General features: G+C 32.7%; 6 protein-coding genes across 11 annotated transcripts in view; 4 read left to right on the forward strand and 2 right to left on the reverse strand.

Annotated features, from left to right (window-relative positions):
• Positions 1 to 1,526: 1,526 nt before the first annotated feature.
• Positions 1,527 to 2,347, reverse strand: LOC118046249 (uncharacterized). Its single transcript, XM_035055076.1, has 2 exons — positions 2,126 to 2,347; positions 1,527 to 2,027 (listed from the first exon to the last, which is right to left on the reverse strand). Exons 1-2 carry the CDS (start codon positions 2,345 to 2,347, stop codon positions 1,527 to 1,529), a joined length of 723 nt encoding a protein of 240 aa, XP_034910967.1.
• A 6,858-nt stretch (positions 2,348 to 9,205) lies between these two features.
• On the forward strand, positions 9,206 to 11,911 carry LOC118046209 (protein CURVATURE THYLAKOID 1C, chloroplastic). Of its 2 annotated transcripts, XM_035055017.2 has the most exons (8): positions 9,206 to 9,297; positions 9,407 to 9,518; positions 9,977 to 10,071; positions 10,331 to 10,417; positions 11,016 to 11,078; positions 11,256 to 11,293; positions 11,409 to 11,486; positions 11,614 to 11,911. In XM_035055017.2, the coding sequence occupies exons 2-7, from the start codon at positions 9,416 to 9,418 to the stop codon at positions 11,461 to 11,463; spliced, it is 441 nt and encodes a 146-aa protein (XP_034910908.1). In that variant the 5' UTR covers positions 9,206 to 9,297; positions 9,407 to 9,415; the 3' UTR covers positions 11,464 to 11,486; positions 11,614 to 11,911. The 2 variants fall into 2 exon arrangements, with proteins under 2 accessions (XP_034910908.1, XP_073265095.1); XM_073408994.1 differs by lacking the exon at positions 9,206 to 9,297 and having other exon boundaries at positions 9,317 to 9,518.
• On the reverse strand, positions 11,790 to 16,312 carry LOC118046208 (protein tesmin/TSO1-like CXC 6). 2 transcript variants are annotated; one of them, XM_035055016.2, is made up of 8 exons: positions 16,015 to 16,309; positions 15,602 to 15,712; positions 15,155 to 15,332; positions 14,489 to 14,836; positions 13,975 to 14,078; positions 13,778 to 13,869; positions 12,779 to 13,153; positions 11,790 to 12,166 (listed from the first exon to the last, which is right to left on the reverse strand). In XM_035055016.2, exons 1-8 carry the CDS (start codon positions 16,215 to 16,217, stop codon positions 12,111 to 12,113), a joined length of 1,467 nt encoding a protein of 488 aa, XP_034910907.1. In that variant the 5' UTR covers positions 16,218 to 16,309; the 3' UTR covers positions 11,790 to 12,110. The 2 variants fall into 2 exon arrangements, with proteins under 2 accessions (XP_034910907.1, XP_034910906.1); XM_035055015.2 differs by lacking the exon at positions 11,790 to 12,166 and having other exon boundaries at positions 12,558 to 13,153; positions 16,015 to 16,312.
• Positions 16,313 to 19,859: 3,547 nt separating this feature from the next.
• Positions 19,860 to 31,485, forward strand: LOC118046207 (golgin candidate 5-like). Its single transcript, XM_035055014.2, is given in 21 exon segments — positions 19,860 to 19,965; positions 20,108 to 20,321; positions 20,718 to 21,682; positions 22,476 to 22,547; positions 23,222 to 23,296; positions 24,556 to 24,670; positions 24,993 to 25,054; positions 25,173 to 25,220; positions 27,341 to 27,625; positions 27,723 to 27,782; positions 27,884 to 27,967; positions 28,280 to 28,345; positions 28,431 to 28,529; positions 28,610 to 28,739; positions 28,742 to 28,824; positions 29,330 to 29,444; positions 29,524 to 29,744; positions 29,967 to 30,026; positions 30,147 to 30,260; positions 30,956 to 31,030; positions 31,151 to 31,485. Coding segments are annotated over 20 exon segments (2,919 nt in total). The 5' UTR covers positions 19,860 to 19,965; positions 20,108 to 20,167; the 3' UTR covers positions 31,187 to 31,485.
• Positions 31,486 to 33,423: 1,938 nt separating this feature from the next.
• LOC118046206 (probable plastidic glucose transporter 3) lies at positions 33,424 to 41,510 on the forward strand. 2 transcript variants are annotated; one of them, XM_035055013.2, is made up of 15 exons: positions 33,424 to 33,722; positions 34,162 to 34,276; positions 34,894 to 35,005; positions 35,102 to 35,169; positions 35,252 to 35,384; positions 35,483 to 35,582; positions 35,707 to 35,819; positions 35,956 to 36,049; positions 37,291 to 37,444; positions 37,526 to 37,669; positions 37,758 to 37,831; positions 38,668 to 38,756; positions 39,107 to 39,221; positions 39,928 to 40,112; positions 41,122 to 41,510. In XM_035055013.2, exons 2-14 carry the CDS (start codon positions 34,186 to 34,188, stop codon positions 40,108 to 40,110), a joined length of 1,470 nt encoding a protein of 489 aa, XP_034910904.1. In that variant the 5' UTR covers positions 33,424 to 33,722; positions 34,162 to 34,185; the 3' UTR covers positions 40,111 to 40,112; positions 41,122 to 41,510. The 2 variants fall into 2 exon arrangements, with proteins under 2 accessions (XP_034910904.1, XP_073263260.1); XM_073407159.1 differs by lacking the exon at positions 33,424 to 33,722 and having other exon boundaries at positions 34,840 to 35,005.
• Positions 41,511 to 61,924: 20,414 nt separating this feature from the next.
• LOC118046205 (probable CoA ligase CCL8) overlaps positions 61,925 to 70,619 on the forward strand; it is an 8,726-nt gene continuing 31 nt past the window's right edge. Inside the window, exons 1-17 of one of the 3 annotated variants that reach the window (XM_073407014.1) lie at positions 61,925 to 62,356; positions 62,615 to 62,784; positions 63,096 to 63,269; positions 63,859 to 64,021; positions 64,162 to 64,250; positions 64,969 to 65,037; positions 65,183 to 65,236; positions 65,355 to 65,462; positions 66,012 to 66,110; positions 66,354 to 66,446; positions 66,532 to 66,609; positions 66,693 to 66,794; positions 67,673 to 67,763; positions 68,740 to 68,813; positions 68,971 to 69,150; positions 69,818 to 69,926; positions 70,583 to 70,619. The exon at positions 70,583 to 70,619 is cut by the window's right edge and continues 31 nt beyond it. In XM_073407014.1, the coding sequence (XP_073263115.1) occupies positions 62,635 to 62,784; positions 63,096 to 63,269; positions 63,859 to 64,021; positions 64,162 to 64,250; positions 64,969 to 65,037; positions 65,183 to 65,236; positions 65,355 to 65,462; positions 66,012 to 66,110; positions 66,354 to 66,446; positions 66,532 to 66,609; positions 66,693 to 66,794; positions 67,673 to 67,763; positions 68,740 to 68,813; positions 68,971 to 69,150; positions 69,818 to 69,926; positions 70,583 to 70,619 (1,670 nt within the window). In that variant the 5' untranslated portion in view covers positions 61,925 to 62,356; positions 62,615 to 62,634. Of the gene's footprint in view, positions 62,357 to 62,614; positions 62,785 to 63,095; positions 63,270 to 63,858; positions 64,022 to 64,161; positions 64,251 to 64,968; positions 65,038 to 65,182; positions 65,237 to 65,354; positions 65,463 to 66,011; positions 66,111 to 66,353; positions 66,447 to 66,531; positions 66,610 to 66,692; positions 66,795 to 67,672; positions 67,764 to 68,739; positions 68,814 to 68,970; positions 69,151 to 69,817; positions 69,927 to 69,973; positions 70,330 to 70,582 lie in introns of those variants that run through there. The other 2 variants (XM_073407017.1, XM_073407020.1) reach the window with 2 other exon arrangements.

Consider the following 70,619-nt stretch of genomic DNA (forward strand, 5'->3'; position numbering starts at 1 on the left):
TCTTCTTTTAAGAAGCCATTCAGAAATGCTGACTTCACATCGAGTTGATAGATCTTCCATCTATGTTGTGCAGCTAGTGAGATCATTAGTCTGATTGTCTCTAGCCGGGCTACTGGAGCAAATACTTCTCCATAGTCAATGCCTTCTCTCTGCTTGTAGCCTTTTTCCACTAATCTTGCTTTGTATCTTTGTACTTCTCCTTTTGCATTCTTCTTCGTCTTGTAGACCCATTTGACACTTAATGCTTTCTTATTTTGTTATAGATTAGTTAGCTTTCAAGTATCATTCTTCTTAGTGGCATGTATTTCTTCATCCATTGCTTTTATCCATTTCTCTTATGTGACAGCTTCATTGAAGCTAAATGGGTTACTATCTACAAATAAACAAAATAGAGTTGTATCTTCCATGACTTGAGTGGCATCGTACAACTCTTCTAGATTTCTCATCCTTCTTGGTCCTTCTGATAAGAATGTTAATGGTGATGTTGATGATGATTATGGTGTGTTTCTCCTGTTGAATACAAAGAATTTATGTGCCAGACTTTGTGGCTCATCTGCTGGTAATATTGGACCCTCTGTAAATATTGTTGGTACTTACACTTCGTCTTTTAGGATCAAATCAATACTAATCCATTTTACTTCTTCTTGATCATCATTCCACTACCAAGATTTATCTTCTTTAAAGATAACATCTCTACTCATGATCACCTTCTTTGTGACGGGATTATACAACTTGTATCCCATCCTTCTATCACCATATTCGACAAAGATGCATTTCTTACTTTTATCATTGAGTTTGGTCTTTCTTGCATCTGGAATCTTTGCATATGCCATACAACTAAAGACTCGAAGATGAGTAACACTTGGTTTGTGACCACTCCATGCTTTTTCTAGAGTGACAACTTGCAAACTTCTGGTTGGGCAGCGATTCAGTAGATACACTGCACATGATACAGCTTCAGCCTAGTATTGTTTGGGCAACTTTTTTGCTTTAAGTAGACTTCTTGCCATGTTAAGAATCATTCAATTCTTTCTCTCAGCTACACCATTCAGCTGTGGTGTATAAGTTGGTGTTGTCTGATGTTTGATGCCTTGTTGTGTACAAAAGGCTTCAAAGTCATTTACAATATATTCTCCACCTTGATTAGATCTCACGGTTTTGATCTTATAGCCACTTTGCTTCTTAATAATTGCTTTAAAATCTTTAAAACAATTGAATACTTTTGACTTCCTCTTCAGAAAATATACCCATGTCTTTCTGCTAAAATCATTAATGAAAGTAAGGAAGTATCTATTTTGTCCAGTTGACATAGGCTTTATGGGACCACACACATCTATGTGCACTAACTCCAATGGCTTATTTGTTTTCTAGTTGAGTTTTTTGGCAAAACTGGATTTGTGATGTTTGCTGAGAACACAACTCTTACAGACTTCATCTGGATGATTAATGTGGGGTATACCTTTGACCATCTTCTTGCTTGCTATCATCTTCAGACTTGTGAAATTCAAATGTCCAAGCCTTAGGTGCTAGAGCCATTCTTCATTGTTGGTGATGGCACTCAAACACTTTGCAGCATCATATTGGATGTTTAAAAGAAACATCCTATTCTTAGACATCTTCACATAGGCAATTAATCTCCCATTGTAGTATTTGACTATCATATGACAATTCTTCGTGTAAAGAGTATAACCTTTCTCTATAAGTTGACCTATACTCAGTATGTTGTGCTTTATGGCTGGAACATAGTAAACATTTGCGATGTAGCTATGATCGCCATTCTTCAACTTGATTGGGATGTTGTCTTTACCTTTTACTGGAACTTTTGAGGTATCTCCAAGTGTGATTAGACCTTGTATGGTCTCATCTAGATCACTAAATAAACCTCGTTGGCCATACATGTGATTGCTGGCTCTAGAATCTAGATACCAAATATTCTCATGATTCTCACTTAGTCCTTGTTGGACTAATAATACAACTGATCCTCTGATGATGGCATTCTCCTCTGCATAGTTGGCTTGTTCACGTACCTCTAATAGAGTTTTTCTTCGACATTCAGTGATATAGTGCCTAAATTGATTGCAACTATAACACTGGATATTTCTCTTGTCACAGTTATTGTAACCACCTCCTCTTCCTTTAGGAGTAAATGTTTGTTGTCTCCAGCCTTCTCTGGTGGTGTTTCTACCTCTGAATCTTGTATTCCAAGATCTTTTTCCTTAAAATTGTTGAAATCCTCCTCGTCTTTTTTTACTCCTTCCTTGAGTGGTATATCCACTTGTTGAAATCTCCCTACCCTCATTGAGAGACAACTTTGATTGTAAGGCATGTTCAATTGCCTTATCTCCATTTCTTTTCACAATCTTTTGCTCATAAGCTTATCCTGTCAACTTGTCCACTTCTTTGGATTCTTCAATAGCAACCATAACAAAATCAAATTTTAGATCTAGGGATCTCAAAATTTTCTCAGTAATTCGAGCATCTAAGATGACTTCTCCATTTCTTCTCATCTAATTGACTATCATCATAATTATATGTGATAATTAGAAATAGATTCTGATGACTTCATTTGCACTGATTCAAATTCATCTCGCAAAGATTAAAGACGAATCTTCTTGATTTTGTCAACACCTTTGTAATTTTGTTGAAGAGCCTCCCATATTTCTTTTGATGTTTCTGCGAAAGCTATGATCTCAAATATGGCTTCATCAAAACCTTGATAAATGATGGTCTTTGCTTTGTTGTCTTTATTTCTATTGGCTCTCAGGACTTGTTTGTGTGCCTCTTGTAATGAATCTTCCACTTCTTTAGACTCTGGTTCATCATAACCATATTCCACAATCTTTATACACTATTGTGAACCAAGAAATTCCTTCAATCCGATACACTAATTATCATAGTTGTCTTTGGTTAGCTTCGGGATGAGTGTCTGTGCATTTTCTGTAGTCATTTTTCTCTTTGAATAACTATATCACCTTCTATGAGTTGAATTTGGCAAAACGGACACTGTAGATCGATTCGGATTGCTCAAAAAAGTAGGGAACCGATCTTACTTGGTTGAAAATGGGGCAGAAATGGGCTAATCGGTCAGGAAACTGATTCTAGATGTCAGGTGGTTTGCTGGGGTTGAACTAGGAATATTCTCAGAAATATTCTTCAGCTCAGCTGGTGGCTGGCGGGCAGCTCAGCTTACGGCTCAAATATGGTGCACGTGTGGCTCAATCGTCTTCTTCCTCTAGGCGCGTCGACTGCGCGTGGGCTACAATACCGGACTTTTAGGCGGCGCGTGTGGGCTACCTCCGTCTCTGATGAAGCTGATTTTTGCACCATTGAGTTCATATGCATGAACCCTACACTGTGAAATGATCAAAATATGTTTTTGACAACTTTGAAAATTCAGGTATATCCCAAAACTCTTCTGTTTTCTGACGAACGGGGCTCTAATACCAATTGTTGAAGGGAGAAATCACTGGTGGTGACTTTGGAACACTCAGAGGGGATAAATCACATGGTTTTATTTCAAAACAACAAGTTTAAAAAATACAAACAAGAAACTCTTAATACACACCCTCTCTTTCTCTCTAGTGTTTCTCTCTTGTCTTTCCCACACTTAATAGCATAAACTTTGCTGCTTATTTATACACAAATTGAAAGTAAGAAAATTCAAACTTCAAGTGGTGGTTGGGTGGTTGATAGTTAGTGGCTGCAGGTGATTGATTGAGTTTACCACAACAAATGTTACATGTCATGTTGCAATCAAAAAAATTTTATTTGCAACTTCCCAAAAACCAAGAAATGGACTTTGATTAAATGTAGAATAGATTTAATAAAGAATAGAACTAAACAAATACCAACTGTTGTTACTCAAAGTTGGTTTCTCTAAATAAATTATGCTAACAGAAGGATAATTTCACTGCCTATTTATCAAATATAATACAACCAGGTCATTTTTTCCTATCATCACAAGTCTCAACGAATACTTTGTTGAGTTCTCGAATATTATACGCAGCTGAAATAATAAAATAAAATTATTTAGGAGTTTATAGGATCTTATTAGATAGATCTAGAGTTATTTTGAGATTTATTACCTAAAGATCTAATCTTTTTTGTTTTGAATACTTCTTTAAAGGCTAGGTTGTTGCAAACCACAAGTCGTCCAATTAGATAGTCAAATCCTAGATAGTTGTAACAAGTCTCCTTAAGTCTATTGCAAGCATATTGGTTATAGTCTTCATCACCATTTCTTTCTTCATCTTGAATTACATAATAATTTCCTATCTAAATTTCTACATTTTTAAATTACATAACATTTACATAATTAATTAAGAAACCTCGAGTTACATTTGAGGGGAATTAGATGGGAAAGAAATTAGAACCCATAAGAAAAAAATAAAGATAAGGCAGAACACACAAGCCCTATTTAATATTACAATCATTTAACCATAAAAACACAATTGCATTGCTCTTTAATGTCCATAATCATTCATCATGCATAAGAACATATTAATATATATACTAAAAGTATTGCATGCTTCAATTCTAATTATTGGCTTTATGTTCAATTTAAAAATAAAATAAAAACAATTTCTAACTCTTAGAAATATTAAATTCAAATCTAATTTGATAATTTCCCAATTTAATATAGATCTTTTATTGAAAACTATTTTTCAAAATTTAATAAGAAAATTAATCATATTAGAATTCTTATTAATATCCTAAACTATTTTAGGATCAATTAAATAAAACTATTTTGGTTTAAAAACTATCTTTACTTTAGAAAAACCATTTTTATAAACATTATTTAATTAAAAATTTTAATCAAATCCTAATCCTATTAAGATATGACAAAACTAGAAAATTTGATTTAAACAATTCAATTCAATTCAATTCTAATTAGGAAATTTAATTCTATAATTACTTTAATTTAGGGTTTCAATTTTAATATAAAATCATTAGTTCATATATGAAGGGTTTAAATCATAATTTCAACCTCAAATATACCGAAAAGTAATTAGATATAAGTTGAGGGGTAGAATCGTAATTCTCCCACTCAAAAAACCATAAACAAAGCTCAAGGGCATAATTATAATTTTTTCCCTATCTTCTTCATGCTAAAACAACCTTATTGCTGCTGGCATGGTCTGCCCACATTGGTGGCAGCCGCAACAATATTGTCGTTGCACTTGGTGGCAGCACAGGGCAACAGCTCTCGTGTTGCTCTAGTCTGGCATTGTTATGGCCTTTTTGTCGTCGGCATCTGGTTGTAGGCATAGCACAATCAAGTGCACTAGCAAAGTTGGTGTCACTGCTAGTAGTTGTCGTTGTTAGTGGCTGTTGTAGCCACCTAAAACAATTTAATATATAAAAAAAAACATATCAGTGGTGAATTTCGATCAAATCTAGCTCAAGCAGTAACCATAAAGAATAATAAGAGAGAAAAAAATACTTTTTTAAAAAAATTAATTTGCACACAAATTTAATTCATAATTAAAGTCAATAACAATTAAAATATGTAATCAACAACCCTATTTGTCTAATGAAGGCTCTGAGACCGCTATTGGGTTCCCGAATATTATACACGCGGCAGAAACGATAAATAAAAAAAAAAATTCTTCTTGGAGTCTATAAAATCTTGTTAGATATATCAAAACTTATTTAGGGGTTTATTCCCAAAAGATTTGATCTTCTTCCAATTGTCCAGTCTTCAATAATAATCCACACGAAGCACTAGTTAGAAATCTCATAAATCTCTATTTAGAAGAGAGAGATTTCTATGCGTACAGTGCTAGCTCTCTATTATATGACTTACATAATTTTTTTGTTTAATAGACAACCTTACTAAAATAAAAGGCATGGTGTACTATTTATAAGAAAATATGAAAAGCCCTATAAATTGACAAAATATCTTTTTTTTCCTTTGAATAATATTTATATATTAATTCAGGATAATTTTAGAAATTAACTCAATCAAGTCCTTACTTGATTTTTCTAGGTCTAGAAATATGGTCATTGTATTAATTATATTATAATCTTTAATTTCTAAAATATATTTTAATCAAGTCATACTTAATTAAACCATCCCAATTTAATTTATTACTAATGACTCTTAATGTGTGAAACCTATTAGGTTCCTAATACGTTGATCCAAATATAAATTATAATTCTAATTAAATAATTTAATTTATTAGTAATTCAACAATTGATTAAGTTATATTTGAAGATTAGATGCGCTATCTAGCAATATGTCATGATCCTCCAAATATTAGAAATATCATTAGTGGTTTGATTTAACCTTTTAGTGATCGGTTTCTCAGTGTAATTAATATCCTTTCATCAATAATTTTCTTATTTAACATTAAAGCATGTAGTATGTCTACCATGTTAAATTATGTGTGTTCTTTATATAATAGTCACTGATTATTTAAATAAGATTTGAAACTCTTTTCAAATATCATTTCACCTTAAACAAAGATTTCTCAGTCAATACTATTTGAGAGCAGATGAAATATTTTCCCTAATTTACCTAGGATGATGAATCCTCTCTTAATCATTCAAGTACCTTCATATAATTCATGTTATATTTAAAGTATACTCCCTTGTTACCTCGATTAAGATAGCATATAACAAGATTAAAATATGATAATTTTTATATAAAATAACTTAGTGATTTCAAGTTTATGGATCACTTACATAACTATCACATAAGTCTTTCCATAAACATAAATGATTTCTACATATAAAATTTTCATGCGATTCAGTTCAACGTACATGTCTTATAACAAGCACCTAGTTATTAGTTTTAGGTATCCCTTATACCTTAGTTTATGAGAACAACTGCTTCATTTCATAAAGAAAAGAACATAACATGTACTAATCTCTATAGCTCTAATAAATATCCAGTATTCAAGAGAACATCAATCAAGAACATTTATTATATTATATAAATATTAAAGATAAATTAAGTCTTTATAAATAATAAATATATTTAAATGAATATAATAATATCACATGATAAACTAATACACTTTCCAGATGGAAATAGATTATTAGTTAATGAAACCTTAGGATTATTAGGCTGGGGTGTAACTAAGCTCATCTTGAAAAATACTGACTACAGGAGTATGGACTGACCATCCAGGACATAACCTAAAAAAAAATTAATTAAATAAAAAGAACAAATTAATATGTAAGTTGCAGATGTAAATAATGTCACAAGAAAATGGGGCAAAATTTACAAATAAAACTCTATCAAAATCTTGTGTATGTGATGGAAGAAATTTGAATCCAAAAATTGGTTTTCAATGTGCATATATGGGGGGATATTCAATCCCCCATCTTCAGCATGGAGATATTTTGTAAAGCAAATTGCAGACAATTTCAGCATCATGCCACGGGTGCTTGCTTTGAAGCATTCGTCACCTCCTCAACAAGAAGTAACCTTTTCTTTTTCAATTTTTTTTTATATATATAATACAATGATGACGACAACAAAGCCTTAATCCTTCCGACAATTTTATTAGCATTAATCAATCCATCTTATGCTAGAAATTTTAAAATAAAAAACCATAGTTAATGGCATATTTAAGTGTAATTGTTAATTTTTTTAAAAAAAATATCAAAATAATATAATTTTGTTTTAATTTTTTTTTAAGTTGATTCTACCGACCGTGATCTAATGAGTATCAAAAAAAGTTCTAACTTTCCAATCTATTACAAAATTAAGTAATATGCTTTTTTTTCAAGAAAAAAAAAAATCTTAAGTCTTAATCCAAGATGCTTGTAGTAAGATTATTTTCTTCTTCTTCTTCTTCTTTATGTATCTGCCTACAAAGCAACATGAGCCAGAATTTTATCGGAGTTTATCAATTTTATGTAATATATGACCTTCCTTCAATTAATATATCGGAGTTTATCAATTTTATTTATTTAAGAATGTTTATCAAAAGAAACCATTTAGAATTAAATATTTTTCATTCATTGATATTATTGTGAGTTGAGAATGCAATTTTTTTTTTATTAATAGAATAGAACAATTTTATAATGATCGTATATTAACAATATAGCATAAAAATCAAAGCATGATATAAAATAATTATTAGTTCATATAATATTTTAAATTTCATTTTCCACAATAATAAAACATAAGTACTAAGATTTAAATAATTGTAATCTCATTATAATAAAACAATATTAACTATTTTAATATTAATCACAACTTTTTTTATATAAGCTAGAATTCGGTGAGTCTCTTTTTCATCTCATTAAAAAAAAACCTGAAAATGATGAAAATAAAATTTGATACCGAAATTAATTTTTCTGAAATTAAAAGAACTAGTCAATTAATAAATTAAAAATATGAGAGACTAAAATGTATTTTTCAAATAAATTCTAAGAAATCACTTATATTACCCGAGATTTTAACTTCGATTCTCTATCTTTCAATTTAACTCTTCTTTAAAAAAAAAATAAACATGCAATTTAGTCTTAAAAAGGCTCAATTGTACAAAGAAAAAAATATGAGTATCAAAATGAGAATTTGTTAAAAAAATTATTACAAACCACAGTTAATTGTGAGAGGATTAACAGTAGAAGAATCTATAATAAAAGAGCCACATCGTTTATATTATACGCAGTTATAAATAAAGTGTTTGATGAAATACTATCAAGAAAATTTTAGCTCTTTTATCATTTTTTGTAAAGTTATATTAGTTTGATGACAAAATGATAATTATATGTTTGATAGTAAATTTATAATATTAGTACTGTAATGATTCTTTAATAATTAAATAAAATATAATGGTAATCTTGTAAATTTTAGGATGTAAAGTGTTATAAATTTATAAATTTTAGAATGCAAATTTTGAAAGAATGAAAAGGGAAAAAAACTATAAAAGGCAAATTACAATTAACCCTAATATTTTTTAATAATACTAGAAAACATATTTATAATATTGGCATTTTCTTTATTTTGTGTTAGAAATTAACTCATATTCTTTGAAGTGAAATATAGTTACACTTATTAATTATTTTGTATTTGGAAATGATCTTAAATCTACTTTTTAAAGTGTTTTTTTATATTATTTTTTATTTTTAAAAAATATTAAATTTATGTTTTTATAAATATTTTTAATGGTTTTAATATGTTGATGTTATAAAAAATATATATAATTATAATGTAATTTAAAAAAAAAATATAAAAACAAAAACACAATGAGGGCAAAAAGCTTCTAGCCACGAAAAAAACCTAGACATTTCTGTGTGGCGCTTCGACCTCTCGCTCTCGCTCTCGCAATCAAAGAAGTACAAATTCTGAAACCCATTTTTCTTTTTTAAACCATGGAGAATAATCTCAGCTTTATCTCATAAACCTCTAAAAAATTGATAGTTTCTTTCTGCTGTTTTATTTTAGGAAGAAGACATGGCTTCCATTTATGCAAACTTACCTTCTCCACCGTTGTTGGTCCATGGTAAAAGGATCCCTTTCAGGACTCTTCAAAAGCTCCCACTTTCTACCATTAAAGGTGAGAATTATGGATTCTAAAGGATCTACTTTGCATTTTACGTTCATAAGCTTTATGGTTGAGTTCAACTGTTCTAGTCATCTTGCCTATTTCAGTAAACATATTAGTAGCTAGTAGAACCTGGTTATGTTTATTGGGCCAAATTATTGAATACAAAAGGCAGAACCGGGAAATTCCTTACCTTTGTTCTCAGCGATGGGCTCTTTTCTCAAATGATTCATGGCGAGCTGGGAGCAAAGTTTTCAATTGTCTGGATCTAGATTTTCTGTGGTTTTAAGATTCGACATTCTATCCACGAGACTTTACACTTTAGTGATTGTAGCAACTGGCTAAACTTGCAAAGTCTGTTGTAATATTGTTGCAATTTGCTGTAGTTCACCCAGTTAAATTTCTTATCGCGTTGATGCTTGTGCTTTTGTTGCCATTCTTGCTTGAGTCTCGATGATTTTGCAATGTAGATAGACAGAACTGTGTTGCTGTTGCTGTGAAGGCTACTGGGGAAAGCTCTGAGTCATCAGCCTCCCTCAGCATTGTTAAGTCTGTTCAAAACATTGTGAGTGTTAACCTCTCCCTTCTCTTGTTCTTTGATTTTGCTCTCCTCGTAGTCAAAATGTGGTCTGCTAGGTCATTTATTTTATTATCATCTCCCCCCTTGCGGTTGCGGTTTCTTATGTTCTGTAAAGTTGAAATCTTCTCAAGTTCGTTGATGGTAGGAAAGGATGCTTGTTTAACCCTCTTTTTTTGAAGTAAAATCGATTTTGGCCTTGCAAAGGTTCTGGTTTTTTGATATATTCTTGATTGGTTCGAAACAGTGGGACGATTCTGAAGATAGGCTGGCTCTTGTCGGTTTGGGTTTTGCAGCACTGGTAGCTGTTTGGGCATCAGCAAATGTCATCACGGTGATTTACATGACTCATTCTTTTGAATATTAGAGGAGCAAAAGTGATTAAAGTTTATATAATTAAAGAAGTGCCGTAGAGATTGATGATAATTAAGCCCCTGTTAATTTGGTTTTGCGTTACAAATGGAGATATGGAGGTTGGGCAAAATTTGATTTAAAAAAAAAAATTAATATTATTTTTTATATCAAAAATAATTTTTAAAAAATAAATAAATATTATTTTGATGTATTTTCAAGTGAAAAAAAAAACTTTTAAAACCAACCACTACCATACCTCTAAACACCGATGAAGCTTTTGTGTGGTCTTCACTAGAAACATCCACTGCGTTTCTTTTTCTCTCTTTTTTTCTTTTTCATGTATGAAGAGATTGATCAGCCCTAACCTTTTCTGGTTCAGGCAACGTGAAGCTTTTTTCTTTATGACCCCCCTGGTTTCAGAATTGCCTTGTTTCAGATGGCTTCCTTATTTTCGTGCCTTTTGTAGCCAAGTTCTTTGAAATTAAATATTCATGTCAGCACACAGCTTGATCATCTTGCTGGCTTCCTCCATGAAAAGAAAGCAAATTATTTATCTGTGGTTTCCCTTCTATGCATAGGCCGTTGACAAGTTGCCTGTCGTCCCAAGTGCACTAGAATTCGTTGGCATCCTTTATTCTTCGGTAAGTAATATAACCCAACTTGTGGTTTCTGAGAACGCGAGAACAAATGAAAGAGAAGTTTTAAGTTCTTGCAACAATTGTTCGTCGACCAAATGATTTCTTAAAAAAAAAAAAAATTAAGCGTTCGTTTGTCGTCTGTTATATAATACTAACCTGAAGATTTTCCATCCATTTCAGTGGTTTGTATATCGATATCTTTTGCTCAAACCCAATCGGTAAGTAAAACCACTGACCTTTTGGTTTTGTTGTTGTTGATGTTACAAAAATACACCTTGGCTTGCAGGAATTTCACATGGTTTGTTTTGTTTGCGTGTTCCTTTTGGCTTACAGGGAAGAGCTTTTCCAGATCATTAAGAAGTCGGTTGGAGATATCTTAGGCCAGTGAATCATGCTTTGAAATGTAGCCAGGTGTGTTCCTTTTGAGCTTTACCTTGTTGGCATACCAGCATTTTCATTTGGTGGCCCAAGCTTTTTATGCATCGAGTTTAATCACTGTCTTCTCCCATCCTGCATGTCATCATCACTTTGCTTTCAGCCCTTCAGGCCACCAGCTCTTACGCTTCAATGCAAGTCCAGAACGCTTAACATCGTACTAGACAATGACCAGTAAGAAAAACTCTGGGAAATTCACACAAGAATACAAGGATTGATTAAAACGAATCAAAGTTTTTCTACAAAAAGGGCATGGAAAATAGATGGGTTGTAATGTGATTTACTCCTGACAAAAACGACTCTTGCAATGAGATTGACTATTCCCTACTTTTATTACATCAGAAGGCTATTGAATTGAACCAGTGTTGAAAAGATGTTGAGGTTCATCACCTTTTTCAGTCGATGCAACTATCTACAGTACCTTTTGTCCCAACTGAAGTTCACGGATATTTTGTCCAATTTTGATTGTATGTGACGTGCATGAGATGATGGGAAAACACAGCTTTCTATGGTCGCCTGTGACCACTAGGTGGCGATAACATTGCTTCAGGGTCGTCTCCGCCATGAGATTTTACCATGTCATTGCAGCAGCTTTCTCAATCAGGTTTCAGGTCTTGCTTTGATGTTGCAAGTGCTAAGATGTTCGAACGGACTCCCTAATGAAATACAATTCCCCAGCAATGCAAAAAACATGATGAAGTCACATTGATTTAGAGGTCAATTGATAGAAGGACAAAAAAAAAATAAAGAAAAATAACCTAACTTTACATCTATATTGATGAGCACCAAGAAAAAAAAACAAGACGCTTGTGTTGAATAGGAAACTGGACTTGCTTGTAAAGCCTCATTTATATAACATGTAATATATTAGAGAGAATGAGGAAGAATCTTGGTGCATGTTTCCTCTATTGATCTAAATCCAGTTGATGACGTAAATTTGAAACAGATCACTAATCGATATGAAGCTGGTACTTCAGAATAAAAGGTCACCAATCCTTGAATTCTTACATTAATGTACTCTTTGTTCAATATTAATTCTTCTCGGAGATATTAAGTGCTTAATATTTTTTATCAACTTTCAATGAAGTTCTCACATTTTTTTTCCCAACTCAAACATCAAATTGTTGAATTCTAATTATAGCTAGTCGTAGATGGACTTCCTGGAGGTTCTATTTATTGTAGTATGCGTTTTTAATGTTGAATTGTTGACAAGCTTTCAAACTCGTAGTTTTTGTATCTATTTAGAAAGATGAAGGGCAGACCCATACCTTTCATTGTTCCAAAAGCGATGAGCTTTCCAAGACAATCCCGTAAACATGTCAGAACAAGTCTTTCATGCTCCTCCGTGAAATTTTCATTGCATCCATGATTCAGATTTTGGTCTAGGGAAGCAGATCTTGTGAACAATTTGTCTTTCTCGTCGCACATCAAGTAATCTCCTTCAGATGAAAACGGCCCTCCATCCTGCATGCCAATGTCACAAGATCTGGAATTATCCATGACTGTTATATCAGTTTGGCTCCCAGGAAGTTGGTTACGAGGAACAACTTGATGAACATCCGGTTCTTTCTTGCAATCTTTCTCAAGATCACAGGCCATCTGGTATTCTTTTACTTCTTTTATCTGTGCCTTGCAGTGTTCGTCTGGAAAGAGAAAATGCATCATTAAACCGTGTTAAATTCCATTACTCACCTTACTCTTACAAGTAGATGCAATAGAATTTACCTCAAAGACCTGGGCATGTAAACAAAGATAGAAAAGGAAATAAGCTTGTACAAACGAATAGAGCTTGGGTTGGCAACTAGATATTTGTCAACAAAATTAGATTGGTGGGAATGAGAATTCCAGCAGAAATTAGAATATCAGGTTTTTTGCAACTTTTGCAGTACCCTTCATTTATGTAGACAGCTTGTTGAACATGATGAGAAATTCTTGAAAAGGTTTTTCTATGAATTTGCTTAGTAATTTTCATTTGTTACTATGTGACAAGCAACATGTCTAACTCATCAGTATGTTCGTTGTTTATAAAGCTGATTGGTAATGTATGATTCTGTGACAACACCCCATGCAAAAACCAATTCCGCGACAAGCCAACAACCCATTGGTAAATTATGGAAGTGAATAACTGGTTTCAGTCGAGAGAGAGAGATGGAAATAATCCGGATCATATTTTGGTATATATGTGTTCGAGTGTTCAATGTGCGCATGTCTGTTAGAGTTCTTCACCTCTCATAAGAATAAGTGGGTCTATCTATGCAAGTCCATACCAGCTAGAAACTTTGCAGCGTCTGATACAACCACCAAAAGTGAGCAGAGCTCTGTAGTGTCCAATGGATGAATAGCATCTGCTAAGAGAGATCTGATATAGAGATCATCAACACTAGTTAGCAAATTGAGATTAAGAAACATAAAACTTTGTCAACAGTCAGGGGGGTAAAAAAGAATCAGTGGCAAATATATTAACCTGTATGTAAGCTTTAAAGAGCCCAATGCTGCAGAACTAGCAATTTGACAAACACAATCAGCACGTAAGGTTGGGATTGAAACATGAACTCCAACTGGATCCACCTGATTAGAGTAACAAAAAACAAAATTTAAAAGAGGTGGGAGATAGGTAAGTGGAAGCCATAGTCAACACAGACAACGATAATATACAGGAAATAAAGGGTATCCAAAATGTCTAAGACTATTCAAGAAACATGGCAATAAAGATGGAGATTCAATCTGCAGAGATCAAGATAATATCCCAAGAAATAAATATAATGAAAAAAAATTGAAGTCTATCAAGACGTAGATGCAATACATGTACACAGCCATCGTCATTAAATCAAGGCTAACTGCTAAAGGATCATTTTCATCATATCAACATTTAAAACAAGCTCTTGTAATCAATCTGATATGGAAATAACAACCTTGATGTTCTTATCAAATATCTAGTAACAACAGTACTTGAGTCAGCACGTGAAATATAAACTCACCGCATGATGTTTTGTAAACTCACGAATTTCTGTATCTCTCATGTTAGAATCAAATAGTTCTCGAAATGTTCTTTTCCTGGATTCTTGAGGGAAGATATGGCTTGAGGATACAACAGCACTGGATGAATTGGCATTTTCCTGCTGAATGTAGGCTTTGGTCTTACAATGATTTTCCGAGGTAACAACCATTCCTAGCTCACTTCCTTCCATATTTTTGCAGCTGACACATTTGCAATTTTCAGAGCAGAGAATGTTTGCTTGAAAGCACTCACAATACTTTTTGAGGCAACCAGTTCTTTTACAGTGGCATCCCTTGATGTGTTTAGCCAAAACATCTTTTGCCGCATCCTACACTTGTAGCAAAGCATTCTCAGTGCAGTTAACAATCAAGGCACAAACAAAATAATCTTTTTCAACAGCTAGAAAGATGCCTAATTGCACAATAATGGCTACAGTGAAAAAAAAGAAACAAGAGATATTGCACCGAATAACACCATACAACATTCACAATAAAACAAGAAAATCCTAATTCTTGTCCAAAATCAAAATACAAGTTATCTAAATAATTTAATATATAAGCAATTTGCAACGGCCCATGGGCGAGTGATAAATTTAATAACCAGAATAAACAGATCTTTCTCTGCAAGAAAATTGAAATTTACACACCCCATCGTCTGGAGGAGTACACGGACTGCCAGTTATTTTTGGTTTGAAAGCATTTGGATTACGTTCTAGGATGCATTCAGCAGCTTCTCTCCTCACATCCTTGTTCTCCACATTATTATGACAATTAGCACAACTGCATTCATCACAATATGATCCAGAAGCAAAGCACTCGCAGTACCTGCCAATTTGTGGACGAGAATTTTTAGTGGTATATAGAAAATGCTCTTCAATACGTACTATAAAACACATGCTAGTTATCCAGCATTCAGTAAAGGAAATCCATGTGGAAGTATTCGATTGGATGAGAATAGTGCCATTTGCAAGGCAAAAGGTTTTTCAAATTTGATTACAAGAACCCTACTACAGGTGCAGAAGACAACGACGAAGAACGATAACTAAGTAAATTCATCAACAAATACACAATGAAGCCGCAAATGGAGCACTCACAACTTCAAGCATTTTGATTGCTTGCAATGACACTGCCTATGACTCTTTGGAGTGCCATTAATTATTTTGGTTCTAGCCTGTGGCAGAGATATTCCAGGAGACTCTGACTTCCTGCAAGAAGTAGATAAAAGGAAAAAACAATTTTATGTAACATATCAACCAAATGCTGTAAAGCTTTCCGATTTCAACAATTCCTTATTGTGATCAAGATTCTACAATTTTAAGCAAAACATTACGGCAAGCCTGACTAAGAAATTGAACACTTCTAAACACTTCAAATGGTGCTAAAACAATCAATTTATCAATCTCAAAGAGAGTAAAATCAAGATTAATCACATCCACCTCGAATCAACTAGTAATAAAAGAAACTAATGTGAATCGAAACAGAAAAAAGATACTTAAAGAGAGCTCACTTAAAGGATAATGGAGAACGCGGAAGCACATGTAGCTTGGTTTGCAAGAGGAGCCTCTCTTGAGGCGACGTATGCAGCGGAGAGGCACTGACGACCGGAGACAAGCCGAACTCCGTGAAAATCAGTTTTCTCTGCGTGAAATCCGATTTGCCTAATTCTCCTTTAACTGATTCAACCGTTTCTGGCGGGAAAAATGACGTCATTGTAATTGCATTTATCGATTTCTCAACTGATTCAATCGTCTTCGACGGTAATCTCCTTTATCGTTTCAATTCAGAGAGAGAGAGGGAGAGATTTGAAATGTGGAAGAGGAAACTGATGGCTTACACTGTGGGGTATTTCCATTATATTTCTGCATGTTGACCTCTTTTACTGTAAAAAGCGACGGTGAAGATTAAGTTTAGGATTTATCAACGGTTTATACCATGTTTGCAGAACGATAGTGCAGGTGAAAACAACATTCAAAAGTTAAATGTTTTAATCTGTTAAAGTTTAAAACTTAACTTTTAATTAAATAAACTTTCACTTAAATTTATAACACATTTTTTATTTAAATCAAAATGATTACAAACAAAATATATTTATGATTTCTTATAAAAAAAAAATTAATTTACATCAATTTACAAAATTCATACAAAACCAAAAAATAACAAATTTTAAAAAATAATTATTAAACTTAACTTATGATTATTTAAAAAATTATTTTTCAATATATTTTCACCTAAAAACTAATAATAAACATCCTTATAATGTCAATAAATCAATCCTTTAACTGAAAATATATTTAAATTGATCTAAAAACACAAAATTAGAAGAGGTAAAAATTATCTTGCAACCTGATCTACATTTTTCATCAAGATAATGGGAAAAAAATCTTAATAAAACTCATTTTATCAAATGAAAATTGTTAATAGCAAAAACAACTTTTTGGTTATCAAAATATGATAAACAAAAAATTACTTTCTCCCTCACCATTTTTCTGGAGCTTCTATTTCTACTCTCAAATCAAAAAAATTAAAAAAATAAACAAAATGAGATTTTATATCAAAACTAAGATTCTAAAAGGTATAGGAATTTAAACAAAATCAGCTTAAAATATAGAGACTAAATGTAACTTTTTTCACATGAATTTAAGATAGGCCACCTAGGTTGTTTTTGTTTCTCATTTTTTTTTTTAATTATGTTTTAATATTACAAAGTAAAAACATATCTCTTTAAATTCACCCAAAATCTTATAAAAACTTTCATATCTCATCTAAATGAAAAGAACTTTAACCATTAACTAAAAAAATAAAAAAATTACAAAATATAGAATGATTAAATAAAAAAAATTGATAAATAAAATGAAAAATTAAAATAAACAATAAAATGAATTGTGGGAGTGTGTATAACCTTGTTATGAAAAAACTAAAGGAGCTCGTAAGTCATTTATGGTAGATTGTGAGACAATTTACAATGGACTTACACTATATAATTACTTTTTTGTCTTTCTCTTTACAAAGTTTTTACCTTATTTGTACGGTAAAATGATGTTTTTCATGAAACTTAGAGGTCATTTGTAAATTAATTGGAACATAATTTATTAAATTTATGTTTTTTTACATAAACAAAGGCAACAAAAAATAAAAGGCTAAGAGGACTTTCATGTAATTTTTTTTTCCTAGAAATAGTATAATTGCTTCATTGTCCTTATAGTCAATAAAATTAAATGATAAGTCAAAATGTATTTTAGTATTTTTCATTTTTATGGTCTTTTATGTTATCACAATTTAGATTAGGGGAAATTAGTATTTTCATAAAAATAATAATAAAAAATAAAAAATTATTTGTGCATGTGAGACATACATTATCTGATGGATGACACCTACGCCTTTCGAGTGGCGCATGCAACATTTTTTAGTGACTAAAATTTTCCAACTACCATATCATCCGAGGTGTCCTAGTAAAGGTAGACCTTATAAGGTGGGGCGAGTTGCTTAAATCACAACAGATTTATGCACACTTGTTGGCTTTTTTCTTTCATTTTCTATTTTTTTCTCTTTATTCTTTATAATTCATGTTAGTTTAGTTAAAAATCATGATGTACTCCTATTTATTATTTTTTTTTAATTTTGGATCATTTTTCTTTTGATTGGTCATTATTTGCTTTGGATTTTTTTTTATTTTTTTCAATATTTTTTAGATTCGAGTCATCATCATTTTTTTTTTATCATTTTCTGAATTTGTTTTTTTCTTTCAACTATTCCCTCCACATTTTATTTCATTTGATTTTTTTTATCTAATTTTGATTCTTATTTTTTTAATTGTTTTTTTAATATAATTTTCTTTTTTTTTTCTTTCAATTTTCTCTCTCAATATTTTAATTAATTTGGTTTTTTTTTTATCAAATTTTGGTATTGATTCTTTTAATTGCTTTTTTGTTATCTTTTTATCTTTTTTTTTTTGATTAAGTCCCTTATTATTATTTTTTCATTAATTTTTATACTAGATTTGATCCTCATTCTTTTGATTATTATTATTATTATTTTTTATGGTTAAGAATTTTGTTCAAGTTTTTTTTTTTTGTCTTATGTAGGATTATCTTAAACTTATAACCACAATTTTTAATTTCAAAGATTAGGTTGATTTAGCTTTGTTTTTTTTAATTTTTAATCATTTGACACTAAGTTATTGGGCTTTGAACTTTATATTTTCCCCCTTTCCTTCCTCTATGGTTATCTCGGATTGTGGGCAAGCTAAAAAGGTTTTTCTCTGGATTTTTTTTTTCAATATTTTTTTTAAATTTTTTAAATTTTATCATTTAATATTGGACTATTGGGTCTTAAGATTTCTTATTTTTTATGTTTTTTCTTTCTATAAGTTATATTGGATTGCAGGTTCGTTAGGTTAACTTTGTGTGATTCAGGTTTTATTTATTTATTTAGCTTTGATCCTTTTTTCTAGGTTATTTTTTCTTTAATTTTTTTTATTCCAATCATATTCAAGTTAGTTACGGCTGTTTGGGATTGCGTTTGCTTTTCATATTTGATTTTTTTTTTAGCTTGGAAGTAAATGTTTTTGATATTTTCAAATCATTTTAACCTGGAAATATAAAAAAATATTATTGACATGCTTTTCTAAGTGAAAAGCACTTTGAAAAGTAACAGCAACCACACTTCAAGTTTTTTTTTTTATCTTTCAAGTTTTTTTTTTTTAATTTATCCTTTAAAATTAACTTTATTGAGTCTTGAGTCTAGTCAAATTAACCCGAGTTCTCTCAAGGTTATTATTGTTTTAATATCTTTTTTTATGTTTGAAAAAAATTGACCCGCTTTACAACATAGCGTGAAAAAAAAAATAGTTTGCTACACTAAGAATTCATTTAATATTGTGGTAATGATTATTTTTAAAGTGATTTTTATTTAAAAATATATCAAAATAATATTTTTTTATTTTTTAAAATTTAGTTTTGATATTAACACATCAAGATTTGAAAATACAAAAAATAAAAATTAACTTTTTTTAAAAATAAAATTTTTTCAAATATTTTTAAATGTAATTTTTGATTTTGAGTAACTGAAAAGTGCAAAGTGATTTTTTAATTTTTGAAATAAAAAGATTACATTATTTTTTTAAAAAAAAAATTTAAATTAAATAATTAAAAAAAGAATAGTTAAATAAATAATTAAAAAAAAATTAAAAATTAAAAACAAAACAAGTGCATGTACTATTTTTTTAGTGAGCAATCAAATCGACCTCCCTCCTCGTTTTTGAAAATCAACATCACTCTCTCTCTCTCTCTCTCTCTCTCTCTCTCTCTCTCTATATATATATATATATATATATATATATATATATATAAATAGCACCGAAATCCATCAACAACTCAGCAACACTCTTTACTGTACCACCACCACCAAGAGCCATTACGTGAATCCAAGAAGAAGCCCAAAAACGCATTCCCCCAACCAGGTTCAATTCTCTCCATTAGCTAAAATTTCAATTTTCAATAATTCAATCAGTTAGATTCTATCGCATTCGATTCAAAACCTTACCAAATAGATTCAATTTTTTGTTTTTTCCCGATGGGATCTTCGTGTGTTCTTCTTTCTAGGTACGATATTTTGATGATTTATTGTTCTTATTTTGTGCTCGGGGGTACGTTATACAAGAGATGGCTTGGTTTAGCGGGAAAGTCTCGCTAGGGAACTTCCCTGATCTAGCAGGGGCGGTGAATAAGCTCAGTGAGAGCGTCAAGAATATCGAGAAGAATTTCGACACTGCACTTGGTTTCGAAGATAAACCCGATTCTAGTACCAGCACTGAAGGTACTTTACCTACTACCACCACTACTTTTTACTCGTTATTTATATTATTTTATTACAGTTTTCAAGTAAAATGATTAGTCTACATTCGTTTATTAGACAGATTTCAATATCCTAGTTGTTTAAGTTACACTATGTTGAATGCTTGAGCTCATGCATACTGTGTTTAAGTTATAATGGTGGATTAGAAATAGGTGGTTGATCTCATTACTTTGCAAGAATGTAGACCTTCGTGCACTAGAGCATGGAAGTTAATTGGTAATATGTTGTATTGTGCTGAAGTTTAATGAGAAACTAGGGAACAACATGGTTGCATTTTCTGCACTTCTGTTTAAATGCTCTAACTTGTGTGTATTGAGACCAATTTTATTTAGAATCTTCGTTCCTTTTGCTTTCCAGCTTCGGGATTATGGCCAGTTATGTCCTTTATGGGGCAAAAAAGCGAGGATAATACAGTTGAATCTTCAGAGAAAACTGTATCTCCACGGAAATCATCAACTGTTGAGGAGAAAGAGTCACAAAATTCTGACACTGAACAAACCACAGCTTTAGAAGAAAATCAAATGCTTGAGAGAAAAAAAGATGGCAAGCATCTAGAGATTGCTGAGAAAAAAGATGGTGTCATTTCAGACTCTGGCAAAGCTGAACTCGAATCCAAATTGCAATCAGAACCTAAGGCTGTTGAACCTCCTGAGCCAGATGTCAATGATGTTAAAATACCAGATTCAGCTGATGAATTACAGGGGAAAGAGATTTCAGAGGTAGGGCCTGCTGAAAATTCAGATACATTGGAGATCAAGTCAGAAGCACCCAGGGTTGATGAAGTCGAGGCTGCTTCCATCTTACATAACGAGTCACATAATGTGTTTCATGACGGGAGCATAGATGAACGAGAGACACAAGCTGAGGAGACTGTAGAACAAAGTTCTATTCAAGCTGAGGCATCAAGTGATACGCAAGCTGAGGCATCAGATGATGTCCTAGCTGAAGCATCAAGTGATAACCGAGCTGAGGCTTCAAGTGATACCCAAGCTGAAGCTGCAGTTGATTCATCCAGTTCACAGCCAATAATTAGTGCTGAAGTGAGTGACATGGCTTGTGAACTCTCCCTGTCCACTGCATCTCCCTCAGGCGAGGCTTCAGAAATGGTTTCTGGATCAGTTTCTAAGGTAGACGATGGAAATGATCAGACAGTAGGAGGAGACGAGGGAGTCAATTATGGCAAAGTTGGCAGTAAAGAGCAACACCTGAGCTCAGGGTTGAATATATCAGACTCTATAGATTCCATGCTTGAACTAGAGAAGGTGAAGACTGAGATTAAAATGATGGAAACTGCATTACAAGGTGCTGCAAGGCAAGCTCAGGTATTACTACATTGCACAGATATATTATGCTGGAAAAAAAGTCTTCAAACTGAGCCCCATTGACGCATCGCTACTCTTATTTTCAAAATTGGACTGCATTATATGTTTATGCTGGGCAAAACATTCAATTTTGGTCTTTATTGAGCTTTTTACAGTATACATACCATCATCAAAATACACCGGAACATCTTTGCTCATTTTCTTAGAATATTTCACTGGTCGATTCAACATTCTTATCTTTGTAATAGCCCTATAATTTATAGTGGATAGCAAGATCCTCTCCAGTTTTTTATTAGTTTTTTTTTTTTTTTTTGTCTTGTCATTGTTTTTCACTAAGCTTGACCAACCTCTGTGGTGCTTGATTTTTTTATTATTATTTTTGAATGATTTTTAGCATGTTTTCTTTCTCCTGTCCGCATAACACTTGTTCATGATGGACTAATATCACCGTGATTTGTGAGTGTCAAATCTGATGCTCGTGCTTCACATTTCATTAAAGTTTTGTCCTCTCATGTTTCTCAAATTATGGTTGTTCTGGCATGGTGAATAACCCAGCCCTCAAGGCATATCACCTTCACCTTTCTGCTCATCAAGGGCTAGTACCTTTACAATGATGATGGTTGCTTGTGCTTCTCTTCTTTTGTTAAGAAGACTATTGAAATTTTGAACAACAGAACTTTTGATGAACAAAATTGATAATTTTTAGTGCTAGTTGTCTAAACTAAAATGTGTTGTAATTCTGTTTTGAGTTTTTATGTTAAACTAAAATCCAACTCTGATGTTCTTCTTCCAGGCAAAGGCTGATGAGATCGCGAAGTTGATGAATGAAAATGAGCACCTGAAAGCTGTTATTGGGGAATTGAAGGTCTGTATAAATTTTAACTATTTCTACGTTCAAGCTAATTTGGTTTAGGTACTTTGTGCATTTGTGTGCATTAAGGTAAAATGGTTATTTTTTGCACCTTTTTAAAGAAAATCTGGTTTGTGCTAATTACATTTTATCTGGATAGTTCAATTAGTTTGTGTTGCAAAGATTGTTCTTATATTTTCTACATGGGTTGTATTTTTTTATCTTAAAATAATTCTTATTGTTTTTTTTGATTGCTATTTTAATGGTGTTTTTTTTTTTTTTTTGACGATGATGTTGTATATTTACCTAAAGCACCTATATGTGTAAGCCATTATCAGAATTTTATGCTTCTAGCTGTAAAACATCCCTTGTTTGGAAAACTTTATATTATAATAAGTACTATAACATCGGCACTTGCTCTTTAGTCCTTAATTTGACCCAAAAAATTTATTGTCATGTGCATGTTAACTTGCATGAGTTGGGTTTTATCAAACAAATAATTTGCCATTTTTGTGTGTGTATGTGTTCACTTACAACATCTTCATCTCATCTACTCTCCTCTATTCTGTTTTGATCTCTGGTTCCACTTGTTTTTACAAATATTACTATTGGTTGATAAGATAATGATTTCTCTTTACTTTCTCTATAGCCTGAATATGATGTTTTTATCGCTGAATTTTATGGAACAGAGAAAAACCAATGATGCAGAAATTGAGTCTTTGAGAGAGGAATACCATCAAAGGGTTTCAACTCTTGAAAGAAAGGTATGCTTCTAAAATTTGAAAATTATGACATGCCTTTTCTTTTACACACACACACTCACACTCACACTGTTTCTGCAATTTCTTAACAAAAGAGAATGATTAGTTATTGGTTGTGGAGAATGAGCAGTTATTAATTGAGGTATATGTAATAACTAAGATGTCATGCTTTGATACTTATCGACCATATATTGATCAGCACATGAATACTGTCTACAGTTTATATCTAGCTTAGCTGGCAAAGTCACTTGGATGGTACCAAGTGGCGTGGGTTCAAATCCCACTCACAGCAGGGAGGGGAGGGATTGAGGGAAGGAGAGGCTATCCTATGTTGTGTTGTATAAAGCCCAATTGGCCTCCTAATGAACCTGATGAAAAATGTTTACTGTTAGATATTCCATATAATCCCAGAAAGGTGCAATTTTATGATATTATTTTTTGTTGGCTCTTCCGCTTATTAGATAAAGAAGTTTTGATCATTTATCTGCAATACCTTTCATTTTGATATGGGCAACACACATGTGCACATGCTGCACTATTATAGCTACTAGATTCCAAAGTAATTTCTTACATCCTCTAGTTCTTGAGATAAGTGGAAGAGGCTTTTGCTGTTTTGGAATCAGTGGGTGTCCCTGGATTGGGTGGGGGATTTGTTGATGATACATTTAGTGGGTTTTGGTAGGAGGAAGGACAAAATGTCTTATGCTTGTACAGTGTTTGCTATGATTTGGAATATTTGGTTCCAGAATTTTAAGAACTCTCCTTTCAATGCAACTTTTGTGAGTTTTGCTGGCTTCTTAACAGCATTCTGCTTCACGATCTCCTAAAGGAGTCTCTGTGGATCATATTCAGCCGACTGGAGTTGCATCTTGTCTAGTTTGTTTTTAATTTTGTTTCCTATTCTTTGTACCATATTATGGAGGATAGCTTATCCTCCTCTTTTTTTTTTTTTTTCTTTTTTTTTCGGGGGATTCAAACTCGTACTAATATATCCATCATTTACCAAACAGAAATGGTTTAAATTGAGAATACAGGTGATATTTAAAAGCCTGAAAGTTTTGGATAGTACCAATGCCTCTTGTTAGGTTAGTATGTTGTGCTAGCGTGAAAGATTTGCAACTTGCATGCTGAGTTTCAGCCTGAAGAGATTTTCTGTGCATTTAAAGTTGATTTTTTTTTTTGCTTTTTCGATGGCAATTAATCATAATGCTTTAAATTTCCTACTGCCGAGATTAATATTGTATTGGAATGTTTGGTTACAGGTTTACGCTCTTACAAAGGAAAGGGATACACTTAGGAGAGAGCAAAACAAAAAAAGCGATGCTGCTGCTCTTCTGAAGGAAAAGGATGAAATTATTAATCAGGTTATGGCTGAAGGTAGAGCCACACAAACATTTATATTCCATGTTTAATGAATGGTTCTGCATATTCCAATTCTTTCATAGGAAAAGATACCATAATTTCTCGCACTCCATGATTTTTTGCATGTTGAACAGCTTTGCAGTATGATGGTTTGTAGGACTAGTCAGGATTAAGGTTTTGAGACATAACTACTTGATTTATCAACAATTGTAGAGGGTTGTTTCCTCTATTTTTAATATTTTTGTATGGTAGGAAACAATTTGGTGGAGTTTGCAGAGCAATGAGGTTTTTGTTTCACGTGCTCTTCTTATTTGAAGATTTTCCCTATGAATTCCAGGTGAAGAGCTTTCAAAAAAGCAAGCTACTCAAGAATCTACTATTAGAAAATTAAGAGCTCAGGTATCTAGCAGGCTTACTGATTATCTGAACTTTGAAGTTTCAATATCTAATCCCAATACTCTTGCCCTTCTGATCTAAGGAATGTTTTGCATGTATCTTCACTTTTTTGAAAGTCTAGATTAGAGAGCTTGAAGAAGAAAAGAAAGGTTTGATGACCAAAGTTCAGGTAATTTGATTCTAAACTGTGATGTAGCTGACGTAATGTTATCATGATATTTTGGCTATTATGTTAACATTGAATTCATGATGACATAGAAAAATTATTCCAAGGGTTATGGACCATATTGACAAGGTCAAGTCTGAAAAGAAGTCTGCAAAGAAACCCGAAAACATCTGATATAAAGCCTAGAATTAATGATTTTTCTGTTTTAATTATTTTTCTAGTTAATTTTGGATTTTAATTATTTTTTTCCTGCACAACTTAGGATTTATAATTTAGTTAGTATTTTACTATTTAAGAATCCTAACGCTAGATGGATTCTATTAATTAGGAAACTTGATGGAGGTCATGGGACCTTGTTAGATCAAGCCAAACTACCATAACCTAAGAGACAAAAATCAATCATCATGATTGAATGTCAATATGAGCAAGAACCTTTTGATGACAAGGATGTTCTATGTGAACCTAATGGAGATGATGAAGAAGACTTATATGATGATGATGATGGTAGTGGTGGTGGTGGTGGTCTTGCAAACAAGGACATAAAGGACTCGGTAATTTATGACAAGTCTTCTGGAGATATTATTGAAGATTATTTTGGGATGATTTAAAGGTTGAAGTATTGGAGGACATAGATGATGTTGAACTCGAGTTTGAGGTAAAAAATATGGGAAGGAATTACAAGTGGACTTCATACGAACAAAAAAAATAACATCAGATATTTTTAGGAAACTTGGAGGTCATGGGACCTTGTTAGATCAAGCCAAACTACCATAACGAGAGACAAAAATCAATCAACATGATTGAATGTCATATGAGCAAGAACCTTTCGATGACGAGGATGTCTATGCAAACCTGATGGAGATGATGAAGAAGATTTTTATGATGATGATCTTGCAAACCAGGACATTAAAGACCTAGTAATTTATGACAAGTCTTTTGGAGATATTATTGAAGATTATTTTAGGATTCCTTTAAATACAACGGTTAAAGTATTGAGGACATAGATGATAAACTCGAGTTTGAAGTAAAAAAATAAGGGAAAGAATTACAAGTGGACTTCATATGAACATAAAAAATAACATCAGATATTGATTTTTCCTTACTATACATGCACCATAAATTAAATTTTAAAGTTCACATATCGAAGATATGTTACTTTGTGAATAAGTTAACTACAATATTATATTCAGAGTATTTGTTTCTTTGGGGTAGAAGAGTTCAATTTCTAATAGATAACTTGAGGACTAGTTTTTCTCAAGTGGGGGAGACTGACGTAGAACAATTATCCCAAAAGTCTATGGACTAGATTGACAAGGTCAAGTTTGAAAAGAAGTCCCTGAAAACATATGATATAAAGCTTGGAATTATTGTTTTTATGTTTTAATTATTTTCCTAGTTAATTTTGGATTTTAATTATTTGTTTCCTACTTAGTTTAGGACTTATAATTTAATTAGTATTTTACTATTTAAAAATCTCAATGTTAGATGAATTTAATTAGGAAAGTTTTAATTAAGAATCCTTCCTATAAAGGATTTTAGCACTTAAATAAATAGGGATGTTTAGTTTATTTTATGGAGATCAAGACTATTATTCATATTCAATAAAAATACCAGAGAATATTCTTTAGATTTCTGTACTCTAGGGCTCGAGAACTTTAGTTTTATCTTCGCTATATGCTGCGTTACATGATGGGATGGACTATTGTATCTGGACTTTGCTGGCCTTTTTTTGTTGAAAGTTTTCTGAGCAGATATGTTGTCACAAATTTGCATAAGATGATTGAGCATTGATAATATGCGGGGCCTTTTTAAATTTGATTCTACATTCAATATTTTAATGTTTGTGAAGCCGTGCTTAGATTCTGATGTCATCTGAATGGACGACCAATACATATTGCTTGCAAATAAATGAAAGTTGAAGGAATGTTCTTTGCAAATTCGGAAATTAAATCCTGTTCTTTGTTAGCTTCCTTGTGTTATGATTTTCATGTGAATTGCTGCTAAAACACCTTTTTATGTGAGTTTCTTATGTAATTCAATTCATATATCTACCTTTTCTGGTCATTGTTTTGGCATCAACCTGTATTGTATCAACAATATTAACTTTTTAGTTCCACTTCCAGGTGGAAGAGAATAAAGTAGAGAGTATAAAAAAGGACAAGACAACTACAGAGAATTTGCTGCAAGAAACAATAGAAAAACACCAAGCAGAGCTTTCAGCCCAGAAAGAGTATTATACAGATGCTTTATCTGCATCCAAGAAGGCTGAAGCATTAGCAGAGGCACGTGCTGATAATGAGGCCAGAACTGAATTAGAGAGTCATCTAAGAGAGGCAGAGGAACGCGAGTCTATGCTAGTTCAGGCACTTGAAGAATTAAGACAAACTTTGAGTAGAAAGGAGCAGGAGGTTATACTCAATTGTATTAACATTGTTGATTTGTGCCTATTGATATGCTTGAAATGACTCTCTAGCATAAGTTCTTAATTGACTTTTGGTTTTGTAGGCTGTTTTTAGAGAGGACATGCTATGCAGGGACATTGAAGATCTTCAAAAATATTATCAAGTACGTTGAACTTTATCTTACCTTGCTGTAAAGTTACTTTTGCTTTTGCATTATTCTCTATTTACTTCTAGTTGTGATGTGTAGTTTTGTGTGTTCTCTAGGCAAGTGAACGTCGATGTGAGGAGCTGATTACTCAAGTTCCTGATTCTACAAGGCCTCTCCTAAGGCAGATTGAAGCCATGCAGGTGGATTTATAATTTTCATCCATCTTTAGGTAACATTTGGTGACTGTCTCAGGACAGAAAAGACCAAGGCAGTAGGGACAGAGCGACACGTCTCTTTATCTCTTGTTTTGGAAGTATAAATTCACTCCAAAACTATTGGATATGTATTTTTATGTCTCCGTCTTTCCAACCAAACACGTTTCTATTCCCAAAATCTTTGTCTCTTCTGTTCCTGAATGGTAACCAAACCCTACCTTAGAGTTGCCATGGGTGTCCTTATGAACCTCAAGTTCCAAGCTATTTTGTTTATAACTCTTTGTCACTTGGTATTAGGAAACAACAGCTAGAAGGGCTGAGGCCTGGGCCGCTGTCGAGAGATCTCTAAATTCTCGACTCCAGGTGCCTGAATGTTATTTCTTGTTATGATATAACACGTGAAACTTGTAAAGACATCTCTATTTATTATTAGCTGTTACACTTTCAGGAAGCAGAGGCCAAAGCTGCTGTTGCTGAGGAAAGAGAGCAATCTGTGAATAAACGCTTGTCTCAAACATTATCTCGAATTAATGTTCTTGAAGCGCAGGTTCATCATCTTTCTATGAACAAATTTTTGTTAGTGATGGAACTATTTGATGAATTGTAGCTGAAATTGGTTATGCTCAGATTTCTTGTCTCAGGACCGAACAAACACAGTTAAGTAGGTCCCTCGAAAAGGAGAGACAGAGAGCAGCTGAAAATAGGCAGGAATACCTTGCAGCCAAGGAGGAAGCTGACACTCAAGAAGGTCGTGCCCATCTGAAGCACAAATTAAGGAACTGAGGCAGAAAAACAAGGAAGAGTTACAAGATGCATTAACACACAGAGAACTTCTACAACAGGTATCACCCTTTGGTTTCCTTCTACTCATGACTATCATGGTTAATTAGGTTGCATGTGTTTTTATTCTGGATTTCCCTTTCTTTTTCAGTTTTTCTTCTGTTGCCAACCACATTATAAACACAATTCAGTCTTGACAATACTAGAAGTGAATGCTCAACTTGACTTGTCTAAATAAATGAATCCATGGAAAGGGCACTTATTGATGTTTTGTCTGTGGAGCTGAAGAACCCGCTCAGTTATTGAATTTTCCCTGCAAGAACTTGATATCTTTCAATCTTTTAGGAAGATGATCTAGACATAATAGAAGCTGATTTGAAGTTTATTAATTTAGTCCATGTTCGGAATTCATATGAAGCTGGATGGTTATGTAGAGGATAATTTCGTTATTGTTTTGGAGATTTCTCTGAAAGACTAGAACAAAAGCTATCTTCCTACTTTATCATATGCACTTAAGGTGTAATGCTGTCTGGAAGATTCGTGATTTAAGCTCATGATTTGTTTCAGGAAATTGAAAGAGAGAAAGCTGCTCGGTTGGAGTTGGAAAGGACAGCTCATGTCCATTCTACTTCTGCATCTGATCAAACTCCTATTGCAAGGAGCAACTCTGCTTTTGAGAATGGTCTGCTTTACTTTGGAAATTTACACCAGTTAACTTCTTATTGCTTTCATATATTTTTTACATTTTGCAAATTTTGCAGGAAATTTAACCCGAAAGCTCTCCACAGCTAGCAGTCTGGGCAGCATGGAAGAGAGCTATTATCTGCAAGCATCTCTGGACACATCTGACAGTCTTTCTGAACAGAGAAATTTTGGAGAGGCAACCATGAATCCTTACTACATGAAGAGCATGACACCTAGTGCTTTTGAATCTGCCCTTCGTCAGAAAGAGGGTGAACTTGCATCATATATGTCTCGTTTGGTATGTATTGCTTTTTTCTTGAACTTAATGCTTAAAGTATTGCTTGTTACCACATATCTTCATGCTGTATGCTGTATTGTGCATTCTGGTGCTGAGTTTCGCAGTGTGTATCCTGTGTGGATATGTTGCATTTGGACAATCATCTGGGTTTATGCTTAAAATTCATTCTTTTTCATCCACGTGCAGCTCTGATCAATTATTTGCATTTTTTGTGTGGTCCAGGCATCCATGGAATCTGTCCGTGATTCTCTTGCAGAAGAGTTGGTCAAAATGACATCACAAGTGAGTTTCTACATGTTCTTTAGTGAGTCACATTTACAGAATAGGTAATTACCTATATATTATTGTTCTACTTTATTTTCCCATGTCATTGAGTTCAATGAATGTTTTGATCCTCTGTAGTGTGAGAAATTACGGGCCGAGTCTGCTCTTTTGCCTGGTGTACAGGCAGAACTAGATGGACTGAGGCAAAGGCACTCTGCTGCCCTGGAGTTAATGGGTGAACGTGATGAGGAGGTATGCAAGGAATAAATTCTGATTTTCTGTTGATGTTCTTGAGATCTAATTGCATAATTGAAATGTGCTAAACCTCTTAAATTGTTCAACCAAGTTCCCAGAATCCTTGAAGGAATTTTATTTTTGATTGGCTTATAAAAGAAATGCATTTTGTCTGTGGAATTAAGTTTGCCCCAAATTATGATTGATCATTTTTACTCAACTCCATGGTGTGCTCTTTGTTTAAATAGAAAGTGGAAATTTGTAGAAATCATTTGTCCACCGGAGTGCTGTATATTTTTGTTTCTTGTTCCACTTCCTTTCTTTTAAACCGCCCTTTATCAAATATGAATGCACTCAATCGAATAGAGTTCTAGGAAAAATGAAGTGAAGCAGAGCCTTCAGCATAAAGTTTGTCCAATACAAATGGGAAGAAGAACACTCAAGACTGATTTTTTTGTTTTTTCATGTAATCTTGCTGGAGGATGCTGTGTCAGATTTTGAATATGTTTGGCCACTTGCTATGCAAATACTGAGAGAATATATTGATAACAAAATAAAGTAGCATACTATCGTGATTTCCATATTGTGATTATGGAAGTGGGATTTCTTGATGCCCTTTCCCTTATTCTTACATGGTTAAATCGAAAACATAGTCGAGTGAAATTTGTGTTATTTATTATATCCTGACATTTTGAGTGTCTTCATATTTCTAGTTGGAGGAACTTCGTGCTGATATTGTAGACTTGAAAGAAATGTACAGAGAGCAAGTAAATTTGCTTGTCAACAAGGTATTTTTTTTCAATCTTCTTTTCCCCAAACATTTTCGTACCATTCTAAAAAAATATGGTGATTTTTTACACTCTCTTTCATTTTTTTTTTACCTGAATTCGCTTGCAATCTGTTGACAGATCCAAATATCAAGTACATCCTCTGGCAATGCCTGAGAAGTTGACTCTACAGAATGTGTTACATACCATTTACATAGAAACTCATGGTATAGTGCAGGGGACGTGATTTATCGTTCGTTCGAACCTTTTTTTTTCTTTCTCCCTCTATACTTGTGAGTGGGGGCAAGCGGCGATATATTCAGAGGAGATCCTTTTTCATGAAACCTAGAACTATATTGTAATTGAGATGAATTTGTTGTATAGCAGAAACCCGAAGGTGACAAGTTTGTTTCTCCAGCTCGAAGATGATATAAATTTTTGGATTTCTTTCGTGATGATTAAAATTCTTCATTACAGTCCTCACCTTTCTTTATGATCTGTGCAAGCATGAGTTTCTTGCTTCCTCCATTTACATTTATTGAACATTGAATTCAGAACTGAGAAATACTGAGAAACAGTATTTAAGATACACTCGAGCATTCCAAATTAGTCATGCCCCCAACAGAACTGGGAAACAGCAGCTGCTACAACCTGAGCATATACTGTTTCTTAAGAAATTCCGAATCGGTTTGTGCCCTTCACAAGGAATTCTAAAACATCATTCTTCGTTTAGAAACCCTAATCATTCACAAAAAAAGAAAAAGAAAAAGAAAAACCTAATCAATTAGTTAAGAAACTTCAAACCTACAGAGTGGGCAGAATTTGCTCTTCTCCAACCATCTGCGTATGCACCCGCAATGATAGACATGTGAGCAAGGCAATCGAGTTGCTTCACAGCCAACCAAAAGCTGGTCGAAACAAACTGAACATGGCTGGTTAGCAGACCCTTCTAATTCAACCTTCACAATCTCCAATTTCTCTATAGACGACGCGGTGGCAGGCACAAAGCATAAGACATCATCATCATCATCATCATCGCCGCCGCCGCTTGATGACTCATCAAAACTCGGTGGGACATCTACTCTCACCTTCATATACAAAACCTTACGATCCAAGAGCAGAATACTTCTTGCCATTTGACGAGCACAAGTCAATACCTGATCTATCATGAAAGCCCTAACAGGGATATCCATAACAGAAAGGATATCACGGATGGTTAATCTTGATGTTTCTAGGTCATGCAATAACTGGTCACGATCAACCAGGAAATCTCTCTTCACCCAATCGCAGTCCGCATCGTAGAGATGCTGTGATTCATCATCTTCAAGATCGTCTTCGTCAACAAGTACAGGACGCATGAAACTTGCTTCAACCACAATGCAGAACTTGTTACACAGCACAGAGTCATCTCCTGGTTTAACTAAATCCAGTGGAATAGTAGAAAAACACAAGTCACCAAAGTCTGACATTAGCCCTAGCTTATTAGCTTGGATCAGAAACGACTGCAGAGAGTAAATTTTCTCTACCTATCAGTCATGCGATTGGAAAGGGAAGCTACCATACATATATATACACAATCGTTAAACCTGTGTTTGTTCGGAATCCTTAAGCAACAAGAAAACTTTTGATGTCGTGTTACCATTAATGTATTACCGCATTTATGGGAATTGATTTACTTGAATTATAAAGCATTTTTATTATTGGTTTATGAATATGTTTGAATTTATGTAGATATTTTTTAAGGTAATTTTATTTATAAATATATTAAAATAATATATTTTAAAAAATTCTAATTTTAATATGAATATAAAAACATAAAAAATTAATTTTAAACTATTTTTTTTAAATACCCACTCTTATTCTTTTTATAATATGTAAAATGAATTAAAAATTTTTTTTGTTTTGTATGTTTCAATATTGATATTTGAGTGGATTTATGATGAGATTTAGCTTTAATTTATTTTTGTGTCTTACAAATATTTTTTAAAAAGTTAATTTTTTTATTTGAAATTAATTTTTTTAATGTTTTTAGATTATTTTAATATTGTCAAAAATAATTTTTTAAAAATAAAAAAAATATTATTTTAATATATTTTTAAATAAAATATATTTTAAAAAACAACTCAATCACAATTTCAAAAATATTCTTTTAAAAACTAATTTTTTTCATTTAAAATTAATATTTTTTAATATTTTTAAATTATTTCGATACGATAATATTAAAAATAATTTTTTTTTAAAATAAAAAAATATTATTTTAATATATTTTTATTTAAAAATATATTTTAAAAAAACAACTCAATCACACCCAACTATATTCTATAATTTGCCAACTCCTATTTTCTTAATTATTTATAGCAAATGCTATCGTGTCAACAACACGTGAACAAGGAATGTTATCATCTCGTGGATACGGCCACCCCAGATCCTGCTCCCCACCAACAACCAACGGCCAGGTGTCGTCTCTCTCGATTTGCTTGCTCTCTCTTTTAAGAAAAAACCAGTGAGTGAGGGAGAGGGAGCTCTAGTCTCAATGTCACCGCTATACTATGCATCCATCCCCATCACCCGCGCTCATTAGCTATAGCCTACTCCCACTCGGTCAGAACTCTCATTTTCTAATAAACGGTTGTTTCTCCTAAATCGGACGCTCACCTTCTCTCGCTCCGTGAACAGAAGGCGCATTTAATTGTTGATCACAGCCACCGGAAGGGTACTCTTCTCGAAATCCACTCCGTCTCCACGTCTAAATTTAAATATTTAGCCAACCTTTCATTTTTATCACAAACACCCTCCCTCAAACTCTGTTTCTCTTCGTCAGAAGTTGCTGCGCTTTCTTTCTTTTTTCTTCCTCTTCTTCTTCTTCTTATTATCATTATTAGTATTACTACTACTACTACTTTTCTTCTCCAATTACCAAAAAGAGATGGCGAGTTTGTTCTATGGGCGTTGGTTTCTTAGACTTGTATTTACAAGGAATGAGATCTAAAACGAGATCCTATTATTATTATTATTATTTCTTTGGATTTATTTTAACTTATGATAATATTTTGTTTAAAGAATAGAATCTTGATTAATATATAGAGTTAGAGAGGATGATTGATACGATACTGTATTAAAATAAAATAAAAAGGGCTGATCTGGATTTGCAGGTGGTAGACAAAGTAAATCTTGCAATGAGAGGGCGTTATGTGGAGACAGTGGTGACCAAGAAACGGGCTTCGTCCAGGGATTTTATTAATGCCTATGACAGAGAAGAAAGTTCTGGTATTTTAATTTTAATCATTTCTTTCTTTCTTTCTTTCTATATATATATATATATTGCTGTGTGTGTGATCTAATAAGAAAGAATATATCATACTGGGGACCGCAGATGCTATGTGAATATTCTTATTTAGAATAAAAAAATGCACAAGCTGCTCTATTTCTCCTTTTCTTTTGTATACTTTTGCTATGCTAATTCATCAACTTCATTACTCAATATATATATATATATATATATATAGTGTGTGTGTGTGTGTGTGTTGGGGGGAGAGGAGAGAGAGAGAGCCAAGGCATTGATTTTCGTATTTAAATCACATTGTTTTTTAAGTGATTTGATTACTCATGCTTTTAGTTTTGCCCATTTTTTCATGATAAATTTCCCTTTATTGAGCTAGCTGATGATCTAGGAGCACAAACACCGATTCCTTTAGCTAGTTATTTGTTAGAAGCTACAAGCACAACATATGTGGTTGCAAGGATGCTTGTTACGCAATAAAGTTTATGAATTTTCACGACTAATGTCGATGCATTTTGTTAATTATTATTCATTTTTGCTATATATATAGTTTCCAAAGTTGTGGATGATAAACGAAGCAGCTGATATCTGCTATTGGCTGCAGGACATTTAGCGACTGGAACAGCCAAAGATGCTGGAAACCCTCACTGGAGGCATTCGTTGGTGCATGTACTGGTAGCAACTCTTTCTTCATTCTTATTCGGCTATCATCTTGGGTGTGCCCCTCTAACTCTATTCACTTTTGCTCTTCTGCTTAAGTTTTAATGATTTTGGATACATTATTTACTAATATTTTTGTATTATTAATTCAGAGTAGTTAATGAAACACTAGAAAGCATCTCTTTTGACCTTGGCTTTAGTGGGAATACCATGGCTGAAGGTACTTCATGCAACAAACTGTTCATTTTGTTTCATCTTCCCTAGTGGGGAAAAAAAATCTAATGGATTCTTTTCATTTGAAGGTCTGGTGGTAAGTACATGCCTAGGGGGTGCATTTGTTGGATCTATATTCAGTGGCTGGATAGCGGATGGTGTTGGGCGCCGCAGGGCGTTCCAGCTTTGTGCTTTACCAATGATAATTGGGGCTTCAATGAGGTATGCATAGGGACTTGTATTTGTTTCAGGCTCATTTTCCAAATTCTTATTATGTCTAAAACTCTTTCTAATGAGGCTATTCAAATAAAAAATTGCAGTGCAACAACAAAAGATCTGCGGGGTATGCTTCTAGGGAGGTTTTTTGTTGGAACTGGGATGGGAATTGGCCCACCTGTTGCGGCTCTCTACGTGACAGAGGTACAGCTGTATAAGAAATGATAATTTTGATATATACATTGCCAGCTAACTTCACAGGATCCTACCTTTGTTTGCTTTTTCATTCATTTATTGATTGAGGAACATATATCACTCTAATGAATAGGTTTCACCAGCTTATGTAAGGGGTACTTATGGGAGTTTGACCCAAATTTCGACATGTCTTGGACTTTTGGGATCTTTCTTTATTGGAATTCCAGCCAAGGAAACTATGGGTTGGTAAGAAATCTTGAAAGGAGGTTGAAGATTACTGTTCACTGCAAAAATTCTTTCAATATGTTTCAGCCATTCAAGTACATTGCTTGTGATCGCATTAACACAAATTAGTTGTCTTATTACTCGTTGCTCTGCTCAGGTGGCGCATTTGTTTTTGGGTGTCTGCCATCCCTGCTGCAATGCTTGCTCTTTTTATGGAGTTTTGTGCCGAGAGTCCTCACTGGCTTTTAAAGGTCATCTGATCTTCAGTTTTATGCATATCAAACAATTCAAAATTTTTTTCTTGTGCTTGCATTGGTTGAGCTTAGTTCCACCCTCTTGATGTTTGCACCCAAGTCGGGAGAAATATGCTTATATGTGACCATACACGTACACATGGTTATCTAACACAGCATTTTTCTTGTTCAATAAAAGTACCCATATTGCCAATCCCTACAAGTTTGGATTAAGGCTTTGTTGTTGTTAGCTTGTTAAGAGCTATTTAATGAAAAAATCATCATTGAAATTCATCTGACATCTATGAATAGATGTGGGTTACAGGTTACTATTGGTGATTAGATCTTCATAATCTACTAATAATTTTAGATTTCATAAAGATGCATATAATTTTATTTTATTTGGGAAGATAGAGTGTGTTAATTACCAAATATAATGTGAAGAAATGCACAAAGATAATAATGGACAATACTCTAATAGTTGAACATTTTTGAACAAGTGGTCCTTTAGCATGCGGTCTTAGAGCTAGGCTGCATCTCACAATCTAGGAAGCTCCTTTGAATTTTAATGTAGGTTCTTTCCTCTTATGATGGTTGGATATTAAATGCTGGAAAGTAGTATGCTGACTCTTGTCCCTTTCTTTCCTTTGCAATGTCACATCCTCTTTTTGTACCTTTGACTCGTTACTCCTAACAGAAATTTTGATGATAAAACTTCAAAGAGAAATTCTTCCCTCTAAAAAGTTTTAAGTTTTAAAAATAGGTTGTTTAAAATTATTGCTTTAGGATCAAATTTTCAAATTGTATTGAAATCAAATTCAGTTTTCCCCTTCTCTAATTATTTTCATGCAAGTAACTGGATCCTTCTTCCATGTTGTATGAACAAGCCATCATAATATTTTAAAGAGTACAATTTTGATGCAACAATACTTTTGCTGGGGCAGTCTAGAAGTAAATTACAATTGATTCTGGCGTTTTTTCTCTGCAACTCTAACTTTTGTTCTGTTAATTGCTCAAAATATTAAAAAATATTTCATTCAAGCTTCTTTCTTCAAATAATTATTCAAGTGTTATCAATATTGTTCGAAAGTCGTTCTGAAGAACAAAAAGTTTAGTAAATGAACCAAAGTTCAGAGCTAGATAGAGGTTGTTATGTTTAGCTTTATCATGAGTACTTGGTGTGATCATGGTTCATTTAGCCATTGTATAGAATGTAATTTAGTAAGTAATGATAATAGATTTTCCTAAATTTACTTCAGAGGGGAAGAAGTACTGAAGCTGAAGCCCAATTTGAGAAACTTTTAGGAGGAACACATGTCAAATCTGCAATTATCGAATTGTCAAAGTCAGACCGGGGAGATGAAGTTGATAAAGTGAAGTTATCAGAGTTTCTCTATGGTCGCTATTTTAAAGGTGCATTTCTCTTTTAACTTGCAGTTATATTTTCACATTAGTTTTGTTTCAAATAATTACTTTTGAATTCTCCATTTGCAGTGGTTTTCATTGGGTCTGCCCTTTTTGCCTTGCAACAGCTATCTGGAATAAATGCTGTATTCTATTTTTCATCAGCCGTCTTTAAAAGTGCTGGTGTACCTTCAGACTCTGCAAACATATGTGTTGGAGTTAGCAATTTACTGGGTAGAGAGGGCTTTTCTCCCAGACATTCACTTGTGGAATATTGTTGGCTATCTCTTCCAAATTATGATTCTATTTTTAATGTCTTTAGGGTCAATAATTGCGATGGTTATGATGGACAAACTGGGAAGAAAGGTGCTACTTACTGGAAGCTTCTTCGGCATGGTAAGAAAAAAAAAGGTGGTGGGAAAACTGCTATTTATTTTATTTTCTTGAAGATTATGTCTATAATGTGAAGATTGGTAGCGGTATATTCTAGGTTCAAACATGAAACAAGTATCAACAGTGTTAAAACCATATTTTGATCTTCCAAGCAAGCCATTTTCCAGTCATTTCTCCCATTTAAGTGGGATGGGGAAGCAGAATTTGGAGATAGTGTCATGCCCTTCTGCCATTTTCCAGGAAGTAGTTGCTCTCATGACCTGGATCTTATACCAGGCTGTGTGTAACTTGTAACTTCCTAGCACCAGGTTCTAATCTGATTGCATTAGAGAATCGTATCAGGGTCCATGTGTATGTTTGCTATGGAATAGACAGATAGTGATTGTGTCTTTGAACAGTGAGAGTTTTCTTAATTGATAGAGAAAGTCACCAACAAGGTGGAATGTAACATCATAACTGTATAGGTGAAGATATGGAGTTAATGAATCAAATATAACAGGCAGTAGTCCTTGTAACTTTGCCTCTTTTTTGGAAATTTATGGAGATTGATTTATTACATGGCAATATTGAGTGAATAACTGTAGACTACATGATGCCATTTGTGCTGACAATAAAAACTCAAGAATTGTAAAACGTAGACCAGAAGGTGGCGTAAAGTTAATGCTAGAATAGGAGCTTTGTAGGTAGGGTCCAGCAGTTTGTGAGTTCTGTTTTTGTTCTTGCAACTGGATTCCTGTGGTATCAATATGCAATTTATGAGTTTAATGCTACAGATTTGCATTATCAGAATAGACTGTGACAATATGCTTGATCGATACTTCATGCATTCTGTTGTGCAGGCAGTCTCAATGGGTCTTCAAGCAACTGCAGCTACTTCATTTGTGTCAAGCTTTGCAGCATTGTATCTATCAGTTGGAGGCATGCTGCTGTAAGTAGTCATCCTTATACTCCAGAACTTGTGAGAAAAAGATCACTTCTCTTTATGAATAAACCAAAATATTAACCAAGCTTATGATGACTTGGTCATTACTTTCAGACTCTCCAATTCTCTTTTAGCACGAGCTTGAAACTTTTTTGACGAAATATACTATAATTAAGCATCAGTTGATATTGGAATAACAGGAGATGCACACACTTAAAAGGAAATCTCCTAACATGTGAGATATGAATGATAAGTTGTTTAGAAACTAGCTTTTTCCATAAAGATTGTCTGGTGAAAACTTATTATTTTGAAGCCTCATGATTTCTGTTATTTAAAACACAAAACTGGTAGTGCAGGTTTGTATTGATGTTTTCTCTCGGCGCTGGTCCAGTTCCTAGTCTCCTACTATCAGAAATATTGCCAAGCCAGATTAGGGCAAAGGCGCTGGCAGTTTGCATGGCCGTGCATTGGGTAATTCTTTCATGGCTGTCCTTGATTTTTTTGACCAAAGACCTTTTCTTTCAGGCAATTGAGACAGCCAAATCTACACCTATGCTACTAATTTTTATTTATTTTTATTCACTTCAATTGATAGATTGATCTTTTTGATGATGACTAGACAGTAAAATTTGGAGGAGAAAATCTTGGCAATGGATAATTCTCTCATGGCTGTCCTTCATTTTTCTGACCGAAGACATTTTTCATTTTTTGGACATTGAGACAGCCAAGTCTACACCTATGCAATTTATCACTCCAATTTGATAGATTGATCTCATTTTGGATGATGACTAGACATTAAAACTTGGAGGAGAAAATCTTGGCATTTCCATTAGACTAACCAGCATAATGATATAAGAATTTGAAGTTTGATTCCACATGGAGAGAGTTCTGCTGTATTTTGTCATATTCAAAGAACAATATTATCTGCAAACACAATTCAATCAAAGCAAATTACTGAATTTTTTTGTCACAACACATTTGAGGTAGTTTAGGTTTTCTTCTTGTTGATTTGTGAATTTAGTTCTTTTGTCTGGGTAAATTTTAGTTCCAGCTTCAAAGACTTGGATCTGTGCCAAGTATATAAGTTAGGTCATTTTCTTGTCTCCCCTTGTATCACTTATCCAAACTCATTATTTTTTGTCATCGTGTTGCTGATTAAGTTAGGTCTTTGTAACAGGTTATAAATTTCTTTGTTGGCCTCTTGTTCTTGCGTTTACTGGAGCAAATTGGGCCCTTGGTCTTGTATACAGTCTTTGGAAGCTTTTGTCTGGTTGCTGTGTTTTTTGTGAAGAAAAATGTGTTGGAGACAAAAGGAAAATCACTCCAAGAGATCGAGATTGCACTTATGCCTCCAGAGTAAAGGTCGATCGTTTTCATACTGTTTCCCAGAATAGTTGTTTTTAATAAAAAAAATAATTTGAGGGCTAATCAATTGTATTGCTTGGAATAACCTAGTCTATGATAGTTTGCTAGAAATTATTATGGAAGTTAAAAAATGGGACCTATTTTCCTTGTAAGGCTTTTTCTTGACATAATGACTTTCAACTTTCCAAATGCCTTGATTATTTATACAAATGTTTACTTGGCAACTGCGTTCATTTGAGAGCTTGGTCCTGCATCTTCAACCATCAAAATGACACCATGCTTATCCTTTTACCCCCATGTTTATCCACAATAGCTATTTGCTTCTTGCTATTGATAAGTTTTAAATTTTCATTAGAAGCCAAAGGATCGCTTTACCCTGTTTGGGATATGCTTCAACTGCAACTTATTTCATTTTTTATTCTATTCTATTTTGATTTCCTACAAGTTGCTGGCTTTGTTCAGGGTATTTTTGGCTGAGAAACCCACATATTTTGCATTTGGTGTAATAAATATGGATTTGTTTGGATACTATTTCATGGCTTTGTTTGGATACTGTTTACTCTTCCCTTTATAGCTCTATTTTACTTCACATTGCACATGTTTCTTTTCCTTTTAAGTTAAGGGCAGCTCTCAGTTTAATTGTTTTTATCCCCCCTATAGTTCAGCATGAAGATTAAGATGATTTTTTCATCCGCAGCTGCTCTTATTTCTGTAATTATGCCCTGGAGTTGGCTTCAAGGCATGATGGGCAGACTTTGGATAATTATTCTATTTGTTCCAACAAATAGATCAACTTGGATATAAAAACTAAACCATTCTTCCTGTTTTGTGTCTCAAGCATGGCTCACCTCTTAGAACATTTCCAGCCATGGCTAAAATGGTTTTTGATCAGTACGTGGATATATTCTGGCTGGCTTCTGTAATCTGTCTGAAATCGAGGATCTCTTATTATTGTTATTATTATTATTTGGATAAATCTGATCTTGGGAATCATGTTGATTTGCAGGAAGACGAAGGGATATTTAGTTGGATGTTTCCATGCCTCTGCGTCAATTTTGCCTTGTTCTGGTTTGGAGACAGCGGTAGCAGTGGAGAAATTGGAGAATACATCGATAATGTGCTCGCTCTAGAAGGCCCATGTATACAGCCGGAGCATTATTATTTTTGTAGCAGGATAATTCACGAGCACATCGGTGTATATTCCAAACTGTCCACTACAGATAATTGAAGCGAAGCAGAATAGGTTGTAGAACTTGGGATTCTACCCACAAATAATATGCTTTACATATATTAGCTTGTCAGCAGCTGACTCTATTCCATGCGAGATAAATGCAGAAATTCAAGAACATTATTTTAGAAAATTAAGAGAATTCTAATACTGCTCAATTTATGATATGTTTTGAGAGATAGAATCTAATCTGTTTGTTTAGTTTAATTACAAAACAAAAGCCTGTCAATATTATATGCATGAGATCAAACAAAAAGTACGCGTGCATAAACAAAATGCAAACTAGATTTTTAAGAACATTTGTTGAAGTACCTGAAGATCTATTGCTGTAAATGATAAATTATTTGTATTTAAAATTTTATTGCTTATCTTTTAGTTTTTGACGCGGAACAATAAAGAATAATAATTGAACAAGAAAAGAAAGAAGCTTTAGGGAAAGAAAGAAGCTAGAGAAGAGGAAGAAAGGAGATTGGAGATATGCAAATTCTGTAATTTTTCATTAATCATCAAAAGTCCCTTAACATTTAGAAAAGTAGGGTATTTATATTAAAACCCTAATTACAATAAGCAATTGGGCTTATAGCCCAATAAATAAAATACTTAACAATGATTAAATCAAGCCCAACAAATAAAGACAAATTAATAAAACTCATCTAAAAATTCATATAAATTAAGCCCAAAACATAAGTTAAAGCTCGATCTCTCAGTTGTTTGGGCTATCCTCCATCGTCTATGATCATTCGCATGCGTAAATAATATTTCCGGTTCAGTGTCCCCATCAATTCTCCCGGGGTTGGAAGAACTCGACCCCGTCGAGTATAGGTCAAGGCAACTCCGATAATGCTCTCAAAGATAAGAATCAAGTTGTTGTGATGTCTCTCTGATAATCCAAGTATAGTCTGAATCTGGTCGTCGAATCCATATACTAGGATTTGCTGAAGTTCACCATCCCTGGTAAAAACAACTTGTGCATTCAAAGTAGCATTAATATGTTCCTTTTGTGCCAAAGATATGGATAATGAGGTAGGGGTATCAAAAGGAGCATCAAGGGTAGGCTGTATTTTATAAATACTGAGGTCTTTCATGTTCAAAGTAGGGCTAATATCAAAGTTTAATGGCAATTTAATGATATAATTATTTGATTTAATCATTTGCAACACTTTGAATGGTCTAGCATTATTTACTTGCAATTTATGATCGGTTTCCAAAGGACACCGTTTAGGTGTAATCTGCATCATGAAATAATCTCCAACATTAAGTGCACCATGATATTTAAGAAAATCAGCTCGAAATTTGTATTGTTCATTACTTGCTTGAATTTGTTTCATGATCTCAATATGCAAATTATGAACTCTACATTGTAATGACTCAGCTGACTTAGACATCCTATCGTGAGGAGATATGGGAAGGTGTTCTATAAGCTTCTCAGGTTTGTAACTATGAACACTAAATGATTTAGGGTGTGGAATGAGACAAACATTGTTTGAAACCTCTGTAGATATGGTATGGACACAATCAAGTAAACTAGGATTATCTTCATCTTCCTCATCACGTGCATGTGGTAAGGGGTCAAAAAGCTCAACATGTTGCTCTAAACTTATGATGTGCTGGACACCAAGCATGTGGGGTGAGGAATCAGATAATTCATGAAAACTAATATCATGAGACTCTTCTAAGACCATACTTATCTCTATAGGTGATTCCACTGAAGAGTTTCCTAAAACTTCCTCTACCATTAAAGCAGACATATCAGACTCTTTCTTAACCTCATTCTCAAGCTCATTGGGACTCATTGTGTTGGGTCCCTCTTCTTGCACATCCTCGTCATCTAGGTCACTAAAATCCTCAAGATTAGGCTCATACACTTCAACACTACAATATTCCTCTTTACCTATATCCCTAAATTTTTGGATGACTAAAGGTTTAGAGGTACAATTTAAAGAGATATGACCAAAACCTAGACAATTAGTACACTTAACCATTAAAGCCACCTTAGACACTTCATTAACAACTCGTTTGCTTTTATCTTTCTTATAAAGTTGGGAGTTACTAGGATTAGGTCTGTGGGGTGGAGCATCTAACAAAGAATCACTACTTCTGAATTGGGACCTAATAGGGATACTATAAGAGTCCTGATGATTCTTCCACTGATTCTTTGTGAACAACTTGTAGTCTTTAACTAAGGTATAAGCTTGGTTAAGGGTAGATACACCTTGAAATACAACTTCTCTTCTAAGATCATCATTTAAGCCTCTACAAAATCTACCCAAAGTCATGGCTTCATTCTCTCTTATGGCACATCTAATCATGTAATCATTAAATTGCGTTATATACTCATTGATAGACTTATTCCCTTGTCTTAGATTGTTCCATTGGTCTAAGAGTTTATTCCTATAAGACTGGGGTAGGTACTTTTCCTGAAGTTTTTGTTTCATTTTGATCCAATCAGTTATAGGAGGTTTACCTCTCATCTCTAAACAATCCTCAACATCTCTCCAATAAATTTTGGCTTTATCAATGAGTTTCATCTTAGCAAATCTAACTCTCTTATTATCAGACAAATTATGCCACTCAAAGAATTGATCCATATCACGAATCCACATATCAAATATCCAAGGGTCATGATGACCGTCAAAAGTGGGGGCTTCTATTTTGTTAGGACTCAAGACTCGCTCATCAAAGTCATCGTGTTTAGAGTAACCTAAATGATGGTCATATTGGTGTCGCTCAAAGTGATCTTGTCCATAATGATTATTCTTGTGATATTTATTGGTCCTTGAGTGCCTTATTCGAAAACTCTCTTGGGGCTCAATTCTTCTAAACATGTTGATCACCTAAGTTTGCAGTTCCTTTCAAATGATCATCAGGGTATCACTAAAGGTTGAGTCTACAGTAAGTGTAAACTTGAGCTTAGACACTAGATGATTGTGACACAAATGCATGCAATACTAACTTATAAATGGAATTGAGATCACAAATGGTTCTTGCATGTAAAATCACAATACAAAAATAAAGCTAATTTTTTTTTTTTTTTTTTTAATGTGGAGATTAATCAAGAACAAATTACACTAATAAAATTGTAAGCATGTAATACTAGATTTTTTTTTTTGTGTAAATGATTAATCAAACACGATGTCACAAGCGAGAACTTATAATTATCAAATAGAACAAGATATTAGCTATCACTAATAAAAGAGGTTGATGAACATAATTAACAATAAAAATGCTAGGTGAGATTTTTTTTTTTTGGCACAAAAAGAAATATTAATGATAATTTTGAATACTAAGTGCAATACCAAAAAGATAAAATCAACAAACCAAAAATAGAGTAATTTACCAACAAAGATTCAAATTGTCGAATTCGATCGCGGATGGACCTCAGATGACATGGCAATTGGGGTGACATTGCTGCTCATGCTGATGTGGCGGACAATGATGTGGCTGCTCATGCTGATGTGGCGGACAATGATGTGGCTGCTCATGCTGATGTGGCGGCTGACGTGGATTTAGAGGGCTGACGTGGTGGGTTAATTAATTTCCCCTCCAATACCTTCTGTGCTGCAATGTTGAGTTTCCTTTGTCTCTGTGATTTCTCGGTTGCTGTTGCTGGCGGCGGGGCGTAACAGATGACGGCGACGACTATTGCGGCCACTAGAGGTGGTGGTTGCCACTGGCCAGTTTTTACTGTTCCGTCTGTTGCCGAAGATGAAGATCTTTTGCTGCTACAATTTCGCTCTATTGCCGGTGAGCTCAGATGCGGCAGACGACTGGTTGTGGTTGTTGTCACTAATGGGTCTGCTGTGGAGGCGCTGTGGGAGTTTACTGGTGGTGCGAAATGGTGGCTGGATGGGAGATCTGTCGATGGCGTGAAGAGTGGCCTGCTGTAGGAGGTGATGCGATCTGTCGCCGTGGATGTTGTAGAGAGCTGTCGTGGTTTTTGGTGGCTATTGGGGATGCCCAATCTGCTCTCTCGTGAGGATGGTGTGCCCTGCGGTGGCTGTTTTTTGATGATGGACAGTGTACAATGTTGATTGTGGCAGCTGTGTTGCTGGTGGAGACGATCAACAGTGCCGATGAACAACGATGAACAGTGACAATTTGAGTTCGGCGGCTGTTTGCTGTGGAGAGATGAACAGTGTTGATCTGGTTTTTTTTTTTTTCCCTCCCGGCAAATTCTGTAATTTTTCATTATTCATCAAAAGTCCCTTAACATTTAGAAAAGTAGGGTATTTATACTAAAACCCTAATTACAATAAGCAATTGGGCTTATAGCCCAATAAATAAAATACTTAACAATGATTAAATCAAGCCCAACAAATAAAGACAAATTAATAAAACTCATCTAAAAATTCATATAAATTAAGCCCAAAACATAAGTTAAAGCTCGATCTCTCAGTTGTTTGGGCTATCCTCCATCGTCTATGATCATTCGCATGCGTAAATAATATTTCCGGTTCAGTGTCCCCATCACTTTTAGTGCAAATAAAATGATTACAATCAGTCTTTTACCTCGATTCGTTGCACTACTAAACAAAATTCATCAACTCTACAAAATATGACAAAACTTAGGATCTAGATTAAAAAGAAGAGCAAAGTATAATAGCCTGAAAAACTAAAGGAAAGAAGGTTGATGAGCTACTATTTGGTGTTTAGAACATCTCCCTTTCAACTATTTTTTACAATGGTTTTTGAAACCGAAACTAATGCAAAATTAAGTATTATAATTATTAGAATTGATTCACGTTGTTTGCTTTAATTATCCTACAATAAATAAATAAATAAATAAAACCTGATAGTTTTTTCCATAAAAACTAGATGTTTTTTTTACTTAGAAAATAAAATTATTTGGAAAGAAAAAAATTAATTATTGTTTCGACTGTTTATTTATAAAGTAAAACATTATTTACAATAAACTCAAGCTTAAGCTCAAAAATACAAGATTCAAAACATGAGGTTCGGGGCTCGGGGATTGAAGCTCAAGGCCCATGCCCATGCTATGACAAGCCAAGTGAGCATTCTTGTGTGGTTTAAGTTCAAAGCCTGATTTGTTAAAGGTCTCTACCTTCTAAAACCTTTGTGTCATACTAACCTATTTTTAACTTTTCATCTTCTCACCATATAACTTCAAGAACATTTTATATTCTTTCAATATATGATAGAGAATTTTGAGTCTTTAAAAAACATGCCAACTAAAGATTAGTTGAGATTAATTTTCTATTCACGCACAATTTATTTTAAGAGAAAATCACTCTAACCCTCCCAACATTTAAGCATGGTAACACTTTGGGTCTGTCTTTTTAAAATTTACACTTTATATCCTACTATGTATATAGTTTATAACACTTTACATCGACTTTGACACGCAAACAAAGTCAATGAAAAAATTAAAAAATATTTCAAAAATGCTATTATAATTGATTTAATGTTAAAAGTGCAATTATAAGTGAAGTATTATAGCTTTTGATATGAACTAAGTCAGATCTGAATTTGATCTTAAAATATATATTGACTAGTTTTGCGAAATCGAGCATATCTATCAAACTAAATATCAGAATGAGCTGAAATTTTACAGGGAGATACTAGATAAATGAAACTATATTTAGATAAGGTTTCAGGTCAAATGGAGTTCGAGAGCATATTATTTTATAGGGTTGAAGTTACTAGACAAATCTTATCAAATCTGTCAAACTAGACATTTGTATACTGTTTAGGACATATTTGGATCTACAGGTGGAGTTTTGCTTCTATTTAAGTTGGGATGAAAAATGTACATCTCAAGATTTCCAACCATATATGGTAGGCCTAGTAATTCATGTAGACAAGAAGAACGACGTGTTTGAAGTTAAGATTGAAAATTTTACCAAAAATATACAAAAATTGAAGATTTGGGCTTCATGAAAGAATTTTGGCATGGAAATTTTATTTTTTATTATCATATTTTATTTAATTATTTTTTGATTTAGATTTGCTCTGGCTCATTATACATTGTTTAAGTGTTTATTTCATTATTGGACTTATGTTAGTTGATTATTAGTTTAGACTCATTAGCTTGTAACCCAAAAAAAGCCTATTAGAGTTAGTTAAAAGAGACTATATTTATGGTTTTTTAGCTGCAAATTTCAGAAGCAAGTTGAAAATCAAACACGAGTTTTTCTTTTGTTTGCTTGTGGTAAAACAACCGTTCTTTGCAGGGACAAAGATCACACACTGGCTTATCAAAGATTAACTGGCTTTGTGGTGTTATTCACATACTTAGGGTTCTTAGATACAGGGTTATATTTGGAACCAAGTCTTTTTCTAAAGCATTTGGTTCTTAGGTACAGTCCATCTTTGGATCAAGATTCTATCAAACCTGATTTTTGGTTTTCTGAGTTGTTATCTATTTTGTTAGGGTTTGCTTGACCACATGATCAAGAGATTTACATAAGCTTTACAACTTCTTTCTCGGATACTAAATCAAGCATTACAAATACATCAATTTCTACCAGTCTACATCTTCATCAAAATCAAGCTTGTCTAATTCTTTTATAATTAAACACTTATATTCCCAATTAAAAAGTAAAACTCTATTTGATTTTGATATTTTAGTTTTTATAATCATATAGAAAACAAGAAATTAAATTAGAACAATTGAATGTCAAGAAAATGACAATAAACAAAACTAAAAAATGAAAAAAAAAAAAAAACCATAAGTTAATACAAGTGATGACAACAATTTTCATTCCCATATAATACTTTATCATCATCACTGCCCATATTTCATTCATTCTCCTAGTCGAATGCACTATCCAAAGTTTTAACAAACTGAACATCACCTTGTAAGTTATTAATCCACTTATCTTCAGATTCATTAGAAAATTCAAATCCTTCTTTATGAGTAGGAATATAATCATTACTTTTTTCATCCTCATCATCTTCATAATCATCCCTAACTTTCCCATTATCCTTATTTTTCTCTTTTATACTAGAAGTGTCATAATCATTTCTATCACCAAGAACATTATTAACATAAATACCCATATCAACACTAGAACTACCAATGCAAAACATATCATCATCATCATCATCATTATATATACCCATAACATAAATACCATATATATATATATATATATATATATATATATATATATCTTCTTCAACAACAAGTAGTACCACTATATTACCAATACATTTGGTTCTAGAAAAATGATGTAAATAACACCTAAATATACCAAATATTATGATAGCATTAAACAGTATATAAAGTTTGTAAATCTGTCAAACCATGCCCAAGGGGATTGCTTGAGTTTGTATAGTGATTTTTTCAGCTTACACACTTTGTTATAGTTGGAGGATTTTTTTAGCCTTGGAGGTATCTTTATATACACCTTTTCTTCCAAATCTCCATTAAAGAATGCATTTTTTATGTCTTGTTGATGTAACGGGCAATCTGGATTAGCTGTTAAGGATAAAAGGACTATGATTGTGTTAAGTTCGGCCATTAGAGAAAATGTTTCCTAATAAAATGACTTTGTAAACCCTTTTGCAACTAAACAAGCTTTTAACCTTTCAATGCTTCCATCAGCCTTATGTTTGATAGTAAATATCCACTTACAACCAACTGATTTCTTTCCAGTATAAGTTCAGAAATTTCCCATGTGCTATTCTTATTTAAAACACTAATTTCTTCACTAACTGCCCTTCTTCATCCTGAATCTTTAAGAGCTTCTTTAATATAATTATGAATATATACATTATCAATGGCTAAAACAAAGTTATGATAAGATTGTGACAACTCTCCAAAGGAAACAAATATGCTGATAGGGTGACTTGTGGATGATCTAACACCTTTTTTCAAAGCAATTGGAATAATTGAGTCATCAGTAATAGTATTCTCATAATTAGAAGTTTTCATACTTGAGTATATTTGAACAAAATTTAGACTTGGTTCTAAATTTTGATCAAGAGTAAGAGGTATTATTTGCTCTATCTTCTTTCTAGGTCTTTTCCTCCCAATATAGGTAAGAAGCTCATGATTTGGGATTTGTTTTGGTGTAGGATGACTCTAGACAAGAGATTGAACTGGAGCCAAAGGTACTAAGACTAATTAAATTGAGGTTGAAGGTACAGGGAAAAGATTTAGGATAGGAGAACTCATAGGGAAATGACTCTAACAGGAGAACTTTATGGTTATCTCCTGAGTGAATTAATATAATCAGACTTTATATCCTAATTTTGATATTCTCTCATATTCTCCCCATAAAGATCAGACCTGGGATATTATACTTGATGTTTAAAAAATATGACATCCATTAAGGTATAGATCTTTTTAGTGAAAGGAGAATATCACTTGTAACATTGTTGATATGGAGAGTATCCTAGAAAAATACACTTGATGGATTTAGGGTCCAATTTTCCTCTATGATGTAGATGTATATGAACAAATACTGAGCATCTGAATACTTTAAGGTCTAAGAAAGAGAGTATTTTGATCTATGGTAAGACTTGTAGGAGGACTTGACTGGGAGTTCTGAAGTTTAAAACTTTGGAAGGCATTTTGTTGATAAGGTAAGTTGTTGTGAGTACAACTTCTTCCCATAATTGTTTTCGAACATGAGTGGAGAGCATGAGGGATGTAGTGACTTCTAACAGATATCCATTCTTTTTTTTCTATCACTCTATTTCGTTATAGAGTGTTAATGCAGAAGCTTATGTGGATAATGTCTTGATTTAGACAATAAGTGTTAAGACTATAATTGAAATATTCTTTGGCATTATTAGTTTTTATAATTTGGATTTTAGTGTGGAATTGTGTTTGTATCATGGAATGAAAGTTTTGAAAAATTTGACTAACTTTAGATTTCTCTTTCTTAGGAATAACCAAGTCAATTTAGTGTGATCATCAACAAAAAAACATAACCATTAAGTTCCAGTTATATTTTTTACTTGTGAGGGGCCTCATACATCACTATGAATCATGATAAAAGGATGTGTTGGTTTATATGAAATGTTAGGATAGCTACTACGAATGTGTTTGGAGAGTTGGCATATTTCACATTTGAATTACTGCAAACTTTTATTGGTAAATAAGGATGGAATCAATTTTTTATGGTACATGAAATTTGGATGACCATGAGTATAGTGCCATAACATAATAGCACTGTCTTTATTGACATGAAAATTTAAAGCTGGTTGACCCTTAGATGATACATAGATTCTATTATGAGTTTGTCTTCTAGCATATCATATTTTAGGAGATAGAGCCCTGAACATATCTTAACACTGTCACTCTTATTCCTTGTATCCAAATGCTGAAATATACATAAATTAGAAAAGAATTTAGCAATATAATTTAGGTCACAAATCAATTTTCTAATTGAGAGTATGTTATAATCCATATTAAGAACAAGGAGAATAGAGTTTAAGATCATGTCCCTCGAAATTCTGCTTAGGCCTATTCCCTTAGCTTGGGATGAAGACCCATCAGTTATATGGATTATGAAATTATTAGTGCACTGATTGTTTTCATTAAGGATAATGGCATCTCTTGTCATATAGTCTGATGCTCTAGAGTCGATGATCCATGGGCTTGAGTATTTCTTATTGATAACAAGGGGTTTTGAGAAGTTACCTTTTTATGCTAACAATCCAGATCTAGAACCAGAGGCTAACATACTTGATTGAGATAGTGAATTCTGGCTGAAAAGTTCCGTAAGATCTCAAGTTGTTCTTGGTGAAAAGGACTTGTCTTTGTTGGTAGATTAGTGATCTTGTCCCGGCTGTTGTCTGAGGTAACATTGTTGGCATGTCTATCTTTAACATTTGTTGATCTTGATGGCTTTCAATCAGCAGCTTTGTCATGAATCTTCTAGCAATTTTCTTTTACATGTCTTGGCTTGTTGTAGTGATCACACCAGGGTCTTTCCCTTCTCTATCAACTATCATAGTTGTTATTTGGATATCCTCGAGCAATAAAGACAGATCCTTCCATTGTTAGAGTTAAGTTTTGAGCTCCCATCATTACTTTCTTTCTACTTTCTTCATACCTAACTTTCAACAATATTTATTTGAGGTTTGGAAGAGGTTTGATCCCTATTATTCTTCCTCTAACTTCATTCAGATTTTTGTTGAGACCAAGAAGAAATTTGAAAAGTGCGTTTCTACTCTAAAATTATTCTATATAGGGTTGTGTCTTCAGGGCATTTCTAGTTATGGATTTAAAACATATTCTAGGTATTTTCTAATAACGACAAAGTGTGTTGAGTATTGGGTTTATAGAAAGATCTCCTTGGTGTAGATCATGTAATATTGCCTAAGTCTTGAATAGTTCTGATGTATTTTTAGAACTTGAGTAAGTTTCTCTTGTTGCATCCTAGATTTCCTTTGTTGTTCTATATAGGAGAAAATTTTCTCCTATTTCATTGGTCATTGAATTGATCAACCATGACATTACTATGTTATTCTCAGTCTTTCATGTTTGAAACTTGGGATCATTCTTTTCTGGTATGATGAGATCTCTTGTGAGATAGTCATCTCTGCTCTTTCCACAAAAATAACATCATAACTGATGAATGACCATTGAAGATAGTTATGGAAGACCTATTGAGTTTGTGTTCTATGATAGGGTGTGATATGCCTTCAGTGTCTCCAAGATTGTTTGCAAATGATGTTGTTTTTTACTGTGAGGTCACCTCAGAGATAAAGCTTTGTCCTGCTGCAGCTATGCTGTTTTTGGTCATGGAACTTAAAGAAGCAGATTATGGGTTTAAAACCTAATCTGATACCATGAACTATTGATAGAAGTTCTCTATATTCATTTCATTAAACTGAAGTATTTTGGTACAATAAATAGGGAATAAATGTTAAACTACTGATTATTAAAACAAGAAATAAATACTAAATAGGAAAGAACCCCATTGCTAAACTAGAAAGAAATAATCTAATATAATCTAGTTTAGTTAATACCAGATTCTTTTATTAAGACATATAGTCTAAGATTTCCTAGAGATCTTAACTAACTTTAAGTATGATTTCCACATCCACACAATCATAAAAAGAGATGCAAGAATCTGAATTATTATTAAGCAAAAACATGAACTTGAAACTTAGGTTACAAAGTTGTTTTTATATGTATAATAACTTAAGCTAAACCCTATAATACCTAAGATGTGGACTTGAATAAGTCAACTTACAAGCATACCCAAACCTTTAATTAAACAAGCTCAAATATTGATAATCAAGCCCAAAACATGAAAATAAAAATAAAATAAAGGTCTAAAGCATGTTTCCATAAATAACAAAGAAAATAACATAAAAAGATTTTATTTCCCATTTTATTTCCAAGCCTAAATAGTCCTTTTGACTGAATAATCCTTCATTGTAACTTAATGATCAGTTGTCGCCTTTAGAAATTCCAAATAGACTAGGAGAATCAATTCTAACTTGGAAATCTTTGTTGTCGCCTCTAGATTTTCCTTGTAAAGCTTGGTTTCCTTGCTTTACTTGGACAAAAAAATGATTCTTTTCTCCTTAGTAGTTGACTCTATTAGTTTTCTTTATAAATTAGGAGAATCATTACATGATTCTTCTTGGCTTAAGAAACAAATATGCCCCCTTAACTACTTTAGTGGACTAAGAAATATCTTTTTTTGAATGCTAATAATCCTCTCTCATTTTGGATCTGATTTTGGTATAGATTTACCTTGCATAAAAAAAGAGAATAATAGTTGACTTTTAATCCTCTCTTATGCGAGATGGAACATAATTAGACCCATGTTGGCTTATAGATTAGGGCCGTTTTTGCATTTGGATTAGATGAATCAAAGGCTGCTTTTTAAGCTTCATAGGTGTCGCTTGCTCCTCTAAGTCCATCTTGTCCTAAATATGTTGAACAAGCCCACTAAATGCTCTCTTAAGCTTTCTTTTCTATAGCCCTTATATAATTGGCCCACTTGGCATCTCTAAAAGGTTAACAATGTGTTTAGTCTTGGTGTTGAAGTTTGGTCCTTATCATTTGTTATTAAACAACGCGGAAACAATTTTGAGCAAAGTAGAGACTTATGATTCATAATACTAAATACACCATCCTTAATGTTTGGCTTATGAGGTCAGCTTTGTGGGTCCAATTCTAGTGATCATGGCATATGAAAGTTTGTTTTTAGTTAATAACTTATGATTTATTCTACTTACACGAAACTCTCAACATAACATAATGAAACATACATGAAACCATGTTATATATAACACAATGAAACCAAATAAATATGCCGTAATTAGGTTATACAATTTTTAAAGAAAGTTAAAGAAGGGGTTTAATTAATCAATTAAAACAAGTTTAAACTAATGATTATAAATTTTTAAGGTTTTGTGAACTAACCCCAATCTTTCAATTGGGGTTTTTATTTGTTCCTATTAAACATGCTCAATTAGCTAATTAGCTATACAATGGTAAAAAAAAAAAAATTAATGGAAGGGTTCAATAAATCAATTAACAATATTATAAAAAAAAGATTTAAAATTAGATTTTTTGTGAACAGTAACCCTAACATTCAAATTAGGGGTTTTCCATGGTTTCCAATTAAACATATATAATTAGGTTAAATAATAGTTAAAATATTTATGAGAATTTACTTTTTATCGATTGAACAACTAACATTGGATTTTTTAGGGTTCCTAGTATCAGGATTCAACTTTTTTAAAAGTAAAACATTTGATAATGTGTTTTTCAAATTGAGTAAGAACACATGATATTGTAATGAAATAACCTTGTTTTTTATCAACAAAATGCATTAAAACCATTTTTTGAAATCTCAATTGAAGAAAACAATTATAGCATTAACATAAAATATGCAGGGCGTGAGTTTTTCTTTGTAGCCACTAGACATAGTTTACTTTGGATTGCTACAATGAAATTACCATTTTGCCCTTAGGCAGAAAAAATAGGAGCCTTGGTGGTGGGGTAATTTGGTATTTTTTGTTGACTTATTAGTCACGAAAATCATTCGGGGGTAATTTAGTCTTTTCAAGATTTTGTGTACATTCAAATGATATATTTACCTCCAAAGTAAACTAAATCTAAAACTATTAACTAAGGGTTATTTCATCTTTTCAAAAACTTTTAAACAATAAAATTATTTATTCATCCATGAAGTCAAAGAAATTAGAGTTGTTGACTAATGGCTTTTTTGTTTTTTCACTTGTTAGAATACAAAAACAAATACACTTTTAACCTTAGAAAAGACAAACAACAAGGCATATATCTTGGGGCTTTTTTATCCTTTCACAATTTTTTTTTTGTAATTTCCAAGCTCATTAAAGGCATTACAATATTTTTTAAGTTGAAGAAATATTTTTTTACTCGAAAAAGTTGTTAGAGCGTGCTCATTACGTCCTAGCACGTGGGTGGTGTCCACACCATTTGGGAGGCGCATATGGTGCTATTAGCTGGCCAAACCTATCATTTCATCGTGTCTTTAGAAGTATTACCATGTCCTCTTCCCACTAGTTTTGTGTGTAAGGGTGGATAATAGTGGTTTGTTCTTTGTCAATCATTTCTTTTTTTTTCCCTTCATTATTTTCTCTCTATTGTAGAGAAAGTAAATGTATGTTCCTATTTGCTTTTGGTTTTTAATTTCATTCCTTTATGTTTTTTTTATTGTTTATTTTCATCCTTGACCCTTTTATATTTTTTTATGTTTTCAATTTATTCCTTAAATTATAATTTGTCATATATTATTTTTTTCAATTCAGGATTAGGCTTTCCGATTTTATCCTTCGACATTGGATTTGTTGGGGATTGTGTTTTACAGTTTTTTCATTTGTGATGCTTCTAATCTAATGACATGAGTCACGAGTTTGAAAACTTAATGCAATTCATCATCCATTTTTCTAATTTTCTTTTATGATTTTACATTTTTTTTTAAAAGATTGGTATTGTGTTTAACTTTAATTTTTTTTATTAATTTATCCTAGTCTCATAATCTAGGCCATGAGTTTTGTACATCATTTTTAAATAGAGTTTTATTTCAAAAACAATTATAGATATTGTTTAGTTTTAGACAAAAAGGATCCCAACCTTGTGGAGTGTAAGAGGTGAAGAACGAGGGATTTCATATGAGACGAGAACACATATCAATTAAACAAACATTGATCTTATTTTTCAGTTTTTAATCAACAAAAAAAAAAGAAGAGATAAATGGAGGGAAGGAAATTTTGTTTTTCTTTTAGACAAAGCAAGATAAGAGAGAGTGTGATATGTCATTTTCAATGGTTCTCTCATATATCACATATGAGGACAATTTAGTCATTTTATTCTTTTTGAAATTTTTATTTGATGGGTGATGTAAATTATAATTTTTGAAAGTGTGGAGGTAAAATAAAAAAATGATAAAACTATCTGAGGTTTTTTGTAATTAACCCAAACTTTTATTTTATTTTAATTAAATTCAATAGGTTTGGTTTCCAATTTATTGTAACGTAAATTTTGATTAACAAAATTACACTTTCCTTTCATATTTATGACTTTAATGCAAGTATAGTGGCTTTTAATTTAAGATAATTTTTAGTTCAAGATTTATTTCTATATTATCTTAGTAATTTCAACTAAATTTTTATTTTATTTCAATATAAGTTTCAAATTTGTTATGATATTGATGAATTTTCATCAAGAATAAAATGTTTATTGTTTTTTTAAAGTGTCTGTTTAAATTATGGTCAAGTTTTTATGAGCATAACATTTTTATGAAAGCAAGTATTACTTGTCTTTTCTTAAAAAAATTATATAATTACTTAATATATCTAAAAGAGTTGGAGTGTCAACTCTCTCCTTCAGTATTTATATGAATAGTAAAAGAGATTATGTTTTTTTGCATTTCCATTGTTTTTTCATTTCCTTACCTTTTTGTTATTCTTTTCTCAATTTCATCCTTCAATATTTGCTTGATTTGGAATTTATTTTCATAAATTATTTTGGTTTTGTTATAAGGTTATCGCAGTTTCAAATAGATGTCCTAAAATTTGGTTTGTGCTTTATTTTACAAGTATCTATTTTTATTATTATTTAATTAAGTAAAGAATAATTGAAAAAAAAAAAAACAAAATTCTTAAACCTAGTGAAATCCATAACCTGAATCATTAATTTAGCGACTTAAGCCATGAATCCTGAGTCTATCTAATATGTCGTCATCTCAATATAAAAAAAGGTCATCTTAATTTATTTATTTTAAGCCAAACTACGCTTTTTTACTAGTCATTTGGGTTATCTTGGGATCCGTCAAATTAATTGGGTCATATTGAGGGAATTCTCATGTGGTTTAGTTTTAAACCTGAGCTAGGAAAAGAGTCATATTAGAAGGTTTCAAGGTTAACTCATTGGAACAAGTTTAATAACAATGTCAAATAGTTCCATGTGACCTAGATATTTTTTTTTACATTAAAAAAATAATATTGATTTAAATGTATACTATGTAGTGTAGCACAACCATGTAAACTAGTTCATTACTATACTAGAAAAGTTGAAGACTTCCTCACCTTGTTCAATGTTCATATGAATAGTGATGGATGTGGTTTTTATTTTTCTTTGTTTTTTAAATTCTATCTTCTATTTTTTTTTTCTCTTCTTCTGATTAAATGATTTTTTTTTCAATTTCATTGTTTAATATTTTATTGATTTTGAATTGGTCATTGTAATTTGTTTTATTTTGCTTTTTATAAAGTTATTGTACTGTCAAAAACATGTCATGAAAATAGATATTTGCAAAATTATGTGTCATATAAATGTCAGCTTCTATTTTTATTATCATTTCATTTAATAGAAAATAGTAAAATAATTTTTTTAAAACCTAGTGAAGTCCATGGTCTGGGTTATGAGTTTGACGAGTTAAGTTATGAAGCCTGAGTTGATTCAATATATTATTGTCCTAAAAAAAATATATCATCTTGAAATTTTTTAAAGTCAACCCATGCTTTAACTTGTCGTTCAGTTTATCTTTAGACCTGTTAAGTTGACTTGGTCATAGATAGACAACTTTTAAATGAGTTAATTTTAAATATAAGTTAGGTAGAGAGTCAAGTTAAGAGGGTTTCAAAGTTGATTTCAATATCAATGTCGAATTGTTCCTTTAAGAAAGAAATCATTTTTCCATTTCTTTTTTATTGAATCTTTTTAGGTTCTTTATATATATATATATTTCGTGCTTCAATAGCTTATTGATTTTGAATTGGTCTTCATAATTTGTTTTGATTTGTTTTATATGAAGTTGATCATAGTCTCAAAGAATATCTAATTATTTGGTTGGTGCTTAATTTTGTGAATATTTTTTTTTAATCAAATCATTAAGTAAAAAATAGCTTTTTTAAAAAAAATTGCTAAATCTATTAGAGTCCATTATCCAAGTTGCAGTTTGTGAGGTTAAGCTGCAAAGTTGGGTCAACCAAACAATATTTGTGTATACAGAACACCATTTTATAGAATTTAATATATTTTTTCTTGGCTTGTTAAGCTTGATTGCTAATTCGAGTAGTTTGTTCTAGGTTTGGAGGTGCATGTTATGTGTTTGATAAAGCGCCCATTGAAAATTAAGCATAATGAAGTATTCTAAAAGTATGGTTTTTTTATTTATATATTTGATTTTTATTAGCTGGTTTCAAGTTGGATGATATTTACACAAAAATGGAAAGCAAAGAAGACGAGGAGTTGAAGAAGGTCCAGTTGGTGGATGCTCAAGCAAGGAATATCAGCCACCTGCATTGAGTGTGGGAGTCAGTCCATTGAAGATTCTCAAGCAGATGTTGCCATTCTCCTTAGAAAGGTATAAACATTATCATGGACGATGTTACGATTAAAATGTCATTGTTCTAATGCTGCTTTTAAATTTATACATTTTGTTTCAATGTTTTGGTTCTAATTTTGAACTGTGAGGTAGGGAGTATATATTGAAGCTTTGGTATGAGTTCAGACCACATTTTGAGACGTCTAAGCTGGTTTTTAATGATTTTGATTTGTTGTCATGTCTTGTTTTGTTTTATTTTATTTATTTTATTAAATTTTTTTTATCAATCCTCATAAATCACCATTTAAAATTGCCCATGGGCAATGCTTGTTGTCCTTGTATTACTGTGAAATGGTGCCATTTATTTCTCATTGTACATCCTGTTGACGCCCTGAATCCTGTATATGTTCCATGATTTAATGATAGATCATTTGGCTTTCAATTAAGATATATCATTTTAAAACCGTGTGGAGGGATGTTGATGTTTATCTTACTTCATATGCTTGGAAAGTTTTGATTGTTGGAAAGTTTTGATTGTTGACTATATGCTACTTCACAAGCTCTTAATTTATCAAAATTAATCATTGTTTGTGTGTACTTAAGAGCTTATGCTTCAAGATATTCTAATGTTTGTTTGTATATAGTAACACAAGCCTTTATTAATCACTACAAAGGATGCTCATTATATGCAGAGAAATCTTAAACCAAGGAATTGTAGCTGGGTGTAGAAAGTTTAGCATGCCATTCGGTACCTAACTTTTGCCAATCCACATTTATTAATAAGCTCTTGAGAATTATCAAACAGTGACAATTTAGTGAACAGTTTCTTGTTTAGGCTCATAACTTGATCCATCATTGCTACTATGTAGCATGCTATCTGATTAGTTTTATATGTTTTGCGAGGTCATTTTCCAGACTAAAGTTTGGTCATTCCTTTCCTTGATGTTGATCCTGTCTTAATGTTTGTCTTGTTGTTTGTTATTGTCATGCAAAACCAACATGCTAATCATATTTGTGACTTAGTTTTTTTTATTTATTTATTATTATTAATATGAATATTTGGGTCAGTTTGTGCATCCTCAACTAATTTTACAGGCTCTGAAAGTTAACAAATATGTAAGCTTCCTAGTGACCTTGTTGATCTATAATGGGATTCAGCTGGGAAAACTGACAATGCTCTGAAATTTGATATTCAAACTGCAGCCTTGAGGCTTTCACCAGTTAGTTAAAGAGCTTAGAAGTACCATCATTTAGCAACAGTAAACGTTTTTTCCTTGAGATAATATGATGTTTTGGATAGCTTTTTGTTGCAAGTGCTGCTGGAGGATTATAGGCTTTCAAAAAACACAAGCAAAAAACTAATGTTCACAACCTAAAAAGAAGGAAACCATGCTGGATATTCTTACACCTCCCTTAGGAGGATCTGCTCCTTCCTCTTGGTGGAGAAGGTTGACCGGTAGATGGTAATGCTTGTTTTTCCTATTGACTGGTTGCTTTTGTACTTGGCTCGTACTTTGATGGGTAAAAGTGTTAATTTAAAATGTATTAAAGTTAAGTGGTTGGTTATACGTGATATTATTATATTCATGTAAATATAAATTTATTATAAATAAAGATTTAATTTATTTTTAATATTCATATAATATTAATTAATGAATCTAATATTTGATTTATGAATCTAGAGTAAAGATAAATTCATGGGACAAAAATGATTTAAAAGAAAATTATAAAGTTATTATAATTATAAAGATTCTTATGTTATCAAAGCATTGTTTTTAAAATATTCTTGATCTATGTTTTCTTAAATATTAGAAATTCATTAAAGTCGTAGAGACTAATAAATATTATGTTCCTTTCTTTATGAAAAAAGCAACTATTGTCATAAGATGAGTGTATTAGGAATACCAGAACTAATATGTAGGTGTTTATCATAAGACATGTTTACTGAACTGACTCATATGAGAATTTCAGATAAAGATATCACATGTGTCTATGAAAAGACTCATATGACGGTTGTGTAAATGATTCTTAAATTTGAGATCATTTAATGTTAAAATATCTAAATCGAAACATTATTGATGAATGAATAATAATGAGTCATATATTTTAAAAATCATTAGTTAAAAATTAAACTGTGATAATTAATTAAGTGTGACTGATTGAAAATAATTTTAGAAATTAAGCACTAAAATGTATTTAATTTATAGATTATAATTATAGTCCTAAAACAATCAAGTAGGAACTTGATTGATTAAATTTCTAAAATTATATATTTTTTCGTTTATAGAGTTTTTGAATTCCCTACAAATATAAAGCTATGTCTTATATTTTTTAAAAGGTTGTCTGTTAAACAAAAAAATATATGTAAGTTCACAAAATAAAAAGCTAACATTCTAGGCATAACAATCACTCTCCTAAATAAGGATTTATGATGTTTTTTATTGGTATTCGTGTAGATTAAATGTTGAAGGCCAGACAATTATACAACTTGTGGTTTATAATAATTTAATTCTTTAAAATATTATTTAAAGTCGGAGAATTTTAGATTTTAGATAATAAATTTCTAAACAATTCTTAATTTTTCTAATAAGATTTTAAAAAAATTTAAATAATTTTATTTTATTATTTTTGCTGCAATATGGTATTTAAAAACCCAACCACAAAGAAGATCGTTATAAGTGTGAAGGGATTGCTGTCAACTGGGGACCGGTTCGATGATAATGCGTGTTTTTCCCCGTGACTGGTTGCTTTGTAGTACTATATATATATATATATATATATAATTCGAAGGAAGCTTGATTGTGTATACAATTTTCTGTCATATTTACTCTGGCATGCCTGCTGATGCCTCATCATTCGATTTCTTCAGTTCAAGTACTTGATCCCTATCACATTAAACTGGTGCTTTATTTGTAAGCTATAAATGACACATTCAACATATCTGAATCGAACGGATTCCCATGGCTGCTAAATCTCAAAACTTTATCATATATTTTTGTACGGTTAAGGGGTGTTAGGAAATGTGATTGTTGTTGTTTTTTAAATAATTTTTTATGTTAAATATATTAAAATAATATTTTTTTTTTATTTTTAAAAATTATTTTTAAAATTAGCACGTCAAAACGATCTAAAATATAATAAAAAATTAACTTTTTGCAAAAAGAAATTTTTATAATTTTTAAAAATGTGGCTTACAATGCGTTTTCAAACTGACACTAACAATGACGGCTAAATTGTATTTATCAAGATAAAAAAAAGAAAAAAAAATAAAATATTAGTGATAATATTTGACCGACACCCGCAACACCAAATAAAAAAAAATAAAAAGAAATAACATGAGATAATGTAAGTTTATTTTTAAGCACTTGGAGCCGCTACACATGGCATTCAAAGTACATAATATCTCTAGTTCTAATTGAATTAAATTTATTGAATTCAAAGACATGTGTAACTACTATGTACGAAAAAAAATACAAATACAGAAATACCCCTACCTAAAACCTTTTTTTTTTACATTTGAAAGTATTTTAGTTATTTTGTTGGTTATAAATATATTGAATGAATATCATTAAATAAATTTATAATTAGAATAATATGTATGAAAAGACAAAAACAAAATATCTCTTACTTAAAAATAAATAAATTTTAACATGAAGAACTAAAAAGTCAACGCATTATAATGGTGAATTGAAAAATATGAGGGGATACAATGCATCTCACCCTGTCTTTTATCACATTTGTTATAATTCATTTGCAAAAAAAATAAAAATAAATGAAATCTGATGATATTGAATCTCATAAGGACACATGTTGGAGATATTTAAAATCAATTTTAACATGAATTGATTAAAAAATATTCTTAAACGATAGAACTGAATTAAAATGAAGAATCCCGACGGTAATGGCAGCGCATCAAGAGCACCGCCAACCACCGACTTGAACCCGTGCGGCCTTAAAAAAACCACTTAGGATTTGACCTCCTACAAAACGAAGACCACAAAAAACATAACACAAAGAGAGCTTATTACAACAACATAACTATAGAGTAGTTCTCAGACACATCAAATTAATTTTAACCACTCCATCACCTAAATGTACGCCGTCTCATTTATAGCTCTGTCCAAATATTTGAAGATCATCAACTACCCTTCCTCTCTTTATTACTCTACTCATCGTCTATGCCGGCACCCTCTCTCTCCCTCGTCTCTCTCCCCTCCCACATCGCACCTTTTGCTTCTCTTCTTCTTCTCGTTTTTTCTCGTGTACGTATCTCTTTCTATTTTGTTTTGCCCGCTTTTTGTTTGATGAAACTCCTAGCTCATGATACTGTTTAGTTTGTTTTGTTGGATGACTGGTGTGATTTTTGCTTTGATGGATCAATGTAGGTTATCAATTGTGCCCGTCAATTATGTTCTGTCAAGAATCCTGCACGTGATTACATGATGCTGAAATGAATTTTGAATTTTGTGTTAGATGAAGTTCAAATTATGGTAACGTTTTCGTTGCTGTTTGTCTTGCAGCGTCGCATCCCGGTACGTTTATGGAGGTCGTCAAGAAAGTTTATAGGCAAGGGACTGCAGCTGCAGATAGCATTGCTATCAGAGCTGAACATAAAAGTTACAGTTACAAACAACTCATCTCATCGGCGTGGGAGATATCCGACCTGTTATGTAACAGTGGCTTAAAAACCGTGAGTAGATATTAACCTTTCGATTTACCTTTTTTTGAAAAAACGAAAAAACTTTGTACAGGAAACAGCTTATTCTGTGAGTTTGTGATCTATGGTTTGAATTTGAGGCTTTCTGAAATGGGATCAATGAACGAAATGTTTTTCTTAAATTGGTGCAACAACTTTGGCTACGAGGCTGTGTGTAATGATATTGAAAGTTTATAATGCTGGTACTCCTGCTGCATGCATCTTTCTATCTCCGTCACTTGGTTAAAGTTGTGTATTGTATATTCAGACATCGGAGACCTGAAACATGAAAATCTGTTCTGTAGGTTGATGGTGTTGGAGGATGTAAACATCTTGGTGGAGCTCGAATCGGAATCGTGGCTAAACCTTCAGCAGAGTTTGTTGCTGGGATACTAGCAACTTGGTTTAGTGGAGGTATTGCAGTTCCACTAGCACTCAGCTACCCAGAGACTGAGCTCTTACATGTGATGAATGATGCTGTATGCCCCTGAATTGAATTCTATATTTCAGTTTCTCTTCTCATTTTTTGTGAAGTTACTTTATTGTCTTAAGATCAGCAGTGTTCTTTCAAAGGTGGACTTGATTTTGATATTTCAACTTTTAGATGTCCATTTGAAAAATCAGAATTTTCGTTGTGAATTACATTAAATCTGTATCCAGCACCCTTTGGACTTCATTTTGATATTTCAACTTTTAGATGACCATTTGACACATCAGAATTTTCATTATGAATTACATTAAATCTGTATCCAGCTCCCTATGTGTTACTTCTGTTCAAAATCTTATTGTGTGCTTATCCTTCAAACAATACATTGGTGCAGTTTTTATACAGTTCATCCTTTTGATTTCTTCCCCTTAAAAAGATGTCATGACTTCGGTCATGAATGGGCTTTTCTCTGTAAGTTCCATAATGTCGTACAACAATGGTGGAATTGGTGGCACTTGCGGGTAGAAAACAGTGTGCTGAAATAGTTTTTGCTTCATGCTTTCCTGCATGATGTTCAATAACATCTTTATTTTTTCTGTGCACCAATTCTCATGGATCTCTTATTTATATTTGGTTTATAGGAGATATCTATGGTACTTAGCACTGAAGATCATCAGGAGTTGATGCAAAATGTTGCTGCTAAATGTGCTGCTCAATTCTCTCTCATTCCGTCTGTTCACAGAATTTCTTCACATGAAAGTTTACATGATCATTCACAAGTTGAAGAAATAGCTTTAGAAAAAGGTTATTATTCTTCTTCTTTTCTTGAGAAATTTTGAGAACTCAATTAAGATTGGATGGTTCACTGATTTGCTTTAGAGGTAGCATTGCATGTAGTTGCCAGCTTATTTTTCCAATGAACTCAGTGCTCTTCATTGATATAGGTGACGATCCAGCATTAATTATCTACACAAGTGGAACTACAGGGAAACCTAAAGGAGCAGTTCACACACACAAAAGCATCACTGCACAGGCATGTACATGTCCCATGCCTCTTGATTTTTGTCATCCTATCCTGAAATAGTACCCCTGATCTTGAACATTATCAGATATCGCTTCTCTTTTATGATTGTGAAGTAGACCGGTGTAGAACCACCAACAATAACACAAATCAAGAGAACCAATTCACTGAGAGAAAATTCAATTTATCTTGATTATCAATATTTAACGTTAAAAGCAAATGTCTAGTTAGTGTGCATATTTATAGACACCAGACAAAATAAAAATAAGAAATCCCAATAATAGCAGGAAAACCTTATAGATAGTCCTAATTTCATAAGAAAGCTAAAATACTGAAATTAAACTCTATAAGTGTTTCTAAAATATGTAGTCCTATAAATTCAATTTTGCAGCCCCACATCATGTTCTCATATCATAGATATGGTGTATGTGCAAATTACAAGTTAATGATGTCAGTTGTCAATGCTGAGCTGTAGAAGAATACTTGATGTCTTGTGAATTTCTTAAGATGGATTGTGGACAGACATTCTAGAGATTGATTGTTATTGCTAACCAAAACGTTGTAGTATTATGTGATGTGTACTTCGAGGATTAGTATGTGTGAGAGCTGATACGTCATAATGATGATAATACATGTAAATTGCGTAGTATTTTCCTTCTTAAGTTCAGTTTAGCTCTTATGTAATGTTTGATTTTGGTGCTGACTTTGTGCAATTTTGGCTCAATTGCAGGTTCAAACTTTGGCAGAAGCTTGGGAATACTCATCCACTGATCAATTTCTCAATTGTTTACCACTACATCATATCCATCAAATTGCAGTTATCTAGTTTGCTATTTCGCTTTCCAATTGATATGGTTTGAGCATTGCTTCTTGCTAATGCTATTATTTTCTTCTATAGTTGATATGAATATTTTACATGAAATTGATCCTTAACTTATAATTTACATGTTCATGGATTTTTCAATTCTCTATTTGCCCCTATCTATGCAGGCTCCACGGTAATTTTTTATTTACTTTTTTGTTCCTGTACAATGCACATACATATTGCTTTTGAACCATCATAGTACATTTGGTAATATTGGTTTTGTTGTAATATATCTAATCATGTTGTTGAAGGTTGAGTTTATGCCAAAATTTAGTGTGAGGGGAATCTGGCAAAGATGGTGTGAATCTTATCCTCCTAATGGGAGTAAGGCTGATGATGCTATAACGGTGTTCACTGGGGTAAGTTTCCTGTTTGCATTAAGCATGAATATATTAGACCCTTTTTTTTAACTTACTGAACTATTTCTGTTTTATTTATTTATTTAATCTTGCATGCTTTTATTGAATAGTGAACATGGTGCACTGTCTTAGATCATGGTTGCTAGTTTCTGTACTCACAACTGGTCATTTGGTTTTATATTCTTTAATTTCCTGGCCTGCAAAATTGTTATTTGGTAGCAGATTGGCTAAGGTCGTCTCTGTGCTGCTTTTAAGTAAATTTTGGGCATTTGATGTCATTATTAGTGAGAAGGAGGCATATTATTTTGCTTATGCTTATAACATGGAACTAGTCATCTTAGAGATGCAAAGAAAAAAACTAAATTAGTTTTTTTTCCTTTCTCCTGGGCTAAGGAAAAGAAAAACTTAATAAAATTAGCCAATAGTGCAGTTGATTTTCTCCTACTGGGCATGTATGTATTTATGTATGCAATTTAGGATTACTACAATTGTACACGTGAAATTCCGGTGTAAGGTTTTATTACAAACTTGTGAATTTGTAACATATAGGTTCCAACAATATACTCTCGACTGATTCAAGGTTATGGAGCAATGGACTCAGATCAACAGGCAGTTTCTGCCTCTGCTGCAAGACAGTTGCGGCTGATGGTAAGTACCCTGGAAAATCTAGTGTTTGTTATTTTCATTTAAAATGCATAGGAATGAGTTGCTGGAGAGGAGACCCTTGGTTAATTGATCTTGACTGGAATTTACCTGACTACTTGTTCTACTTATAGCATTTTAGATTGTTGGATTCTCTAAATGTACAACTGTTCCTGCCAATCCCATTAGTTTTTGTTTATGAAACAAAACTATGATCACAAGATAAAATCCTTAATGCCTTTTTTCCAGATGTCTGGCTCCTCTGCTCTCCCACTTCCTGTCATGCAAGAATGGGAAGCCATCACTGGTCATCGCCTTTTGGAAAGATATGGCATGACTGAGGTAAGTGGTCTGTTTATTATTACAAAGTGCACAGCATATTAGTTTTACAATATTCTCATTTGTGGTAGTGGTTTTGTTGTCTTAGTTTGTCATGGCAATATCAAATCCCTTAAGAGGTGTGCGGAAGGCAGTGACTGTGGGTAAACCATTTCCTGGGGTGCAGGTTTGTATGCTAAGAAATGGTTTTTTTCCATATCCTTCACAGTCCTTTTTCCTCAGCAACATCTTCTTTTTTACTTTTGTTAGGTCAAAATTGCTGAAGATCAGAATGAAAATGATACAACAGGAGTGGGTGAGCTCTGCATCAGAAGTCCTTCCATGTTTAAGGAATATTGGAAACTTCCTCAGGTGCTGCCTGTCTTCTTTTCATATTATTCTTCCCTTAGTGGCTATCCCCAATTTTATTTTCTTTTTTCAACATATTTTTCTATTCACGACAATATGGACGAGTTATGCTATTATTATAGCTAAACCTGTTTTATATTTTCAAAGATGTCTGCAATGTGAAGTTCCGTATACTTATTTCTCTACCTTTCTAATCAATAAAGATGCTGTATCTTCTCTGAATATGGAATTGAAAAAACATAGCTGATAGAAATTATTTCATGTTGAATTACTTGTCTCCTTGCAGATGTAGAGATTTTGTATGACATTTAAGAATTCAACTGTCCAAGCTTCATTTAGTCATTCTGCAGAAGCCTTGACCAAGTCAAGCTCACATTGTTTCCTGAATCCTAGAGTTTCATTAGCTTCATTTCAGAGTTCAACTATATCATAGAAATGTTCAACACTCATAAATGAATTCCTGTACTTTTCTTGCTGTTTCCATGATTGTAGATGTGGCACTAAATATTTTGTCTGTATAAATGTGATCCTAATTTCACAGATGCAAGCCATATAATTAGTCCTGCTTTCGTTCAATTTATGATGTTGATTTACATCATTTGACTGCTTATAAACTGGCTTAGATAACTAGATTATGCTCTTCATGTTCAATTTCATTTCTTTGAATGTTTTGGGCAGGAATATCTTTTACAAGAAACACTCATTTTTTAAAAACTTTTTCTTATGGTATTACTTTATAGTTCATATGATGATTATTGGAGTTTTATGCTATATTAGTGTCTATGGTCCATTTAATGAGTGATAAAAATTGAACATTTAGAGGAATGGAGTTGTAATTAGATTTTAACCAACTAGTTTGCTAATTTGTGATTATCCTGCAGGTAACTGAGGATTCATTTACTGATGATGGCTTCTTCAGGACTGGGGATGCTGGTAAAATAGATGAAGATGGTTACTACGTCATTTTGGGACGTAAGGAGATTTAAATTCCTATATACATTGACGCTTACCAATGCTTTCCTTTTCCTCTTCTTTTTCCTTTATTTGCACAAGATGAACACTCTTATCCCCTTTTAATGCTCCATATTGTACATGGCACAGTTTGACTGTTCTTACAATATGCAATGCCTAACATGGTCATTATTTGGTATGGTGCTTGGTTCCTATCTAATTAGAACGGCTGGTCTTCAATTTTCTTTATTTTGTCCCCAGCCAATTTGGATATGCTTTTCAGCTGTAGATAAATTACAGGGTTCGGTTCCATTTCTTTCTTCTCATTCTAAGTTGTCCTTCAATCCATTGAAAATGGCCATAAAATTTATGATTAACTAACAGTTGATTTCTATGTTGGCAATCCACTAATACCAGATATATTACTAATTGTATCTCCAAACTATTATATTAACAAGTTATAGTGCCCCTCCCACGTACATGTGTGGATATATGTTATAGTTCTATAGTGAAGACGCCAGCTTCTGCTGTTGAATTTCATGTAGTTCTTCTCTAGAGCTTCATCTTCTCCAAATATCCTTCGTTTACTAATCAATATTTGCTTCTAGACAACTCCAAGACAATGATCTCCCTGTTAATGGTTTTGAAAGGTCATGTGCTGCCCTCAAACATGTATTAGAAGAGTAGCATGCAATTTTAAGAGTGTGTGCAACAGTTCTTTCTTCCCTCTTGCTAATATAAACTTTAGCATTACTGTCTCCACTGGCGATGGTTTTGGGAGGGATTGTCAAATTGGAGTGTTCTCAGCAATATTTGTCTATGTATCATTTGTTTTGTTAGTTACTCCCTGATGTCATTGAGGAAGCTGCTATTTTGTTGATTGTGCCATAAACATTGAAAAACGAGTTTGCACCAAAATGGCTTAGAATATAAGAAAGACTTCTGCTGCTCCTGTCCTTTCAAGTGAAGTTCATAAGGCTTTTAATGTTTCATACAGGTACAAGTGCAGATATCATGAAAGTTGGGGGATACAAATTATCTGCATTAGAAATTGAATCGGCACTTTTGGAGGTAATTAGTTTTCATCCTCCATTTTGATTCTTTGGTCGTAAACAGACTCTACTGTACATCATTCTGTCTCTCAATTGTTTTATGCATAGAGAAGAAATATACAATATGTTCTAAGAAGGGGGAAATTTTGTAACCACAAATTCCTTATGTTATACAGCACCCAGTTGTTGCAGAATGTTGCGTTTTGGGTTTGCCTGACAAAACCTATGGAGATGCCGTGTGTGCTATAATTGTGCCAGAGGAAGCAACAAAGAGAAAACAAGAGGAGTCAACAAAACCTGCTATAAGCTTGGAAGAACTACGAGAGTGGGCTAAAGACAAGCTTGCACCATACAAGGTATTGCAACAGACATCTTTCATTTCTCACATTTCTAAGGAAATATTTGGAGTTTCAATTTGTTGGAGAAATTCTCTCTTTGGTCATGGCCACAATATGTGGGTCTTTATTTTGAATGATGAAAAACTGAAATCTCACTAGTTTTCAAGCTTGTTGAATTATTTAACTGGTGGTCAGTAAGGCTGCATTTGGAACCTCAATAAAGCTTAAGAGAGCTTATTTATGCATCATTGGGCTCGCTAGAAGTCACTACCAAGCGCTTATTATCTTCCATGACACGAAGCCTGACCAGAAGCTTAGTTTAGAAGAGCTTCATTAACCTATTCTGATATGTCAAAAGCTGTAAGCTTCAATGCTGTTCTCAGCATATGCTGGACAAACACAGCCAGTGCTCTTTTATCCTTTCTATTAAAGCTTTAGATTTTCCAAACAATCTTTTTTCTTCTTTTTCCTCTTGAAATCCAGTTCGTTCAATATCAGTATTCTTTTCAGGTTTCCAGTTATCTTAGTTTTACTGTTGTTGCTCTCTCATGGTCGTGCATCAAGAAGAATTTGTTCTTGATGAGTTCATATATCCATGTAGCTCTTTGTATAATTCATCAAATGCTGAAAACAATATTTGACCTTTCCCAACTCATAACTAACATTTTCTCTTGCATTTTTCCAGCTACCTACTCGATTGTTTCTGTGGGAGTCACTGCCTCGTAATGCTATGGGAAAGGTGCATTTCTTTCATACTGTTTCTAGACATTTTGCCCATATGCTTCCCCACACAAGTGAGTTTTTTCCCGCATCTGATTACCACCTTTTCTTGTCAATTTAGGTAAACAAAAAGGAGTTGAAGAAAGTTCTTGCGGCTGAATAATAAATTTGGTTGTTGCAAGGCCAAAAGCATTAGATGTATGGAGCATTCCACACATAACTATATAGAGTTAGACTGAAAAATGCAAACATATGTCATTGAAACACAGATGAGACTGAAAATAAAATAAAAAGCAATCAATTGGTCAGGCTATTGCATTGCATCTGTTGCTGGTAGTTTATATGATGTAGGTCGGGTTAGTGAGCAATTATGCTATATGCTATTCTACCTCCTGCAGAGACAAAATCTCCCCAAGAACATGTGTCTGGATGATATTCAATAATCTATCAATATAATAGCCGATCTATTTACTACAACAGCTATAATATGGATATCAGATGTCGTTTTAATTCATTTAAACTTTATCTACAATTAATTAAAATGCTACAGTAGGTTTTGCAGGCAGATGTGTAGGCACACAGTAGTTATTTACATTTTGCTTTTTTTAAGCGACATCTTTAAACCAAATTAATTATATATCATTAGAGATTAAATTTTTTTGATTTTAAAAACTTTTTCTTTCTATTGATATGATATATTTAGAGAAGTTTGACAAATTTTATTGTGCAGATACTAAAATTAAAACTCAAGTGAAGAGAACACGCAC

Source organism: Populus alba, chromosome 1, assembly GCF_005239225.2.
Source record: "Populus alba chromosome 1, ASM523922v2, whole genome shotgun sequence".
Lineage (NCBI taxonomy): Eukaryota > Viridiplantae > Streptophyta > Magnoliopsida > Malpighiales > Salicaceae > Populus > Populus alba.

Excerpts from the sequence above, each read along its gene's own strand:
- LOC118046249 (XM_035055076.1), bottom strand. The coding sequence starts at position 2,347 with ATGGAGATAAGGCAATTGAACATGCCTTACAATCAAAGTTGTCTCTCA. Across the intron at positions 2,028-2,125 it reads TACTCCTAAAGGAAGAGGAG|GTACGTGAACAAGCCAACTA; the intron begins GTGGTTACAATA and ends ACTCTATTAGAG.
- LOC118046209 (XM_035055017.2), top strand. The coding sequence starts at position 9,416 with ATGGCTTCCATTTATGCAAACTTACCTTCTCCACCGTTGTTGGTCCAT. Across the intron at positions 10,072-10,330 it reads TTAAGTCTGTTCAAAACATT|TGGGACGATTCTGAAGATAG; the intron begins GTGAGTGTTAAC and ends GGTTCGAAACAG. Across the intron at positions 11,079-11,255 it reads TTGGCATCCTTTATTCTTCG|TGGTTTGTATATCGATATCT; the intron begins GTAAGTAATATA and ends CATCCATTTCAG.
- LOC118046208 (XM_035055015.2), bottom strand. The coding sequence starts at position 16,217 with ATGACGTCATTTTTCCCGCCAGAAACGGTTGAATCAGTTAAAGGAGAA. Across the intron at positions 15,713-16,014 it reads CGTTCTCCATTATCCTTTAA|GAAGTCAGAGTCTCCTGGAA; the intron begins GTGAGCTCTCTT and ends TACTTCTTGCAG. Across the intron at positions 13,154-13,777 it reads CGCTGCAAAGTTTCTAGCTG|ACGAACACTGCAAGGCACAG; the intron begins GTATGGACTTGC and ends TTCTCTTTCCAG.
- LOC118046206 (XM_035055013.2), top strand. The coding sequence starts at position 34,186 with ATGAGAGGGCGTTATGTGGAGACAGTGGTGACCAAGAAACGGGCTTCG. Across the intron at positions 37,445-37,525 it reads CTATGGTCGCTATTTTAAAG|TGGTTTTCATTGGGTCTGCC; the intron begins GTGCATTTCTCT and ends CTCCATTTGCAG. Across the intron at positions 37,670-37,757 it reads TGGAGTTAGCAATTTACTGG|GGTCAATAATTGCGATGGTT; the intron begins GTAGAGAGGGCT and ends TAATGTCTTTAG.